We start from the raw sequence: 71,407 nt of genomic DNA, 5'->3' as shown, positions 1-71,407 counted from the left end.
TTTCTCCTTGGGTGTATTTAAAAAGATAACTAAAGAGGTTAAAGAGTTAGACACTCCATAACATCAAACCATATTCGCAACCCCCCCCCCCCCCGCGCGCGCACACACACACACACACAAAACCAACGAGTTCATAACCTCAAGAACTCATAATCCCCATTGCGAAATATACACTCTAGACGGAATTAAATAAACCTGACAAGTCGTCTACATCAGTCCTTGATGTGGTTGCTGGCTTACCATGTACATTTTTACATGTTTTCTATTACATACATACAAACTGATCAATATTATACTCACATAAAACACTGAACAACAAACACACGATGGACTCTCTACCAAGAAATGCAAAAGTATTATATAATAAAGGCTCATCTTATATAAAACATGAAACAAAGAAGAAAAATGCCTACACACGTGGTTGGATACGATTGTTGATTTGATAGTGCACAAGATAAAAAAGATAAAGGCTTCACAGGTGCTTAAATTTGATTGTTGATTTGATAGTGCACAATCATTTCGGTCATGTAATGAACAAATGATTTCAACTTAGGCCGTGGGGTATGGGGTTTGGGTTGGGGTAAAACGCCCAAGCCACCACCCCGAGTGGGCTTGGGTTGGGGCGTGGCCCCTTGGGGCTTGGCTTTCAAGCCGGGCGTGGGGCGGTATGGCCATGCTAGATGGCTGAATCTCATTGGCTCACCCGCCACGTCAGGCCCAAGCTCGAGCGTTTCAAGGCTTACTACGAAGCCGTTCCCGGTGGCGAGTTAAGCCACGAGGACCGGGTGGCGGTGGCGAACATAGAGTTTCGAGGCAAGGAAAACAAGGCGTTCGACAAGATCGACCTTTTTGAAATTTTTTTAACGCTCTAGGTTTTTTTATTTTGTAATTTTTAGAAATTATGTAATTTTTAGGATTATGTAATTTTTAAAATTTTAATAAAGTTGTAGGTTTTTTTTATAAATGTTGTATGATTTTTTATAAATTTTTTGTATTTAAAAAAAAAAACTTTTCTGTCATGCGGTGCACCCAACCCAAGCCCAACCCACGCCCCGCTATACCCCGCGGACACGTAACCAGGCAGTGGGGGGCTCCCTTTACACGTGTCACCAAATGCCCAACTCAAGCCCCAACCCAAGCCCCACCATGGCTCACGGTCTTAAAAGACTTCAATCATCATTTTAAACAACCCATATTCACACAAAAAAATTATTTTACTATAACTTTTTTATTTGGGGTTATATATGACTTGCCATTTTGTTTATAGCAAAATAAGGTTTAACTAAAACTTTTGAAATATATTTTTATTAAATCCAACTATTTCTTCGTTTTTTTACTAAAATTTGTTACCTGCCGCGCGTTGCGGCGGCGTAAAATCACGGCGTAGAAACTTGAGTAAACCTGAAAACGTGAAGAATAGCACGGCGAATGCACATGGATGGATAAGGGCCACACCTGGATACTAAACTATCATATCATATATATCATAGCATTAGTGACATTGCCCAGCTTACATATCAAAGATGTACAAAACAGTTTAGAGTTGTCTACAACTTAGCATACCAAGTTACTAACACCTAGTGTGTTATGTGGAATCAAAGATGTACAAAACAGTTTAGAGTTGTCTACAACTTAGCATACTAACACCTAGTGTGTTATGTGGATAAGTTGTACAAAAGTTGTGTATCTACGTAAGCTTCGTTAAGGCAATCACTTGGTTATGCTTTTGGCTGCCTAGTCGTAAATCAGTCCTCGTGCGCTTTTTTGGCGTACTGAGTTGATTCTGTGAGTAATAAGCAATAGTAAGATTACATTAGTAATGGAGGTTTTATTTCATTGTTCTGTGACTAAGTATTAGATATAATGTAACTTACCTCCTGTCTCAGTGTACGGACGTTTGAACTTGTTGGCCTTCAGATTCGGCGTTGCTGGAGGCAAGGCTGAGGACGTGACATGCAGTGAAAAAAATATAGAACATAAATGAAGGTAAAAAATGGTAATATTTAAGTGAAATGAAAGGTCATAAACTTTTACAGACCCAAGATCTATATATTTAAATTCAACTTAATAATTGAGTTTTTTCTCAAACTAGTGTAGGTGTAAAACTTATTTACCAAAATAGGTGATTTGAAAAATATTTACCAAAATAGGTATTTTTGAAAAACTTCATTTTCTCACTCTTAATCTTATTGAATAAAAACTAATTTGATTGTAGAAATTATTCTTTTCAAAAACATAAGAAAAGAGTTTTACAATAAATAACAAAAAAATTTTTTTTTTTTGTTGGATCGTGATAGTTTGGAAAAAAAAAAATTTGCGTCTTTAATTCTGTTATTAATATTTTGCTTTAACTCCTTTAAAATAGAGAAATCTTATATTTTCATATACACTTTTTTATGTTGTAACCTGAATTAACAATATAAAAAAAGTGTCTCAATGGGGCTTAGAAAATTAAGAAACTATATTGTTGAATTATAATATTGTATAAAAAGTTTTTTTTTATGAGCTTTATTTAACTTTTCATAAAATATAAACATTATTGTCTTTCATAAATATTTTTGTAAACTTTTTACGTATATATTTATAAATATGTTTCCTTTTAATTTCTCAAAAAAAGTATTTATATCTTTTTCTTTTGAAATGATTTTACATACCTTTATCTGTGGGTTGTATTGTTCAATGGATTTTATGTGGGATGAGTATTTTATAAAATTAGACTTACTATTAAATTTTCTAAGCCCCATGGACGTACTTTTTGTTATATTGTTAATTCAGGTTACGACATAAAAAAGTGTAGATGAAAATATAAGATTTCTCTTTTTAAATAAAATTAATTTTTAAAAGAAACTAGTTAAAAGTCATTATTTTTTCAAATTTAGTACACACACTTATATTTTTTATCACATTATATATAGTTAAATCTCAAAAAAGGTATTTTATTACCACATGTAGAGTTAGTGGGTTGAAAAAAAAAACTTTATAAATAAGTATTTATAAAATAAGTAGAAAAATTTTATCAAAGACTAAACATATTTTGATTTTAAAAGAGTTAAAAAAAATATTAATAGCAGAATTAAAGAAGCACTAATTTTTTTCCCAAACCATCACGATCCAACAAAAAAAATATATATTTTTGTTATTTATTGTAAAACTCTTTTCTTATGTTTTTGAAAAGAATAATTTCTACAATCAAATTAGTTTTTATTCAATAAGATTAAGAGTGAGAAAAAATGAAGTTTTTAAAAAACACCTATTTTGGTAAATATTTTTTAATTAACCCATTTTGGTAAATAAGTATTCAACCTACACTAGTTTGGGAAAAAACTCCTTAATAATTTACATTATCAAAAACTTTTGCAATAAAGGTCATAAACTTTTACAGACCCAAGATCTATATATTTAAATTCAACTTAATAATTTACATTATCAAAAACTTTTGCAATTAAAATGCCAAACTTGCGGGGGCTTATGTTGTTGGCCAGTTTCTCTAGGGCAAGATTTTCTAGGTAAACAAAGCATTGAGATTGTAGAACAATTGGCTTGAAATATAATCAGTTTCGATCTTTCTTTATTACCCGGATCTCATACCCGACACCCGAACCGAGTATATAGGGTCTGCCTTCGGTTCTTACATATGTGATTGCTCGGGTTTCGGTTCGGGTCGGTTCTATCCCGGTTCAGGTCGGTTCAATCCAAACCCTCACCCCTAATCTGTAACTTTCCCAAGCAAGCACCCCAACATAAATCTTGAAAACCTTACTTTCCCAAAAATATCATCACAAAACTCTCAACATCACAAAAATTCACCAACATATCACAAATTTCGCAATCGTAATTACGAAAAATGAAAAAAGGAACAACAATAACCAAGCATCTGCAGTGAGATATGTGAAAATCCATTTAAACTCCAAATGGAAGAAACAATTCTAACACACGATTGGTAAAAAAAATGAAAACATACCTAAATCACCACATTAAAACTTACCGGAAAACTAAAAAAGCTAAAAAAATAGTCTAAGTAAACATGCTTCAAATAACATTTCATTTGTATATGCAAAAGCAAAGAAAAACCAAAGAAGAAAAGCATAGAACTGAGAATCATATGACAACAAAGAAGGATGGATGTTGTTTGCTAAAGCAAAAAGAAATCAAGGAAGAAAGGCAAATAGTAGATATATTTGTACAATGAAACATACAATAATAAGGTGTAGAAAAACTTGGAGCCGCCGACCGTCGCACACTCCCAACTAATCAGAACAATGCCCAGGCAAAGCTAAACCATTTTCCTGCACCAGAAATAAAAAATAAAAAAAGGTATAATCAGATCGGTGTGTAATCAAGAAAAAGAAAATCGTTAAAGGAGAAAATGAGGCTCACATCTGTAAAAAAATCAATCAGTACGGATAGGATAAAACCTCCATGGCTGCAATAATCACGGCGGCATTGAATGTATCTACCACCGGAAAATTACCCTGCCAAGATTGGGTAAATCTCAACCCCTGATTCACTCAGACGATCAGACATTCATCATCTTGGCCCCTTTTAAAGAGAAAAATGCACAGTTCGTCCCTGACCCTTATCGGAACATCAAAGAAAGACGAACTGGAATTATACACCGGGCGAACTACCTGGACGTCGGACACCGAATCAGTTGGGAAAGTTACAGAGAGAGTAGGGTGCTTGCTGAAGACATTTGATGTTGAAAACCCAGGAAAAGCAAATAAAAGGGGAAGAAAAGACACCTCATCAAGACACGCGACAATCGATAGGCAAATACAACCTTCAAATCCCACCTTACAAACCTTTGGAGCCCATGAAACCTTCTCTGCACATGTTACAACAGGAAAATGCACACATATGATGCTAATTCATAATAGTTAATGTGAGTTGTGGATAGGGGTGTGGATTTTACGTAATACGAAAACACAACATGAAATATAGCAAGATAAATATAGAACTCCAAAAAAAGATTCATCTTACTCTGATTGCTAAGTGTTATGTGCCTTACGTCAAAGGCTTGATGCAAAAATACTATCGAGCTGGGGGTCTCACTGGAAGCAGTCTCTCTATTCATACGGAGTAGATGTAACATTGTCTACATCTTACCCTTCTTAGCTTTGCTATTGGTGGAATTTACTGCGTATGATGAAATAAACATCATACTTAAGTAGATAAAAAAAATTATCTTCTTTCCTTACGTTAAGCTCAATTTGTATGTTACGACACATTTATATTTAATTTTGGAAGTTTTATATTAGACTATGTGTAGTGGGGCATTATAGGGCAAAAAAACGCCCCCTTCCCCATTACATAGGGCATTATAGGGCATTATTTTTGAAAAAAATAATTGTGGGGCATTATATATAAAACGCCTAACATGGTTGGTGGAATGGTTGACTGGGTTTAACCCACCAATGAGAAAATAGTTTGCTTTTTTTTTGTTTAATGATTGGAAGGGGCATTATCAGACATTATTCCCACTACGCCACTTTTGCAATAACGCCCCATGCTGACTGGACTGCCACGTGTCGAATAATGTCCCATGATGGGAGCATTATTTTGCTTAACCACTACACATGGTCTTATGCTTGAAAAGAAAGTTGTGGTTACGTGTTGTAGACAATTTATATTGACTTTGTTAATGGTGAAAACAACATTTTGGGTAAGAGCATCAACCAACAAGATGAACAAAGTGAGCTCAATCTCCATGATTCCTTCCACTATCGATCAAACCTTGACACGCGGTATTTCCTCAACCTTATAAATAAATCTCCACCAACACCAATTCAATTCAAACGAAACATATATGGCTTCCACAAATATTATTGCACTCATATTCTTCCTGCTCTTAACTATCAACACACTATGTGAAGTACAATTATCTTCTACATTCTACGACGCTACATGTCCTAATGCGCTACGTACAATCAGATCCACCGTCCGAACCGCCATATCGCATGAGCGTCGCATGGCAGCTTCCATCCTTCGTCTCCACTTCCATGACTGCTTCGTTCAGGTACACTACTAGTTCAACCACATATGAAAACCTATGTTGTCAAAAACGTTAGGCGCACTTAAGGCGCCAAGGTCTCGCCGGGAGCGTAGACGCAAAGCGCAAAAAAAGCAAGGACTATTTTTTAAGTAAGGCGCCGTAGTAAAAAAAATAAAATAAAAGAAATTATATATAATAGGCATAAAATTAGTATTTTTACACTATTATACAAATATAATGTAAAAAATCATAATATTCTTTTAGAATATGTACAACAATAATTAATGTTTATAAAAATATCTAAGTATTTATTACAAACTAAAACAATAAAGTGAAAAACAATTTAAAGATCTTTAGTTGGGTCACCCATCTATTCTATAAAATAGTTTAGTTATTTAAAACAAAGGCTAGCCCAAATACAATCTACACATCATCTACAAAACGCAACCATCAATTTTATTGAATTGGAGTTTCCTATCAAAAAGAGCAGCCAACCGACACTAGTCCACCACATTGCTCGTTGGCCACAATGCACTAGAATTTAACCAAGTAGTCTTCAAGAAGTTGCTAAACCAAGTTTTTAACTATCTACCCTCTCTAAATTAATGTTTCAGGACATCCCTTCTTGTTTAAGGCTGTTTTTTTTTTTTTCGGTTTAGGGTCGCTCTTTTTTTGCGCCTACGCCCAGCTCTAGGCGAGCGCTAGAGTGCGTTTTTTGAAAAAAGGCATAGATTTGCGCCAAGCTCTCCACCAGGCGGTTTAGCTGCGCCTGAGTGCACGCCTAGCTCGCTTTTGACAACATAGATGAAAACTATTACAAAAAAGGCAAAAGGGAGCGACACAAAATGTCACAAAATAGACCGGATTAGCAACCAAAATGTAATTGTCACAAAATTAGCAGAAACACCAGTTGCAAAACCGTCGCTAATTTTAAAAAATTAAGTCTGTTACAAAATCATTCTAATTTAAAAAAATAAAAAGAACAAACATAATCAGGGATGAAGCTTGAACACATATATGGGGGGGGGGGGGGGGGGTCAATAAAATTAGGGGGCCAGGAATTTTTAGGCATGGGTTTTAAAAGCTTCGCCCATGGACAGAATAAAAATTATGTCGCGACAACTATGCATAAGTTTTTTTTAGGTAAAAGAAATAAAAATAAGCCGGTAACAATCTAAAAAAACTTATATGGGTAATGATAGGATAAAAATTATGTCACTTGAACACATATATGGGGGGGGGGGGGGTCAATTAAGTTTTTTTTTAGGTTCCTAAAGTAATTATTGTCAAAAGAATTAGATGCAGATTCTACTCTCACTTGGTGCAATTAAGTTTTTTTTAGGTTCCTAAAGTAATTATTGTGAAAAGAATTAGATGCAGATTCTACTCTCACTTGGTGCAGAGTGAGGAGACACTAGTGGGCAATGATAGAAGACCCAAGGAAACTTGGGTTGGATCCTTGAGCCAAACGAGTTTTACCGGTAATTTCACTGTCGTGCCTACGAGCGGGTGGGTTACCGGGTTTTCCCCGGAATTGGTGGTGGACTCGGGTTACTCTCGGAGTACTCCGTATGTCCAGTGGGTGTCCCGAGAGTGCTCGGGATTGAGTTTGTTGGCCGTTAAAAAAAACAATCTAAAAAGAAAAAAAAGAACAAATTTGTCGTAAAAAATATTTAAAAAATAAAAAAAATTATTTACAGCAAAACTAACAAAATAAAATAAAACAATACACCGGTCGCTAAGCTAGTCACAAAAATCTTGTCACTTGGTAACATACAACAAAAATTAGCTTCTAAAATATTTTGGTCGCTAAATAGGTCGTAGAACAAGCTAGCTAAATCGGTCTCAAAAAATACGGTCGCAGAATTGGTTAAAAAAATTGGTCCCAAAAGTGCTCACTTACTTATAATGACCGACACTTAGGTGTCGCCATACCTACTCGCAAACGTGTTGGCATTTGCGATAAAACAACTGTTTTTACTTTCTATGGTCATTTTTTAATAGTGTGATCAAAACTTATACATTTGTAGCACATTATGCAGGGTTGTGATGCATCAATCTTGCTAGACGATGGTCCTTTAATAGTAAGCGAAAAGAATGCATTACCTAACAAGGGTTCAGTACGAGGTTATGAAGTGATAGAGGCCGCAAAATCCGAGGTCGAAAAACTATGTCCCGGGGTCGTATCATGTGCGGACATTGATGGAGAGTGTGAGACATGGGTGTTTATGTGTTGATTTTACATGTTTTAGCTTGTTTTATATGATTATATGATTGGAATTGGATTACTGCGAGTGTTCATATGTTTGCAGGTAAACCGCGCGTAATTCGGTGAAGTAAGGGGGTTAAAAGACTTGGACGAATTTGGTGGATGATTTTTGGGATTTTAATTAATCACCAATATCATTTTAATCATAAACTATGGTGACATGCAAACGTGGTTATGAGGAATTAATTGGCTTGAACATTAATTCATGATGGATGTGGCTTTTTGAGGGAGTAACTTTTCACAAGAATATCACTAACAATGGTCAACAGTATTAATTGTGAAGGAAAACAAGTATCATCACATGGAACAATAGTCAAGATCACATCAATTCATGTGAGAGGAGGCATCTTACACGTGAACAAGACAAGGAAGTGGCGACCAATATTGTGGATGCACGTGAGGACAAAAATTAATTAGACAATTGGTTTGAGGAGCACAAATGTTCACAGCAAGTATTATATGTGGCTTACGGATATTAAACCGTGACTTACGGTTTCGATCATGCACAAACAAAAGAAATAAACAGAAACAAGGAGTCGAGGCTTACGGCTGTTAGATGGAGTTTACGGAATCAAAGGAATTGAAACATGGGCCACACATGTGGGAAATTTTGGGCAGCCCACTATCTCGATTAGTGAGAGCAACATTACAAAAAGTGGCAGCCATTAAACAACTTTATCATACTTGATTTTGTGGGATCCATATATTATGATTTTTTGGGTGGCTCTAGAAACACACACCTCCATACCATCGAATAAATTGGCAGCCATGTGATCGAATTATGGGCAACCAATATTAATTAATTTGGAGCCTCAACTCATTCCGACATCATCGACTTTTTGGACAGCAACTATTATTGACTTTTGGGCTCTCAGAAGAGAACACCATCAATCATTGGGCCGTGAACATTACATCATTATTGGAAGGAGCAGCCATGACAAAGACTTGCGGGGGCCCATAATCACATGATCATCATCGAATTGAGGAGATAGAGAGACATATAGCGGCAGCCATAGAATATCATTGGGGGTCTCTCAACTTCATCACTCAATAACATCGATCATCATCAATCATCCTTCACATAAATCACCAAGTCATCATGAGTTCAACATTCAACCAAGCTTCGGAAGATCGTACGAGCGTCATGAGCGGCTAGTCGTCCCGTGACCGTCTCCGGGAATAGGGTTTATGTATGAAACGTTGGGTTGTTTATTTTTACGACTTTTTGGATTGAGATTTAACTAATCATTCGGTTAGTCTATCTTATTGTTATTTGTTTCGATCAAACATTATTAGATTATCGTAATCATTCGTGTTCATCAATTATTTGGTTTGTTCATCAACAACCGGGATTAAATTCTAGGATGTCATTGTTTTAAACCTTTAATCATTGAACTCGATTATGTTTATGAAATCTGAAATTGGTAATTAATTGGACTACTATTCATTTGCATCAATCTTTCGGTTTCAATCGTGGATCATTGCAATCAAATATATTGTCCGTTAATTATTTATCAAAACAAGTTTTATAAATCATGTCTATGTGATTTCCAAATAGTGGTAACTAAGTAACCTGATTTTCTGCATAACCTGAAAACCCGGAGATTGGTCATTTCTCTCATTATTGTTTACAAATACAATTTAGTTCTGTTTTCATATTCCATCTCACGTTTTGCAAAAAGCAATTAGTTTAGAATTAGATAATCATTAAAAACAACAAGCTTTCATACTTTCCACCGATTCCCCGTGGATTCGACACCCTACTTGCCCTTTACTAGTAAAAGGTGAATAGGACACTTTTAACTTTATTTTTGACCGACCTTACGACATCGATCAAAATGGCGCCGCTGCCGGGGAATCGGTGCGCTTAGTTTAGTTAGTTGTTTTTCTTAAAAATATAAAAAAATATAAAAATTAGAAAAAACCAAAAAAAAATCCAAAAATATTTCTTTTTGTTTGTTTCTCTTGTTTCGTTCCATATTACGCTTGGTTTCTTGTTTATCTGTGTGCAGGTGATTCTCGTGTTGCATGCATACCAGGTTTTCCAAGAAATCATCACCACTTTTGTTTGATTCAGAGATAGAAAAGACTGCTCGACAGAATCGCGTTCTTCTACGTTCAGCAGTGAAAGCTAAAGCTCAGTCGTCAACAGTTGCTCAAGACCTTGAACAAGCAGCTAACGAGATGGCTAATCAAGAACCACAAAACCAAGCCCAAAACGATCCAATTCCACCCATTCCAGATCCACCAATCCCTCAAAACCAAAACCAGCCCAATAACCAAAACCAGAATCAACCACCACCACAACCATTTCCACAATTCAACCCAGGCCCACAAAACCAACCGGGAAATCTGAATCTCCGACATGGGGAAATTATTCGTCTCAACCAACCACAGCATCAACACGGGTATGATGAGGGTTTCCAACACAGAGAAGGCAGTGTGCATACTTGGGAATCCGGTTGGGAAGATGATGATTATCAGAATCAGTACGATGGGAGATATGCTGGTTATAGATATGATGAGGGGTACAATGTGAATCAAGGCTATCCAGAACAACAACAGGGAAATCAAAGACATCGCATCCCGCAACCGATTCCACAAAATCAAGTTCATAATGGAGTCCCGCAGTTTAATGCGGGAAGAGCTAATAATCGGTTTAGGGGCGATCAGATACAGTTTGTGGATGGTGTCCCACAAGTCGTTCAAGGGGCACCAATTCAAGGCGTTGAAGGTCACTGTCGACCAGTTGTAGTACCTAACTCGTCGGCTATAGTCACACCGGTTGGAAATAATAACAGACCTTTCGAGGTGAGGCCTCAATACTTAGGCCATTTGCCGGAGTTTTATGGAAAAAGGACCGAAGAACCATACTTGCACATTGCAAGTTTTGATTCGATTTGTCAAACGATTAGGGTTTCGGGGTTTACAAAAGATGATGTGAAACTGATGCTGTTTCAGTTCACCCTGAAAGACAAAGCACGCCACTGGTTCGCCACATTACCTCCAGGTAGTATATACACTTGGCAAGAGATGCAGCTGGTGTTTTTGGAGGAATACTACACCATGAATAGAACTAGTGAAGCTCGAGATGCAATCAGAGCATTCCAGCAACATTCAGGGGAACCGTTCCATGAAGCGTTCACAAGGTTTAAGGAGTTGCTTAGGAAATGCCCACATCATGAAATTCAGACATGGGAATTAATTAAGGTGTTTTATGATGGGCTACTTCCTGATGATGTAAGAGATCTTATAGCCATCAGCAATGGTACGTTTCTCACAAATACAGAAGCTGCGGATTGGGCATATTTGGAGAGACAAAGTGCCACTTCAAAGAGACAGACACAATCAAGCAGGAGGGCAAGATCAAGTTCAGCAAAGTCAGTCGATTATGAAGCTGAGGAACGGGTCGAGAAGTTGAGGCACCAAAATTTATTGCTTGAGCGACAGGTAGCTCAAATGAATCTCGGAAAGGGAGGTGAAGTTAAAACCGCCAATGCGTTTTCGGTATGTACTGAGTGTGGAGAGTTAGGCCATCAAGTTGGAGAGTGTGCTGTGTTGGGTGGTCAGACTGATGAAGTGAATCAATTGTATGGTGAACGAAAGCAATATGATATGAAATCGAATACATATCATCCAGGTTTGCGAAACCACCCAAATTTTAGTTATGGTAATTCTGCTAATCAAATGAACCCTAATTTTCAGGTACCCATGCAAGGAGGCCAGCAGTATCAGAGTCGTCAAGGTAACTACTCGCAAGGTAATTACCAAACTCAGGGCCAATATAATCAGGTTAATCAGCAGGGGAACTCCTCAAGTGCTAGTGGTGGAACAAGTGATGACAAGTTGGATGCTATTATGAAGTTTATGAAGGACATCCAAAAGGTTAATGAAGTTCGAGACAAAACTTCAGAAGCAATGCAGAAACAGTTGGGGCAGCTAGCAGAAGATCTAGCTCAGCTGAGAAGAGATCCAGGTAAGTTGCCAAGCACTACCACAGTTAATCCAGCACATCAGTCATCTAGCTTGAAAAATGGAAGAAATGTGCACATCAACGCGGTAAGTATTCTTCCAACTTCTGAATTTGGTAGTGTCACAATTACTCCACCATCACAATTAGTTGAGGAGGTGTTGGAGGATGTTGGTAATAGATCGGACTCTCAACATGATCGGGACCCACCAAGGGATGAAAGGTGGGAAAGCTTTAAACAAGCTAAAATTAATCTGCCTCTACTCGATGCGATTAAAGAGAGTCCAGATCATGTTGAATGTTTGAAGGAGTTAAGTACCCAAAAACGACTTCACAAGTTTCCTAAAAAACTTGATTTGACTGCAAATGTGAATGCCGTTTTGTTGGGTACCCTTCCCCCAAAACTCCAAGATCCAGGAGCACCCATTATTGCAGTACAAGTGGGTAAATTTAAAATAGACAGGGCACTATTGGATCTTGGAGCGTGTGTTAGTATTCTACCAGGGAGTCTTTATGACCAATATGATTTTGGTCCGCTACAAAAAGTCAACACCACCGTGGTATTGGCTGATCAGACTCCCATGTGTCCGAGGGGGATTGTAAGAGATGTAATTGTGAAGGTAAAAGATTGTTACTACCCAGTTGACTTCTTAGTGCTGGACTGTGCCACAAGTTCAAAGAACACGCACTCTCCAGTCATTCTGGGTAGACCGTTCTTAGCGACTGCTCATGCAATTATAAACTGCGTTGAAGGAACGGTAAGTATGAAGTTTGGTGACCGCGAATTGCGGTTAAGTGTGTTTTCAAATGCTACTAATCCTTCCATTTCAGGTGAACACTCAAAAACTGAAAGTGGTGAAGAAAATGTCTCTCCTGCAAAGGAGATTCATACCAAACATGAGTGTTTTATGGTTGACAGGCTTGAAGTGGCAGGAAGCAAAGCGGTAAGGAAAAAGGAAAGCGTGGCGCATGAGGAGTTTAAAACGGACAAAGGGAAGCCACGAGGGAAGAAGAAGAAAAAGAAACCGCCTGAGTGCGATAATGCAAAACGAAGGTTAAAGTTATTCGGTCCAATGTGGAATACAGTGGACGACTTACTAGAGCATTGGCGGGGTACATACTTAGAGGCCATGAGATGCAAACATCCCACTCGACCACCATGAGAGTATATCAGGTATGGTCTGGCTGAAGACCTGTAAACTTAGCGCTCTCGGGAGGCAGCCCGAGGATGTAGAGTAGTGTATATTTGTTTTGTTTTCGCGTGAGTACTTTTGCAGGTTACTAGGTTATAAATCTCTACGGATGCATTGGTCCAAGTGTGGGGATGTTTGGTGAAGTCCCATTACGTTCTAGTTGCAATTGCGGACGATGCGCGGATTAGAGTTCAATCAAAACTGTCCATACTCAATCTCCATTTGGACGGTGATGATCTGAACACTAATTGTAGAGATTGACCTGAGTACTTGTTGGACACGGCCGCGAATGAAATGCTATACGGTCGTGGTGGAACATGACGCATGATGATTCTATGTTTTAAACCAGGGGAGTCTGTTCCACTTTTATTATCGCATTTTTATTGCATTTTTTATTCGTGTTCTTGGTGGTGTTAAACTTTATGTGTTAGGGAATGTGTTTTTGCTAATTGTGTTAGGATTGGTCGCTAATGAGGTTAGTTGGTATTCCCGGGTTTTGTTTTTAAAAGCATTATACATTGGGGACAATGTCGCCCAAGTGTGGGGATATGGAAACCCGGGAAGGGAAAGTCTTGGGATAGAGTTTGAAAGAGGTTGAAAGTGATTGAAAACGATGAAAAGCGAAAAAATGGAAAATTTTTAAAATTTTAAAGAATTTCATCGCCTTGAGTGAACTAAATGGATACGAAAACCAAACGTTTCAATCGCTAATGGGTCCCTTGCCGGTAGTTAACAAAGTCCCTTGTCATGGTCGTTCCTTTAAGTTTCATGAGAGTAGGTCCGACATGTGTTTTTAAAAAAAAAGTGAAAAGAGATGTCTATTTGGGGGTAACATGCTTTAGATTGCATATGCTACGTGTCGGCAGCCTTTTTACCCTTTCTTGGTGAGAATTTGAGCCTGTAGAATGATCAAATGGTTTACATATTGAATTCATTTGTTGAGAGCAGGCCGCATGTTATTTTGTGTTAGAACTTGTATGATTGGATGCATGCTGAGACTGTGGTTTAATATGTGCACGTACATGATAAAGGCATTAGGATATCCCGTACACCTGTTTGTTTGTTTGTTTTGTGTTCACCTAGTTATCACCCTTAGTAGCCCTGTTGAGCCTATTTACCCTTTCGTTTGTCCACCCAATGTGAATTGTTTGATACCGACCGTGAACGACAAATTATGAATAATTGAAAAAGAAAAAAAAACAAAGAAAAGAAAAGAAAGAAAAAAATAGAAAAAGAAAAGAGAAAAAAAAAGTTTTGTGAATAGTGTCATGGTGTTTTGGGTAGAAACCAACCCAAATATGTTAGTCGTCATGTGTTTGCAAATAAATTTGTCACGGTTTGGTCGTTTGTTTATTCGCCACATAAAAATATAAATATAAGCCAAAAATTTCCTACCTTTAGCCTAAGCCCAAAACCGAAAGTCCTTTTGATGCGTGCCGTGTTATATGATACAGTGGAGGTGTGATTATCATTCAAGCATATGATTACAGAATTTCATGTTTGGTTTTGAGTGATATAAATACTAGCACATTACACGCTAGTTCAGATATTAAACCGAGATGAGAGTTTATTGTGAGGGGCGTGTAGCATGTGTATAATCCTAAGCATGTTAGTTTTGAATAGGCAAGTCTTAAGTTTTATAAATTGCATCAATTGCTTGTCGGACTGTCAATCTCGATTGTGTTAGTCTATGGAACGGGTATGACTTAGGACTTGAACTGTTGCATCGGTATATGGGTTTAGAGGTGTTGTTACTATGGTGAGTAGTTCCATATCGGTTTGCTTGAGGACAATCAAAGGTAAGTGTGGGGATGTGATGGAGAGTGTGAGACATGGGTGTTTATGTGTTGATTTTACATGTTTTAGCTTGTTTTATATGATTATATGATTGGAATTGGATTACTGCGAGTGTTCATATGTTTGCAGGTAAACCGCGCGTAATTCGGTGAAGTAAGGGGGTTAAAAGACTTGGACGAATTTGGTGGATGATTTTTGGGATTTTAATTAATCACCAATATCATTTTAATCATAAACTATGGTGACATGCAAACGTGGTTATGAGGAATTAATTGGCTTGAACATTAATTCATGATGGATGTGGCTTTTTGAGGGAGTAACTTTTCACAAGAATATCACTAACAATGGTCAACAGTATTAATTGTGAAGGAAAACAAGTATCATCACATGGAACAATAGTCAAGATCACATCAATTCATGTGAGAGGAGGCATCTTACACGTGAACAAGACAAGGAAGTGGCGACCAATATTGTGGATGCACGTGAGGACAAAAATTAATTAGACAATTGGTTTGAGGAGCACAAATGTTCACAGCAAGTATTATATGTGGCTTACGGATATTAAACCGTGACTTACGGTTTCGATCATGCACAAACAAAAGAAATAAACAGAAACAAGGAGTCGAGGCTTACGGCTGTTAGATGGAGTTTACGGAATCAAAGGAATTGAAACATGGGCCACACATGTGGGAAATTTTGGGCAGCCCACTATCTCGATTAGTGAGAGCAACATTACAAAAAGTGGCAGCCATTAAACAACTTTATCATACTTGATTTTGTGGGATCCATATATTATGATTTTTTGGGTGGCTCTAGAAACACACACCTCCATACCATCGAATAAATTGGCAGCCATGTGATCGAATTATGGGCAACCAATATTAATTAATTTGGAGCCTCAACTCATTCCGACATCATCGACTTTTTGGACAGCAACTATTATTGACTTTTGGGCTCTCAGAAGAGAACACCATCAATCATTGGGCCGTGAACATTACATCATTATTGGAAGGAGCAGCCATGACAAAGACTTGCGGGGGCCCATAATCACATGATCATCATCGAATTGAGGAGATAGAGAGACATATAGCGGCAGCCATAGAATATCATTGGGGGTCTCTCAACTTCATCACTCAATAACATCGATCATCATCAATCATCCTTCACATAAATCACCAAGTCATCATGAGTTCAACATTCAACCAAGCTTCGGAAGATCGTACGAGCGTCATGAGCGGCTAGTCGTCCCGTGACCGTCTCCGGGAATAGGGTTTATGTATGAAACGTTGGGTTGTTTATTTTTACGACTTTTTGGATTGAGATTTAACTAATCATTCGGTTAGTCTATCTTATTGTTATTTGTTTCGATCAAACATTATTAGATTATCGTAATCATTCGTGTTCATCAATTATTTGGTTTGTTCATCAACAACCGGGATTAAATTCTAGGATGTCATTGTTTTAAACCTTTAATCATTGAACTCGATTATGTTTATGAAATCTGAAATTGGTAATTAATTGGACTACTATTCATTTGCATCAATCTTTCGGTTTCAATCGTGGATCATTGCAATCAAATATATTGTCCGTTAATTATTTATCAAAACAAGTTTTATAAATCATGTCTATGTGATTTCCAAATAGTGGTAACTAAGTAACCTGATTTTCTGCATAACCTGAAAACCCGGAGATTGGTCATTTCTCTCATTATTGTTTACAAATACAATTTAGTTCTGTTTTCATATTCCATCTCACGTTTTGCAAAAAGCAATTAGTTTAGAATTAGATAATCATTAAAAACAACAAGCTTTCATACTTTCCACCGATTCCCCGTGGATTCGACACCCTACTTGCCCTTTACTAGTAAAAGGTGAATAGGACACTTTTAACTTTATTTTTGACCGACCTTACGACATCGATCAGACATACTGACCGTGGCTGCACGAGATGCGTCAGAAATGGTCGGTGGCCCGTCATGGTCAGTAAAGCTCGGAAGAAGAGACTCAACCACGGCTAACCTTGTTCTAGCCGAGACTGGTGGTCTTCCTAGCTTTAAAGACCCACTCGAGTCGCTTATTTCAAAGTTCGAAAATAACGGGCTTACGACAAGAGACATGGTTGCGTTATCGGGAGCTCATACTATCGGACAAGCTCATTGTTTTTCGTTCCATGACCGGATATTTAACAACGAGTCGGATATTGATAGTGGGTTTGCTAGCACTCGTAGACGTGGTTGTCACACTAAAGATGGTGGCGCGAATCTAGTGCCGCTAGATTTGGTGACACCTAATTCTTTTGACAATAATTACTTTAGGAACTTGGTACAAAAGAAGGGTCTTCTTGAATCGGATCAGGTGTTGTTTAGTGGTGGATCAACGGACAATATTGTTAGGGAATATAACGGTAATACTTTAAAGTTCAAGTCGGATTTTGCAGCTGCGATGGTGAAGATGAGCGAAATTAGGCCGTTGATTGGCGACGAAGGAGTTATACGGAACGTTTGCGGTGTTTTTGATCCGTAAAGTCATCATGCATGCTAGTGTTCATCTCATATGGTCAAATTGTTTTGAATATATGTGTTTTTGTAAATTTTAGGTAAAATGGATTTAAATAATCCCAACCTTTTCGTAGATGACCGATAATAATCTCAACTCAGTTATTGGCCGATAATAATCCGAATTGTTCCACTTTAGGCCAATAACAGTCCGCCGTTAAAAATAGCTTAACGGAGTTAAGCTTTTTTCCGAATTACAAACAGATGTTTTATGGATTTTGATCCGAACGAGAATACGAAGCTTACATCGAAACGATGCTTCAAACGGCTTGATTTTTGTTAATTGGAAGTTTAAAAACCCGAATTGAAGCACCGTTTTAGTCGTTTGGGGCAATATTTCTAGGTAAATTTTTACATCAATCAGCTTGTATCCTCGTTCTAATCAAAAGCCCTGTAAAACATCATTTTGTATTTCGGGAAAGACTTAACTCTGTTAAACTATATTTAACGCAGACTATTATCGGCCAAAAGTGGACCAGTTCGGATTATTATCGGCCAATAACTGAGTTGAGATTATTATCGGCCAAATTAAAAAAGTTGGGATTATTTAAATCCATTGGCCTAAATTATATATATATATGGAACCCATTAAGTGTAACCGTTTTCTAAATCGATATCCACCGTTAGATCATGCTGAAATGAAATCTCAGCCCTTTAAACTCCCAAAAATAACCGCTATGATGGCGGTTCGAGGCGGTTTTTTACGGTTTCCTTAGCAGGTGGTTACCTCCACCTTTTCCTACCCATTATCTCCACTAGAGAACTACCAGTTAATACAGAAAAAACTGTAATTTGGGTTGATCTTGACCACAATAACTATTTAGTTATTTTTAAGAATGAATCTCGCCCATTCAAATCCAAAAAAATTTGACAGTTTTTATTTTTTAATGCCAGTTTTCACCTCCTAATTTTATGCTTATATGCACTTTTGCCACTATCCATTGATTCCAGCGTCTCTCCCCCATAAAACGCCCTGTCATCGAACATCTTCACCAAACCTGTTCCCACTATTTTCCAAATCATCATCAACATATATCCTAGGTATTTCTTTCTTCGGTCACATCTCACCTTCAACCACCAACCCCAACGAACCTACCACTACACCTTCGCCTCCAATCCCCTAATTTCTCATCAATATGAGTATCATCGACTCTTGGCGGGGTAATATCTGGAAGGCTCGTGGCGGAAATTAAAGTTTCTACCATTGCAGCAACCGTGATTTTGCAGCCATGCGGTTCACCCTATTCTACCGTTGTATCATCGACTCTTGCCTGCTCACTTCGGCCACCACCTATTCAACCTGCAAATTAGGGTTTCAAATTGTGGTTGATGATGTTCTGCAGCAGTGGCACTTCTCTCGCCTCCCAACCAACGATAAGGAACTATGTACTGGATTCGATTTGATTTGAATACAGCAGTTGCAATTGACTGCATAAGAAAATGGTGCGCTTCTTTCTATTTTTTATTATGGCTTTTAGAAACAGCAGGTAGCGGAACATGGGATTATCTGTTAGTTTCTTGTCTTTTTTTAATGTGTTGATTCTACAATGTTCCATTAACAAGCTTTTTTTTTTTCGTAATAATAGTGGGGGACATTGTTAGAGTTGGGAGACCAGTGTACGAGGTTTGGTGGTAGGTTTTATATTGTTTTGACCATGGAAAAATGAGACTTGACACACGCCAAATGGTCTTATCAGGTTTGGTCCACTCGTGTTGACCCTCTTATGATGTATGTTCAAGTTGTGTACTAAAATTCTACTCTTGGGTTCACTCAGGTTAGTTGAAGGGGGAGGCCATGGATGTGGTTTCCACTTTCCACAAAGCATGCATTCTGTTGAAAGGGGGGGAGTGTTCAGTGTTCACTAATCCCACTTTTCCGTTCTTTTCTTTATTTATTTATTTATTTTTTTTTTTGCTAATTTGAGAGTTATAACCTGTGCAAGTGAATGAGTGTATTTTCACAATGAATTGAGGAAAACGATGTGAGACGACTGGACCTTGAGTCTCTTATCCAGTTTAATAATCGCAAACTCGCAAAGTGATTCTTTATATCGATGAGACGAAAAAACCACCGGTCGGACAAGGCCTTAACAAGCCCGCTAAAGTAACACTTCAGAACATCAAGTGTTTTGATAAAAAGACGGGGTGCCAATTCATTGAAGAACCTAGAATTGTAGAATATAGGGCTAACTATTACTTTGTAAATACATATTTTAAGGTTGAAACTTAAAGTTGTTGATGTTTTTTTTTCTGAAAATCATTTGATCAAGTTCTTTTGGCAAGTCCATTTGATCAAGATGATAAGCAACTTAGGTTGTTAAAGCAAATACCTCTATACATATCATTTTTTAACAAGCTGGCGTTGTTGAGATTTCTGAGGAAATCGTTATTACACTTTTGGAAAGTCTTGGTTTTTGGATTACGGATTTTGATTTAAATTAAGGTTTATGTTGGTGGTTTAGGTTATTTATAACAGGGAGATTGATCAAAGTCGAGGTTTTGGGTTTGTAACAATGAGTACTGTAGAAGAAGCATAGAAGGCTATTGATATGTTCCATGGTTATGTAAGTTTCTTCATTGCTTTTGGCTTGTATAGTAATAACTTAGTCGAATCTTGCAACCGACACCAATATTTTGAAAACCGGTTGGACTGTAAACCGTCACACTGTTAGATAACTGGAGGGACAACCGGTCAAACTGACAGGATGATGTCACAAATAATTTTTAAAATATTTATATATATTACCTTAAAATTTGAATAGTATATTGTTATATTTTTTTATATTTAAAATAATAATAGAAGCATATTTTTTAGAAAGAAAAGAAAACGAGAAGAGGTTTTTGTTGAAATAAGAATATTAATTTATCTACACCACATGAAACAGAGAAGAAAGTTACTGAAAATCAAAGTTCGTCCCGCCACTAAACCAGCTCACACACCACTCATAAAAAAGGGTCCAGTTTGTAACAACATTGACCAAATTAAGCATAAATGAGCAAGGGATACTGTTTCATTTTGTTTGAATCAGGAATTAGGAGGCAGGATCTGAACTGTGAATAAAGGTTGCTACAAAAGGATCAAGACCCGGTGCACCCCAAACTTCTGGGCCTTCATACACACTGTATGTCGGGAACCTACCGTGGGACACAGATGGTGAACGTCTTGAGCAGATTTTCAGAGAACACAACACGAGAAGGTGGTCAATTCATGCATTGTTTCCGACAGGGAGAGTGGGGATCTCGTGGTTTTGGGTTTGTGTCAATGGCGTCCTGATAGTGAAATGAATGATACTATTGAGAATCTTGATCGACATGTATTGCATTACTTTTTACCTTTTTGGAATACTCCATTTCGGCCTCGAAACTCGCATTGTAATACTATGTTTTAACACGGTGTGTATTTGTTGGTTGCATTTTCTGGGTGGGAGAGCGATTAGAGTGAATGTAGCAGAGAGACTAAGATGTGGTGGCTTTTGACTGACAGGAACTTGATTAATATTTTTAAGAGTGGTAATTGTCTATTTGCAGGGTTTACATTGGGTAATAGTTGTGTAGGACATATACGTAGAGTGTAGATGTCAAGATCTCTTAGCTCATATATCGTTTTTTTGTTGCAGCAGTAATTACCATGCTTGTGATTTGATATGGAGCTCTGGTCTAACCTATTACCCCCCCGGAACCCACATTTAGCAATTAAAAACCATAATTTGCAGGTGAATTGAGCCAATGTATCCCGCTCTCTTCAGCTACAGATTCATATTTTTTCTCTAAATATTGTCATGTAAATGTATACTGTAGATCTGTAGGGTGAACAGTGAACAACTATGCCCTTTTTGCTGTACTTGTAACTTGTAAGCTTTGTTCCACTTGAAATGGCATTCTAATTTTTTTTCAATAAAATGACCTTTTTTATTTCAAACCACAAACATATTTCTAGCAATCAGAATAGCAGCATGTAATAACACTAAATGTGGTCATGTAAACTAATAATATAGGAGCCTGACATCGTCAAACTGCACTCAAGTTTAATGACAGAAGCCATCCGCAGTTACGAAAATAATCAAGTTTTGGTAATTTTGATTGGTTGGAAGGTCTCCAACCACATGTTTTCTCTAAAAAAAATTATACGTATGTTTTGCCTACCGTTTACTTTTGCATTAAAATGACACCATTTCATGTTTTAGTACTCTATCAGTTTTATTTTCGATCGTTTTGTGGTTGTAAGCTGTTGACGTTCGTTTTCCTGTTACAAATTAAAGAATGATTCTTTTGTTTGTAAAGTTGTTTAAATTTGTGTACACTTAATATAGATTAGCTTTGTTTGTTACGATGTTAACGTAACCCGTCCATCGGACGGGTATTAAACTAGTTTTATTTGATATCATTCATTCAATTTTAATATTTTTGAAGTTGTGAAGAGATAACACCCATAGTTCCATAGGTTCATGTGGTGTCCCGGATTCACACCTCTAGTTGTGGATTCATGGAAAACTATATAATTAAACGTGTTTATAATTACAAAGTTACATAAGGTAAAAGAAACAATAATGGTTGATACGAGGGCCGGATGTTGCACATTTTGCTATATCGATTTAGATAAAAGTTTAGTAGTAATGATAACTCCCCGCACGCTACGATGGGTGTGCAGATGCAAAGAAAAATATGTAAGACGTTATTAAAATCAACATAAAAAAAATTAATTTAAAACTTTTATTTAATATAATCAAGACGATTAATAAAATACCCTTAAGAACATAAAATATATTATGTGTGAGACATTTATTTCCCCTAATAGTTATCACAAACAATTTATATGCTTTCTAACCACTTTGTCACATCACGTAAAACTAAACAACAGATCAACAAAACAAGCAACTAAAAAAAGGAAAGACACTAATAGAAGCATTGACAAATCATAACCATCTTCAAATAGACTGAGTCGGGCTCCGACTCCTACGGTATCTCTTCCCATGGTGGTGGTTGTGGCCGCTACCAAATGTTACCGGGTCAAACTTCTTCAACCTCTTAGCCTCTTTAGGGTTAAACACACACTCGGAGGGTGGCGTTTTGTACCTAATTTTATCATAACAATACGAATATTGCATATGTTTTTTCCTAAAACTTTCCATTTTCGCCCTTTGTGAGGGTGTGATACCAGTTGGGACTGTGTTAAGGTTTGGTGTGGTTTCACATTTGAATGATGTGAGCTCAATGGGGTCCACCGCGCATCCATGGAGGATAAAGTTGGAAAACTCGGCAATATAAGGGGCGTATTTGTAATTTACCTTGTATTTGCCACCATTTGTAGCCCACTCGGAAGCATCCCATATCGTTGCATATAAAGTCATCGGCTTTGAAGGGAAATCTCCGCCCATAGATTCCGTTCTTTTGATCTCTCTGATGGCGACATCGTCAACATAAAATCTAAACAAAAAAAAAATAACAATTTCCAGACGCATTCTAATAAAAAAATTGACAAATAATATTCACTTCACATTCCAATTATGTATGCAGATAGTGATTTTTTTTGACAAAAATCAAAAGTTTTGTTAAGAAACGCAAACTCAAAAGAGTTTACGGTCTAGAGTAATCTAACCAGGTTATGCGTTCAAACGATACGCATGATAACAAACATGTCATAGCTTTAACCATGCGCGGAAAACGGGTTAACTTAAAAGACTACCATAAATGATTAAATCAAAATAAAGTTGGTTACATGTTTTCAGAATTTAAAAAGATGAGAAAATTACCAATCTACCCTTTCTTTTATAGGAATGAGCAAACATTGAATAGTGGCAGATGCAGGTGATGATATATAATTGAAGTTAGGCAGAGAGGTGTCACTATTGCTACATGAAAAGCTAATCAATATATCTATTACATCATACAATTTACCACTAACACAATTATTCCAGCAGCTTTAAATGGTAAATAAATTATATCATGGTATGGAGTGTGGACCATTTGCCATTTGGGTACATCAACATATTCCATAGCAACCCATAAAGTACTTGACATACCACATTATCATCATCATGTAATGTTCCAAAGACATTATGATATCATGACATCTTAGGAATGCATTATACAAAATCACCATCATCCTCATGAATTGTTCTAACCTAATTATGCAAGTTTAAAAGAGAATATATGAAATTTCCCCGTGTTAAATATAAAGAAAATCATAAAAAATGAACATTTTTGGAGACTTACCTAAATAGCTATGTATTGATTTTATCTCCCCGTATCATCATAAATTTATTGAAACGCACAAACCTAACCAGCTTTTTAAGAAAGTTTTAGTAGATAAGGTACAAATTTTTCACATGTCTATAAAGATAAGTAAAAATATTGGTTGGATTTATATACATCAAGGCATGTCTATTATACCTAAAGATAAAGTAGATATCCAAAATATAAGATAACTAGGTGAGATACCCGCGCTACGCGGCGGGTTATCTCGTAAAAAGGTGGTGAGTGCATTTTTAGGTTCGTTAAAGCATCAGTGTGATATTTGTACTTGGTATTGTAACCAAAAGATATAAATCTAAAAGGATATTAACACATTTTTACAATTATCGAAAACTATATATAGAAACAAATACCGGTACAAGTGTCAATGTTGTTCGGCGGAGCATCGGTTCCATCACTGGCATTCACTATTGTATATGGTAAAAAAACTTGATTGCCAATAGAACTTTATATTCAATCACTTTTATACACTTATGTCAAGAAAACCATAAAAAAGAATACAATACTGGTACCGATGTAGTTCGAACAGTATTGGTCAGATCCGTCACGGTAAAGAACAAAAAAAAAGTTAACTATATTTACTCGTTCAATTAAAAGTTTTATCAGATAAAAATAAGCATGTTGCAATAGTGTATTCAAAATTTTATACTATATTACTCAGGTAACAAAAAAAAAAGGTAAACGGTGTAGCTATATATATACCTCAACGAATTTTGTATCACCATACTGAGAAAACCATAAAACTGAATATAACACCGGTATCGATGGATGTTTGTTTGAATTAAAATTTCATGAAATCATAGATAAAACTAAACATGTTGCAATGGTACATTCAAGATTTTATTAAACGTTATATTATATTACTCAAATAACGAATAGGGTAAACGGCTTATAAAACATCGTATTATATTATATTCCTTAGATAATGAAAATGGTAAACGACATCACTTTATGTTACTGTATACAACTTGATTTTTAATATAAATTTCATGTCTAAGCGTAGATTTAAGAAATATCATATTTTTAAGTTATAAAACAAAAAACGAATCTACTCAAAAGAAATTATAACAATAAAATATTATAATAATTATAATAAAAAATAGTTACAGGGAAAAAAAAACTAAAAAAAAAACTTTTAATAGACTCTCTTGTATTAATTCTTTTCAAAAAGTAACCAAAAGAAAAAAAACCTATTTAAAATTATCTACTGTACATGTCTTTGTATTTGTAAGATATAAGAATGTGTTTTGTGATTGTAGAGGGAAGAACCAGTATGAAATGAACACTAGTGTATAAATATACTTATGTATAAATATACTTAAAAATGAATGTCTAGACACACTAAAAATGATTATTAAATAGTTTTCCAGAAAAAAAATATGGAATATTAAATTGTAAAAATATTTTTTTCAAAAGGCGTGAATTATTCGCGAATGTCGGGAGGTCTAGCATACGTTGTCTTAATCGGGTTCGCGCTAGAGAGCCCCCCGCACAATAGATCCCCAATTTAACCCCTCAATGAGAAACATCTATTATTCAAACTCAAACTTGAGACCTAAAGGAGAAAACTCATCCAGACCCAACATAAGTGAAACTTAATACTCGCGACTACCACTACATCACTAGTCATGTAAAAAATATATAATCACATGATGATCATATTGAAACAAGTGGTGTCATTTCAACATCTTTTTAAAGTTGTTTCCATCAAAGTAAGTGCATGAGACAAATCCAGAAATGTGAAAAAAAAACAAGAAAAAAAACTTTTGGCAGAAAGAATGTAAGCTAGCCAAAAACATCTTTTTTTTAAAGCAAAAAAAAAAAAAAAAGTTAACAAAAATCACCTTTAGTAATATTTATTTATATATTTATTGCAATCACTATATACATAAATACTACTATTTTCTTTGAAATTTTAGGCTCGTTATGGTTATGGCTGAATCAAGCTCGATGAGTGAATCTCAGACTCAAGTAGATCCAATTTAGGCCTGAGCTTGACAAACTCGTCTAAGTTCAGCTCGGTTCAAGAATTTAACATCTTGAGTCACTAATGAGCGCTTGACTCGTTTACACCCTATTCGTAGCTTGTGAAGCGCAAAATAAACGTATTAAATGACCAAAAACGAACTTGGATAGTTGGTAAATAACTTACATGATGTGAGTGTGAGTCCAAAGGATGCTATATCTATGGAAATCATCGGTAGGATCAAACCAAAGACCATATCTTTCTTCTCTACCAACAACTGTGCTTCCATTTCCGTAAATATTCGTCTGAATTCTCCATTCTTTTCCTCTAATATTACCCAGAAACTCAAAATCAATTTCATCATGATTCTTCTCAAATATATCTCCATTTGACATCTGCAATAATTAATAACAAAGATACTAATAATGATAAAAATAATAATAACATAAATTTAATTGTTTTATTGTTCTATATAGAGCAGGGACGACAACAATTAATAACTCGACTCGTTTATTAAATAGATATATCTGAACACGACTCGTTCAATAAATAGGTTAACTCGAACACGACTAGTTTAACAAATTGGCTAACCAGGGGCTTATTTAAAAGAAGTCATTATTTAGATTTTAGAGTTGAAAAGTGTTAATATATGAAGTTAGATATTTTGATTTTTGAATATCCTTCTAACAATTCATTTGAATTGCAATACAGACATCAGGAATCGAATTTTGTATGTGATTCCAAGCTAATTATAAGATCACCCGTAGTGGAAGGGGTATAGGGCGTTTTATTCCCCATAAACGCCCCATCACGCCTGCCTCACCGCCCCCGGGGCCTTTTTGATGGGTTTTTTTGTTGGGCGTTTCCTTAAACACGCCTGATTGAAGAGAGAATGGCCAATGGAACATTTTTTATGGGTTTTTTTTTTAATTTTTTTATGTTAATTCAATTTCAATATCTAATCATTGCAAGAGGCATTATACCACTACACCACTATTTAACTTCAAACACCTTTGCTGACTAGGAGCCACATGTCGAAAGGAGGGGCTTGAAGTTCAAGCCCCACTACATATGGTGTAAGAAAGATAAAAACACTTGGACAAAATTTTGATTTAAATAAGAGAATAACTCATCAAAAGTAGTGATTTTGGGTGAAAGTATTCATTAATATTGAATGTGAATGAAGAAATTAAGAAATAATTATCAAGCAATGAGCAGCAAAAAAAATTCACTTCTATCAATTTTTATCAAACTTTAGCAATGACAAAAAGGCAAAAACATTTTTTTTCAAGCCCCTCTCGCGAGGCAGACACCATACCACTAGATGAGTATACCATGGGTTAGACAAAACATTAATTGAATGCACATTCAAAACACTACAAACAATTAAACCGTTAAGTAAATCATCTATTCAACCAGTTAACGGTTTAAAAATTAGGTTTAACGGTTCTATTCATGGTTTAAAACTTGAAATTGACTGTTTAAACCGAACGGTCCCTCACCTTTATTATTTATTCTTTTCTACTTTTTTAGAATATAAAGTTAGCTTATAATGTTCATCGAATATAAAGTTAGCTTATAATGCTCATCAACTTTTTTTTTTTTTTCATATTTCTAATATTTTCTTTCTGGTCTTGAAAATAAATAAAATCAATTTATAGACCGTCAATTTATGAACTCAATTATATATAAAAACAAACAAAATCAAGTCAACAATATAACAAAGATAAAACTAATTTAAAAAAATTTAAGTAGGGCTGTAAATGAACCGAACGAACACGAGGTTCGTTAAGGAAATAAATGTGTTCACGAACGGTTCATGAACACTTATCGAACGAGATTTTATGTTCGTGTTCGTTCATTAAGGAAATGAGCGTGTTCGCGCACGGTTCACGAAAACAAATAAATTTGGCAAACGCGACGAAGGATAAAGGTAGATGGCTCAGAGAGTAGCACTGGAACCTGAAACCCTTATTGTGGAAGGGAGGTCGACCGTATTCGCCGATGTAAATAATGAGAAATGAAAGAGAAATGGTGCATAAACAAGGTGAAAGAGGGTTTCCTAGTTTAATTGTCAGGGTAATAAAATAAATAAAAGTTTAATAATATAAAAATTATAGATAAAATATATGAAAGTACAAAAATATTCAATTAAAACACAAACATATGAACATAAACAAACGCAAATGAACGAATGTTCATGAACATGTTCAGGAACACCTTACCGAACGTTCATGAACACAATTGAACGAAGGAGACCTCTGTTCATGTTCGTTCATTTAACTAATCGAACAAAATTTCTTGTTCATGTTCGTTCGTTTATTAAACAAACGGACATAAACGAACTTCCCGCCGAACGGTTCACGAACTGTACGCTGAACGTTCGGTTCGTTTACAGCCCTAAATTTAAGAAAAGAATGTTGGAAGTCTAGTGTGAATGAAAGTCTCAAGTGGGTAATTCACTTTGTCCCACATCGGTGTGGGAATGAAAAGATAGGCTATATATAAGGAGAAACCTTAATGAAGCCTTTGAAGTCTTATGACATGTTTTACCACAAGTCCTACCCGCGCGCACGCAGGGGGGGTGCAAAAAATGGAACCGGATTTAGTTGAACTCGTGTACGCCCGCACGTCCTGCGGACACGAATGCAGCTCCGAAAACCCGGGCTCGCGGGAGACAGTTTTTGCACTCGAGACTGACTAATTATTTTTTATAACTGAAATTTTTCAGTTTTAATGAGAACCATTATACTATTCAGTTTCGAAACCGCTGAGCCATTATGTGAGTTAATTCTCTGCAATGATGATGCATAAGTTTTGAAACCGAATAGCTTTAATTCTCTGCAATGATGAGGCCAGAATCAGTTATGATCTGTGCCTATAAAACCCAATACAGACCAACACAGTAATACACACCGAAAAACAATCTCTTCTCTCGATCTCTCTGCAGCATTCTCCGGTTTATTTTTCAGGCAAGTGTTCAAGTCCGGCAGCGCTCGGTGCTGTTTCGAACCGGCGTACCCTGGGAACAGACGGCGAATCTGTTTAAGGGAATTGTGTCAAACACAAGCCCGGTTAAATCGTTTACTGTTTCTTTTTACTTCTATTTGTAATCTTCTCTAACCGCTGTTCTCATCAGTGGTTCTGTTTCAACTTGCCACTGCTTCTAATAGACAGTGGTTGATCAACGGTTAGACTGATCAGTGCTTAAACTGATCAGTAGTTAAGTTCATCAGTGGTTAGTCAAACTGATCAGTAGTTTATCAAACAGATCAGTGGTTTCTAATCAGTGGTTCCTAATCAGTGGATACAAAACAGTGGTTATTTTTCTAACAAAGAACTCACATAAAAAGCAACAACAACACCGGCTGTATAATCTGCAGGAAGTTTAATGGAGGCACTGAAGAATCCATGGAAATAGAGGTCTTGAGACACAAATCCAGAACCTGCACACACACAAAACACACTATAAATACACACATAATGAAGAAAATGAACCGAACAATACAAATAATACATTTGTACATAATGTTTAACATGTGATGCATAAAATGGTTATCATGTAACAAGGGGTGCGTTTATCTCGAAACGAAATCAATAATATGTTAATATTATACGGTTAACTCTTTAAGAGTTAACTGTCATTTTCGTCCATACGGTTTGTTCACTTCTACCATTGCAGGCCAATTTTCAAAAATGCACCAGTTTCTTCCCTGACATACTGGAAACGTGCTACTTCAGTTCAAAAATTAAACTCAGTTAAGCAGACAGGTTGAATGAGGGTATTATTGTCAATTCATATATCTTTTATTTTCACCTTATTTTATTTAATGAATTGACAATAATTGCCTTCACTTAACCTGGCTAATTTAACTGGGTTTTAATTTTTAGACCAAAGTGATACGTTTCCAATATGTCAGGGAGAAAACTGGTGTATTTTTATAAAATGACCTGAAATGACAAAAGTGAACAAACCTACAAAAATGACAGTTAACTCTTTAAACAATTACACACAAATATGACATGCGGTTCTTGTGGTTCTCAACTTACAAACTAACCTGTTCGTTCATCAAGAGATAACTGAACCGATTTTCGATCGTCGAATACCATTAAATTATCATCTCCAAACAACTTCGAATACCCTTCATCAAAAGATAGAATGGGTAGATCATCATTTCTTGAAAAACCATGAACAACAACGAAAACAGAACATAGCATAACAAACATCATATGAAAACTATCCATTTATGTTCTTGGTTGGAGGTTGCAATTATGAAGCACAAGGTGGGATGCAGCTGTTACAGAAACACTAAGGTAGCGTTCGTTTCATGAAATGGAATGGAATGGAATTAGGAAGTTTTTCTTTGTAAAATTGATCTTGGTTGGGGGAGGGAGGAATTTGAAATCCCATGAATTTCTTTAATCAATGAAATTTGTGACTATTTCAACATTCCATTCCATTCCTTCATTAGAGTGAAGGATTTCAAAGGAATGTTGAAATAGTCACAAATTTCATTGATTAAAGAAATTCATGGGATTTCAAATTCCTCCCTCCCCCAACCAAGATCAATTTTACAAAGAAAAACTTCCTAATTCCATTCCATTCCATTCCATGAAACGAACGCTACCTAAGTTTAAAGTTTGCTAAGGTTTTTTGAAAGAAGATGAAGAGAGAGATTGTGGAAGAGAAGTGAGCGGTTTTATCGGTGTGACACTGTCAGATGTATATATCATTTCGACAAATTTCACCGATTTGTTTTTTTTTTTTAATTTCTATGTTCTGATTTTCGTTTTCCACTTTTGTAAATTGTAACAAAACTAGTAAATTTGTTCCGGTTGTGTCGAAATGTAGAGTAAGGCGAATTTTAAACCGTCGAGCGAAAACATATTATATATGATCCGATTTGTTTTCGAAAAAAATTATGTTAAAACGTAGACCAACTAAGAACTTAGTTAAAATAAGCATGAAAATGTATTATATCTGGTCCGACTTATTTGCGGAAAAAAATTACGTCAAAACGTTAATCAACATGAATTTATACCGACACGTACATAACAATAAGCACGTGAGAAGTTCATGTTTTTTAAGTTAAAGAATGGCACGAAACGTTGCGGCGACATCGAAACGTAAAGTAACTCAAATTTATACCGTCTAATGAAAACGTATTGTATTATTTTACCCGACTCGTTTTAGAACAAATTTATGTCAAAACGTTGAACAACTGAAAACCTACATAAAAATAAGCCGAAAAAACGTTATTGGGTACTAAACCGTATATTTTTCTCTCATAACATGTACGTCTATGTTTCGGTTACTTGTACATACTACCCGTAACACGATCTTAAAAAAAAATATATCGAGTCAACCAATTAAAACATAACACTACCATGCTTTTGCTAAAAAAATAAAACGATGGAAAAACTAACGTTCAGCACCGAGCCAACCAATTAAAACAAAACATTACCATAGTTTGTCCAAAAAACACTAAAACGATGGCATGTCTGTAATTTTACACGAAGGCAAAATCATTATTTAACAGGGAAAAAACAAAAACAATGACAATACTATGTATTTGAGCTAATGGCAAAATCATAATTTGGCTAGGAGGAGAAAAAAAAAACAAAACCAATGATAAAAGTGTAAATTTCAACACGGCAAAATCATAATTTGGCTGGACTAATGAAGAAGTTGCAGACAACTATCTGGCACTATTTCCCTTCGTAATGTAGTATATAAATATAAATAAAAATAAAAATAGGGTGAGTGTTGTGTTATCATTAGAAAATACAGTATATAATAGTATCGTTGGTGTTGTTAGGGTGGAGGGTATAGAGATCGGTGAGTGGGTGATTGAGTGGGAGTCATCGATCAGTGACCACCCCCACTTGTTTGAGTCATCGAAATTTTGAATGTTTTCGGTATATATTCAACGATGCGGGAAGAGGAGGGAAGGAGGAGGGAGAAGGTTTAATGGTGGGTTACAACCCCTTTCAACCAATCACATTTTTTTTTTATTTTTTAACCTACTCAAACACCCTAGAGTGATTAACCATACCCCTTGATTGAGTGCAAAATCGGAAGTGAAATGAGAAGTTGAAATGACATAACATTATTGGGTAAGATTTTACTCAATCACCCTAGAGTGATTAACCATACCCTCCACTCTTAGTGACTTAGTGGTACCATTCGAATTTCGAAGATATAAATATCATCGTCCGTAAAGTATATAGCTATCTGGGGTTGTACCATAATGTACAGCTCAATAATGCATAACACATGCACGTGAATTCCAAATTCCGACACATATGGGAACATCCCTATGCTCTTTATACCTAAAACCTGAAAGACGGATGACTTTCTATGTCAATTTATATCGTATAGTGTCACGTTAAAGTAATATTTAATGTAATACATTAAAGAGTTAATTGCCTGGATAGTCTCTGTAATTTTACGTTTAGTCCCTACCTTTTGGAAATAACAGGTATGCTCTTTATAGTTTGTCATTTTGTTACTCGGATAGTCCCCTGACATTTACTCAGGGGACTATCCGAGTAACAAAATGACAAACCATAGGAAGCATACATGATATTTCCAAACTAACTGACATTTACTCAGTGGACTATCGTAGTAACAAAATAACAAACCATAAAGAACATAACTGCTATTTTGAAAAGATGAAAAAAAAAAACGTAAAACACAGGTACCATCCGAACAATTAACTCTACATTAAATGAACATGATTAAAATAGTATCACGTGACTTACAGTTAAAGTTTTCAGTTTTAAGAATGTTTCAAATAAATAAATAACTATTTTAAAATATAATATAGATGCATGGATGTAGACAAGTAGTAGTTTTAAGTAGGGATGTGATCGGTACTGGTATCTATAGTATAGGTACAATTCGGTATTGTACCGTATAATACGGATATCGAATATAGCTAAATGTAAAAATGAATGGTGTATCATATGTGTTTGGTCGGTAAAGCTACACAGGGGTGGCTCAGAGGGGGTGCGGGGTGGGCGACGGCTCTGGGCCCAAATCCTTCGGGGGCCCAAAAATTTATTTTTTAATAAAGTTACATTGTAAAACTTAGAATATATATGTAATGAATTGGAAATTGACAAGATGAGGCTTATGGTTTTGTGGTTCACATGTCACTTTATTAGCAAGTAGGTCTTAGGTTCTAATTTTGATAGCTTCATTTTTAGTTGATTTTTTTTATGTTTGTTACATATGCATTAAATGCAAATGACATTAATTGACTAATTTTGTGTTACATTAAATCAAAATGGAAATCGTAATTATTTCTCAAATTTAGTTTAAAAAAAGTTATTTTTGTTAATTTCTTAAAATATTATTCAATCTACAATTAGTTTTGTGTGTTCCATTTTTTGATGAAAAAAGGCCTTATTTTGTTTTTTTTTTCTCTTTCAACTCTGTGTATTTTCTAAATAAATTTGGATAGGTTACGATGGTTTTACATGATCGTAAATAAGAATTTTTAAAGTTATGACGTAACTATTCCACGTTTTCTTAATTTACCCTTACAACGTGTTTTCTTTCTACATTTCGTTGTCCAAATGCGCGTGTGATGTGCTTTATATTTTAGGGGCCCGTATTTTATCTTCGCACAAAGCCTACATATTTTCGAAGATTTTCGGAGACAACCCTGACGATACAGTATTGTATGGTACCTGTTAAAAGTTACGAATCAGTGCCGTACGTATTGGATAGTATGATATCAAATTTAAGCTAAATTCAAAACAGACGAAGGGAATGTTCACTTCTAAAGATAATGACTTTAACATTTCATTATATTGCAATTAATCCTAGTTCAAAATGGTAAGTTTTCATCATAGGTTGTGACTGTAATTATTAAAGTTAGAGGGTATCCATTGCAATCCGATACAAACGTAAAGAACGAAAAATGTAATTTACCCTTTGTTTTAACTTTGTATGAAGCACCTTTTTTTTAACGACAAATTTCTTTTAATTCTAGCATCTTTTTTTTAACGACAAATTTCTTTTAATTCTTGTCGTCTGTAGGACTTGAACCCAAGATTTCCCCTCCTAAACCCAGGTGTTTACAGGCTTTGCCTTTGCTGATGGACCACGATCTCATTTGCCTTTGAATGAAGCATCTATCTGTAAGAAATTTGATAGATACATTATTTAGTAGGCTAAACAAAGGATTAAAAAGATCTATTTATTAAGGATATCCCCCAAACCCCAAAAGTAAAGTGATGAAAATGACTGTTTTGGTAGGAGAATTGGTACCATTTAATGAAGATACGTGATTGGATACGTTTATATTGTTTGATGTGAAATTTTGGTTTGTAACAATTACATGCATTGACAAAAACAAAACAAAACGAACGAGTCTGGTAAGGATGACTCGATAATGTTAACTTTAGAATTGATACGGGTAAAAACTTGTTAACTTTAGAAAATGCTAAAATTGGTTTTAGTATAACCCAAACACCAAAAGAGGAGAGAAATAGGTGATGAATAGCAGGGCCGACCTAGAGGTGGGTGAGTCACCCCCTGCCGAGACCCAATTTTTCCAAAGGCCTAACAAGTTTTATATATCAAGTTTGAATCGGCTCGCAAGTGTTAACGGTTTTTTTTTCATTTATGAAATATTTATATAACAATTAATATTATGATAAAAATAACTCAATAATATGTATATATATATAAAAACTCTAGTTATGTTCATACTATATTATAAAGAGGATAAAAATGTAATTTTAAGACTTTTAAGTAATTACAACTTAAAACATGTTATTAAACAAACTTCTCACATAATTTTTAAGCAACCTTAACTTTTTCATCTGTTGATATATATTTTTTTAAATTACAGTATTAAAACGAGTATTGTATTCTCTTTAATTTAAGTATAGTATAGCTTTTATTTTAGGTTTAAAAAAATTAACATATTACGTGATTATCAGTGATTGTGTTCCCCGTCGCATCGCGCATACATCCCTCTAGTATATATGTGTGTATATATCAAATAACAATGGATTTTTTATGTTAATACATGACGTGTCATGTATCTTTATAAAAAGATTAAGTGGCATTAAAGCTAACAATTTTTTTTTTTTTAAAATTAAACTTCATTAAAAACACACCTCCGACCCAAATGGACAAAAGGCCAATACAAAACACCACTCCTGACCCAAACGGGCAAAGGGCAAAATTACAACATATACATAGGGTATTTAACCCACATGAATCCTTTCGATTTAATCTCTATCAGAATATCTTGCGGACTTCTATTGATCTGCTTAAAAACCAACTCGTTCCTACCTTTCCAAATGCAGCAGCAAGAGATAATGACCAAACCATGAATAATCTTCTTCATTTTTTGCCCCCTGAATAGAATTATGAATATCCATTAAATCTTTGAACTCGAACGCGAAGATCCGCGGAATGTTGCACCACGCACTGATAGCCGCCCACACCTGATTGTCACCGTACAAGCTGTAAACAAATGTTCCACTGTTTCCTCATGTTCGTCTCAAAAAGGACACATAACCAAGGGAATATCCACATTCCTTCTTCTCAAATTAACTCTAGTAGCCAGTCTATCCAAGTTTCCTCTCCAAGCCAGAATATTGCATTTAATTGGCACCCATTTGCTCCACTCGAATTTGGGAAGGTTGCTACTTCCCCTATCAGAAATAATAGCCTTTTTCACAGCCATAACCGAGAAAACATCCTGTCTTTCAACTTTGCAAAGCCATGTGTCCTTATCATTTGACATTCTCACCATGTTGATTACTTCTTGACATTCTTGCCATTCCTTAAGCTCTGCAACAGACTCAGGTTGTCTGACCCACTTCCAATTATAGCCTCCATTTCGCTGCCCTGCTCCCATTCTATCTGAAACCCTGCAAAATTTGAAAGATTCCAAACCAAAATATGTGGCCAGCTTTCCACGAAAGGAAGATCGCCCACCCATTTGTCTAACCAGAACCCAATATCATCCCCGTTCCCCACTTTACCTATAATCGCCCGATTTATACCCTTACCATTTAGTTTCATTTTGGTAATTAACTTAACAATATTATTCCAGCAGCCCGAATATTTTCCATTAAGCGGAAGGAAGCTTCTTTGATTATTTCTACTATGACAAGCTTCCACCACTTTCCTCCACAGGTTTTGGTTTTCGACCTTATATCTCCAGCCCCACTTATATAAGAGCGCCTCATTTACCTCTTTTAGTCTGTTAATACCTAATCCCCCTTTTTTCTTGGGCCATGTAACCCAATCCCAAACAACCCAGTTCAATTTTTTATTTTCACTAGACCTCGCCCAAAGAAACTTTCTCATCTTCCCTTCAAGGATCTTAATTAATTCAACTGGGGTTTTATATAAAGAAAAGTAATAAATCGGGAGACTCTCAAGAACAGAGTTAATTAAAGTATGTCTCCCCCTATAGACAAAGTTTTTGCTTTCCAAACCGATAATCTTCTTTTGAAGATCTCAACAATATGATCCCAGTTACTAATTCTATTCATGTTGGCCCCAACCGTGATACCCAAATACGAAAGCGGAATGTTATCAGTATTACACCCAATCACATTAGCCATATCCTTGATATCCAAATTATCCACCCCCAACCCATATAAGTTAGATTTGTGCATGTTAATTTTAACAATTGATGACACGTTCCCATAAAATGATACAACTTGACATGAAGTATTGAAGTTATAAATAGGTTTCCACTATTCTCACATCCCTAAATCTTATTTTCACATCATTTTTCACTCTCTCTCTATATCTATGTATAGAGAGAGAGATAGAGGTAAAGAGTGTGTGAATATTAACTCCCACATAGACTTCCACTATACATATTGGTGTATGGGGTAAATAAGCTCGGGCCATAAACTGATTGTCACTTTAACGACATGATTAAAACTGTGTTTAAACAAATTCAACTAACTTAACATGTTCATGTCAGACTCGACACATTTAGTTTATAGTGTTAAATAAATTAATGGCCAACACGACGTGTTTATAACCTATTTATAAAAATGAAGTTGCATATAGTTGTAATAGTCAAATATATTAGAGTGTATTACATTTTTTTGAATGACTAAACTTGCATTGCATATTATGAGGATTGAACCCATGACCTTCCCTTATGCTACAACTTATCTAACTCACCAACACCATTTGGATTTAATTCTTACTGATATTGTATGCTTTAGTAAATAATCCATTGGTTTTGGGACTCTTAGTTTAATCAGTTAAGTTAATAGACATTTTCGTCATTACATATTTTATCCAAAAATAATAAAATAGGATTTCATCTAGATTCAGACCCTTTCACACGTGTCCTGGGATACGAAATCGTTGTGGCGGGGACAGGATGACCGTTAGATGCGGCAGCCTATTTTGTTGGGTTGTAAAAGTTAATTAATATATGGCAAACTATACCATGTAAATAACTCACATTGTGTGTGTTCTAACTTAATTTCCTGGTCAATTATATGCCACACTTATTAAACTTTTACCAAAAGTTTTATAATTATTGTCCAGACCCTTTCACAATGATGCAAAGCTCTTTTAATGGTGGAAACAATGGTGAAAGTGAACTCTTTCCTCAACAAAGGGTTCCAACAATTTGTGCCATCAACATTGATCTAGGTGGGATCTTCATGAGCATTGAGGGTTTTCGATTTTGAAGATTGTCGTAAAAAGGGTTTGATCCGATTCTGGTTTATATCATTCTGGTTAGTTTCTTTGATTTGATTCTTGTTCTAATTGAGTTTTTAATTTGGATCTAGAGGCCAAACCCTCAATTTATCCTAAACTATAGAAACCATCCGTATCATGTACTCAATAAATTATAATTAAATATGTATTATAATATTTGATAAATATCTGGTCGTGTCAATTGTGTCTTATAGTTACTTTTGAACTGCGTTTGATAAGTCGTGTTAATGATCGAGTTAAACTTGTGTGTCATGTCATTTGTAATAGTAAACCGCTTATATTTAATTGTGTTAAACGTGTCATGTTATCCATGATGTTGAATAGATTACATATAATGATGTTAAATGTGTTGTGTAACCCGTTTATTAAATATGTCCTTGTTAGTGTCTAACAAAATGACATCAATTAGATGTGTTGTGTCGAACATACATGTTCACACAACACGACACATTTTGACAACTCTAAGTCGCATATACCTTTTCAATGTTATTTGTTATATAATAGCAAATTATTTTTTAATTCATTTCCTCTTAACTACAAATTTGGGCCCAGTTTTTTATGTCGCCCTGAGTCTAAATTTTTTTGAGAGTTACCGGAGACGACCCTGTTTTTTATATACAAATCAGTATGATGTTTATTATGTAATGGTAATTCATCAAATAACAATGATTTTTTATATACAAATCAATATATATATATATATATATATATATATATATATATATTTAGATTTGTTACCTCTCTTTATTTCAGTGCAACATTAATTTTTACAAAAATGATTTTTTAAAAACTTTTTATTCCCAATTTTACAAAGTTTAACATTACACTCTAGTTTCCAAGACCGTTACATTTCTACATAAAAACACAATCTCAAAAAAACAAAACTTCCAACAATCCAACTTCATAGTATGCACCAAATATTTAAGGTTAGCTGTCTTCACATGTTTTTGCCAAAACTCAAGTGTCCTCTAATTTTCTTGCAATCTCCATTTCTCATAGATGAAAGCAAGAAACTCTTTACAATTCCCATATCTATACGCTGGTCTCCAATTAAGGCAACTTGGTGAATCTACAAGACACAAATCTCTTAGGAACGTCGTATCATGGCGCGTGACCAGTCAAGTTATCGCATGACAATGTTACTCGCGACCATATTCACCCATTTGTTAGGGGTATCGATTACTCTCCTCGTGTTGTTTTGGCTCCTGAACTTCAGGGAAGGCTTTGCTTTCACTTCAGATGTGAAATTCAAGATTTTCAATGTAAGTTTTAAAGAAAAATATGTTTATAATCATCTAATATTCAATATGTGCTTAGAGATATAATTTTAGCTTAAGTAATTTTTTTTATTTGCAGTTGCATCCACTTCTCATGATACTTGGATTCATTATTTTTTCCGGGGAAGGTAAGAAATACATTATTACTTAAGCTAGTATGAGTTTTTAACCAGGGGTGTAAATGAGTCAAGTCAAACCTTAACTCAACGACACTCACACTTGGCTCAGTTAACTTTAGAAAGTTCGAGTTCCATTCGTGAGTAAATGCTTGGGCTTGGTTCGCCGCTTGTTCATGTATTATATATCATATAACTATTTTTTTATATTCAAAATTAATTTACATAGTGATATATAGTTTTTAATTATAACTAATATATATAATAATTATCTTGTGTTTTATAGTATTCTACAAATATAGTAACATTTATACAAATGACATATTTGTTTAACTTGACAAGCCTAATGAAAGCTTGATGTATGAAGCTTGGAATTGAGCTTATTAAACGAGCTTCAATTTGAGTTTCAGCTTAGCTCGAGCTTGTTTAATCTTTACTAGATATTAGTTATTTATTGAGCCAAGATATTAAGAACGACCCGGCGACTGGGCTCATTTACCCCATTTTTAACACTCCACACATCATACATAGGACCAGGGGCGTAGCATAGTAGGGGCTGGGCGGGAGGGGGCGGCTGACCCCCCGAACTTTTCGCTCAGTAGTGGAGAGTGCGTAGTTTTCGCATATAAATTTTTGGGTATATACATTTTCGACCCCCCCCCCACTCGTTTTTATAGAATTTTTTTGGTATATATGTTTTCGACCGCCCGGTCGCAAATCTGAAGTTTCGCCACTGCATAGGACATGAACAAACAGTAAAAGTTTATAATTTGAAACATTATTTATGGGTTTGTTCCCGAAACTACAAGTGTTTCTTAAATTGTTACCATGACCACATATTGCCTACGCGCTAATGCATAATTTTTTTTTTCAATCAGCAATCATCATATACAAAGCAATCCCAGCAACGAGGCGCGTGCTTAAACTAACTCACCTAATATTTCATTTGATCGCGCTTGGCACCGGAATTTTGGGCGTGTATGTAGTCTTCAAGTTTCATAATGAACTCGATATCCCACATATGTACACATTACATTCCTGGATCGGTTTGTCTACCATCTGCTTATTCGGGCTTCAAGTAATCTTTCTCTACACCAATCCCAAAAGTTATATGTAATATATCTACCAACATGTTCATATGTATGTACTAACACGACTTTATACATGCTAGTTGCTATTGGGATTTGTCACATTTTTGTTTCCGGGTGCTGAATCAGCAACACGGGCAAGACTCGCTCCATGGCATGTTCTCTTTGGTCTAGTCATATTTGCTATGGCGATAGTGACCGCCGAGACAGGAATAACAGAGAAATTTGTTTTTCTAAAGTTGAAGCAAGGTCAAGAAGCGCTTGTGGTCAATTTTATAGGATTGTTGATACTACTATTTGGTATATTTGTTGGTCTTGTTGTTGCTCTTCCTCTACGAAGGAAATAGCCATTAAAACAAATGTTAATGGACACGATTTGAATAACCAATTAAATTCATTTTTCGTCGCTGTAGTTTGGCCGTTTTATCCGGTTCAGTCCAAATGAGTATTTTTTGACATAGCTCAATGGTTGCCATTTTATAATATTGCAACTTGCATTTAGAGAAGTGTTACTTGAATTAAGAAGAAACTACATACCTTAGATTCTGCTTGCAAAGGAAGAATGTAGTTATTTTAAGGTTGTTTGGGCTGAATCCCTTTAGAAATCCCGATAGCAGCTGCAAACCTCTGTGCCTGCCCAGGAGAGTTTATGTCCAGCTATCAATTTAAATTTAAGGTATGGTAAACTCTTGGAGATTGTTGGTTTGACTTATGGAGTCAAACCGACCGATATTTAACTTTCAAATTGCTAGTAACCTTTTGAGCTCGAAAAAATGTGCCCAGTTATAGTAAGAAAAAAAAAAAAAGAAGGGATGTCTGTCAGACAACCATGCAACCATGTCAAGCCCAAGAAGATGGACTAACAACGATCCTCTACTAAGCCATAGTCAGGACCATAGTCACGCTCTGGTTACATGGTCCTGGTTCATCAAACAGACATGGGTTTGAATACAAAGGTACGAGCCTATAGAACAGATCCTGTTCAAGTAAGGTCATGCTAGTTCACCTCCGTACCCTACTTATATCAGGGCTACCATTTGCATTGGCAGCCGATGTGGGACAAAAGCATTTGCAGTTTGTCAAGCCTAAACAGTCAAAAAAAGACTATCAGATACAAAAATTAAAAAAAAAAAATTAGTTCAATCTCTTTAGTTCTTATTTTTACTCATGACTCTGTCTTGAACCCACAAATCCTGAGGTGCAAAGCTGCAAAAAGAAAGTCATGGTCAAAAATCATAAGCAATGCCAATGTACAATCTTTAATGCATTGTCTTTGTAAGCATGTTACGAAAACTGTCACTAGATTCAAACCGGCCTTGTTTGAATCTAATACATGTCGAATATATGTTAAACTAGATGTACGACTAATCAACGCACGCATATAGCTTCCCCAGTTCAAACCGACCGGTGTTTGGTCCAACTTGTACAAAAAACTGCTACTAATTTATGTGTCCGTTTTAAAAAAAGCCCGCGCCTGATCACACATAATATTTATGGATGCCTTTAATAGCTGATTTTTAAGTACTTCAGACGAAAAAAAAATGCATAGATGTTATTGTTTTCTGGTGTATGAAACTATCATTTGAGTTATAATAAATATTTATTTTTTTTTATTTTTCTATATATTTTAAACCTAAATCTGAAAACATTAGTTAGCTAAAAAATCGGTTTAATAGTTTTTTTACTTTCTTTGGTTCGATTTCGATTATACCGTTAATAATTTTTGCATTTTTTATAAACAAATGTTATTAGCAGGTATATGCTCTTTAATAAAATCTTTTTGGTGGATAAATAGATACATCACAATTTGATTTTTTTTTTATTTATAATCACAGATATGGGTACATCACAATTATGACTTCTTGTGAAGCATCAGCAATACCTTCTGTCAATAATTACAATAAGTTCCGACATAATATTAAGCCAACATTAACGAGCCCATCCATGACCATATCGTCGAACACCTTATTTTCTTTCTAAACTGGCCACTTTAGTCCATATAAGATGAAAGAATCTTCATGAGATATGACCAGATAGGCAAAAAAAAAGGATAGTATGTCTGTCAGACAACCATGTAACCATGTCAGGCCCAAGAAGATGGACTGACAACGATCCTCTACCGAGCCATGGTCAAGACCATGAGCTCTGTGAATCACGCTCTAGTTACATGGTTCTGGTTCATCAACCAGACATGGGTTTCTGTCTTCTTAGGAATCAAGAATACAGAGGTACGAACCTATAGAACAGATCCTGTTCAAGTAAGGTCGTGCTGGTTCACCTCCGTACCCTGTTTATATGATGGCCTCCATTTGCATTGGCAGCCGATGTGGGACAAAAGCATCTGCAGTTTGTGAAGTCCAAACAGTCAAAACAAGACTATCACATACAAAAATAAAAACAAAAAATTCAGTTCTACGTTTGTATTTGTCTATTTTTATTCAAAAGCATGTTTTCTAGGTTGTTTGATTTGAAAACCATGAAAGACTACCTCGTATACTTGTATCGCAAAGGATATCATCATATGGGAATCTGGCTAACTCTTTCACATGGAGCTAGAGGTAGAATAATCTTGCTGCAAAATTAACAGTTAGATGTTGCAGACTTGGAGTGCATTTTGGAGAGTTTTGTATGTAAGAACAACGACGACGAGTGTAGATGGACAGCGGATCAAACGGGTCATTTTTTGGTTAAATCATTGGGATCAATTTTTAGTTAAATCATTGAGGACTCTTTGCTCGGTTCAATCAACCGTTTTGAATATTTAATGTTGTTTGTTTTCTCTTCTGTTCTTGTTTGCTGTTTTTTATTCCGATTTCCTCGCTTTGTTCTATTGTTCTTTACCGGCTCCTCTTGGTTTGGTTTCTTATAAAATCTCCACTCTAAAAATAGTTATAAGATTTAACCAACATATAAACTGGAAAAATGCGCTCAAGTTAAGCTTTGGTTAGCTAAAAAAGTCGGTTTAATTGTTTTCTTGCTTCTCTTTAGGTTCGAATATGCATACATATTACACTTATTTACATTACAGATTTACAGGCAAATAAAAACACTTGACATAACTATAGTGTTGTGTCATAGTATTCTAACGTTAATAGATAATAATTCATATGTAGCGTACTTGTGTTTCCAACTAGTTTCATGATTACATTTAACTAACTAGTTTATAGACCCGCGTATTACACGGGTTGAACAAAGACAATATGTTACGTAAACCCGTGTAACGCATAGACTATAACCTTGTAACTTAGATAATAATAATAATTCATAATTATAATAATATAATAATTACGAATAGATAATAATAACAATAGCAATAACAATTTTTCTCATTTGTTCCTGAGTTTTGCATTTTTTTGCTATTTTCATCCAGTCCATTAACTTCATCAAAAAGATCGGTTTAATGAGGGGCATTTTTGTCTTTTTACTTATTTAATTTACTGTTTTTTATTCCAAATAAAACCCACCTCATTAATTTATATCATCGCTCAAATGTGAACTTAAAAAGATATGTAAATATCTTCTATTTAACCTAATCATTGTTGATATTAAATTACAAAAAATAAATTAAAATATAATCTAAATCATATAAAATATAATTTAAATGGTGGAATTCATTTTACAAGGTCCATGAATTGGGACATCTCCTATCCTGGCACTAGATTTATACACTATTATAGTATGGAAAATTCCATTTTGAGCATTTTAATATTACAAATCTCACAACTAATTTTACTTTGTATGTAAAATCCAATATAATACGTTTTGACTGTTCGGGTTCAAGACACAGTCATGAGAAAAGAAAAATAAGAACTTAAAGAGATCGAACTATTTTTTTTAATTTTTGTATTTGATAGTCTTGTTTTGACTGTTTGGGCTTGACAAACTGCATATGCTTTAGTCCCACATCGGCTGCCAAACCAAATGGTAAACATCATATAAGCAGGGTACGGAGGTTAACCATCATGACCTTACTTGAACAGAATCTGTTCTATAGGCTCGTACCTCTTCCTAAGAAGACGAGGATCGTTGTTAGTCCATCTTCTTGGGCGGTTGTTTGACGGACAATCCTCACTTTTTTTTATTTATCCCTATTCTTTCATCTTATATGCACTAAAATGGCCAGTTTAGGCTGGAGGCTGCAGATATGCTGTTTGACGATATATGCCTGAACCAGTGGCCAAAGTTATGTCGGAACCTACTGTCGCTGAGAGTAATATCGAAGAACGTAGGAAAAGAGATGGAAATTGGATTCGGGTAAATCTGGAACTGGAACGCTGCTATTGAATTGGGTTCATTCAGCCATTTTAGGTTATTGGTTAATTTAGGTTCATCGGGTAAATTGGGCAGCGGCCTCACACCCTTGTAAATAGTTAAATACAAAAAAATTAAATAATCCAAAACAGTTCAACATGATGAAGTTTAATACCTTTTCATGACCTCTACACCGACTGACAAACTGGCGGTAATATATTTTACATTTTGATTCTGTTTAACTTGATGTTAAATAGTCTTTATAGAGACATGGATGGCTCAATGGGTTCATACTTAAAATACGGTAGGTTCCGACATAACTTTGGTCATTGGTTCAGGCATATATCGTCAAACAGCATATCTGCAGCCTAAAAAAAGGAAGGATGTCTGTCAGACAACCATATAACCATGTCAAGCCCAAGAAGATGGACTGACAACGATACTCTACCAAGCCAAGGTCAAGACCATGGGCTCTGTTAATCACGCTCTGGTTACATGGTCCTGGTTCATCAACCAGACATGGGTTTTTGTCTTCTTAGGAATCAAGAATACAGAGGTACGAGCCTATAGAACAGATCCTGTTCAAGTAAGGTCGTGCTGGTTCACCTCCGTACCCTACTTATATCATGGCTACCATTTGCATTGGCAGCCGATGTGGGACAAAAGCATCTGCAGTTTGTGAAGTCCAAACAGTCAAAACAAGACTATCACATACAAAAATAAAAACAAAAATTTCAGTTGTACGTTTTTATTTGTCTATTTTTATTCAAAAGCGTGTTTTCTAGGTTGTTTGATTTGAAAACCATGAAAGACTACCTCGTATACTTGTATCGCAAAGGATATCATCATATGGGAATCTGGCTAACTCTTTCACATGGAGCTGGAGGTAGAAAAATCTTGCTGCAAAATTAACAGTTAGATGTTGCAGACTTGGAGTGCATTTTGGAGAGTTTTGTATTTAAGAACAACGACGACGACGAGTGGAGATGGATAGCGGATCAAACATTTTTTGGTTAAATCATTGGGGTCAATTTTAGTTAAATCATTGAGGACCGTTTGCTCGGTTCAATCAACCGTTTTGAATGTTTAATGTTGCTTGTTTTCTCTTCTGTTCTTGTTTGTTGTTTGTTATTCTGATTTCCTCGCTTTGTTCTATTGTTCTTTACCGGCTCATGTTGGTTTGGTTTCTTATAAAATCTCCATTCTAAAAATAGTTATAAGATATAAACTGGAATACATAGATAATCACAATTGTGCCTTTTTGTGAAACATCAACAATGCCTTCTGTTGGTAATGACAGGTGATTTCGGCCAATATTAATGAGCCCATGATGACCGATGACCATAGAATAGAACATCTGGTTCAGGCATATATCTGCATTTTAAACTGGCCACTTTAGTCCATATAAGATGAATCTTCATGATATATGATTAGATAGTAGGAAACAAGGGATACACTAGAACCTCTATAATTTAATAGTCGATAAATAATAACCTCGGTAAAATTAATAATTTGTCCAGTTCTAACTTGGGACTAGTACAAAATTGGACCCCAATCAATAAAATAATAAGATAATAATTTTTTTTTGCAATCCCAATGTTAATATATTGGTCCCAGCGAAACTATAAATTAATAATTACTGAAATATTCCAAAATTCTAGGATTGTCTACTAAAAATGAATCTATAGTCACTTGTTTTTTTTGTGAACTTCAAATCTATATTTTTTTTTTGAACGGCCGACAAAATTTTTATTCATTGTAGCAAGATGCTACCACCAAATATACAACGTTTTACACCAAAAAACCATAAAACAAGTATTACATTAATTACTTAGCCACCAATTTTGAATTTATTCCAATCTTCCCATGTAAGAGACACCAACTTTGCACGGTTCTTCACCCAAAGATACGCCACCGCTTTGATTTTGTCCAGAATTCTAGTTGTATTCGGCGGTTTATGTTGAAACATGGCTTCGTTTCTTGACTTCCAAATACTCCAAATCGTTACCAAAATGACCGCATATACCGCCTTTTTCTTCATAGCAGAACTCGAACAATACTCATGAAGGGAAAGAATATGTTACCAAAATGACCGCATATACTCATGAAGGGAAAGAATATCCTTCAATTCGAATGCAATAACCGGGGGAATCGAACACCATAACGCGACATTTTGCCAGATAACTTGTGCCACTTGACATGAAACAAAAATATGCTCACTGGTTTCGTCATAATCCCCGCACATAATACATGTACGGTCTTGTACCGGGATATTACGAGCTTCCAGAGCACATCTAGTCGGCAACCGTTCCTTTTCTGCTCTCCAAGCCACCAAACCAACCTTTTTCGGGACCCAATTGCACCATTCAAATACTTTCTCAGGCCGCATACGGTTGAACTCACTTAGCATTTTCTTTATGTTCTCAACTTTGAATGAGTCTGATCCATCTAAATTCCACCTCCATTTGTCTACCCCACTTGACATATTCAAATCAACAAGCCCAATAATCAAGTGTATTAACTGATTTAATTGGCTATGTTCATTCATATCAAGGGCCGAAACATTCCAGGCCCAGTTGAAGGCCCAGTTTGAACCATAAAGCCTCATCCGGTCGTGAACTAAGCATGTCTTGTTACTTTCAACTTTAAACAAGTTTGGAAACCTGATATAAAATGGTATTGATTCAGCCCAGGATTCTAACCAAAATGATATATTTCTGCCATTAACCAAAACTGCTGATGTTGCGTTACTTAGATCAATATCGGCTTGAAGAAGTACGTTCCGGATGCTCACTATTTGTTTCCAAGGACCCGCTATAGACAGTTTTGCCGGAATATCCCTCCACCCTCTCGAGTTGTGATGTATTACCCAAACGACATGCCTCCATAAACCCGTTTTTTCCGCCTTAAACCTCCACCACCACTTAGCTAGCATTGCTAAATTAGCATCCCTAAGAGAACCGAACCCCAAACCCCCGTATTCCACCAGAGCTATAGTCTTTTCCCATGCCACCCAGTTCATTTTAGCTTTCTCCTCCGAGCCTCCCCAAAAGAATACCCTTCTTATCTTATCCAGGGCGTCCAAGACTTTAATTGGGGCTATAAATAGTGAAAAAAAAATATGTGGGTAGCGAGTTCAACACTGATTTAATCAACGTGATCCTTCCGCCATATGATAAGGTTCTAGCTTTCCACAACGAGAGCCTATTCTTAAATATTTCTATTACTGACTTCCAATTTCTTTCTAGATTCATGTTTGCTCCTACTAATAAGCCGAGATGTTTAAAAGGAAATGTTCCTTTTTTACACCTTAGTAAATCAGCCATACCTTGTATTTCATGGTCTTCCACTCCAATACCATATAAACTACACTTTTCTAAGTTTACCCTCAAACCCGAAGCCAAGTAGAAACATCTCAATAACCTCCTTAATTTTTTTATGTTTGATAATGACCAATCACCAATAAAAATAACATCATCGGCATACAAAAGATGAGATAAAGACATACCTTCACTAGATAGTTTGATACCATTAAAAAGGCCCACCTCGGATGCTTTCTTCATAATACCGGTTAGAACTTCCATGACTATCACGAATAGGAAAGGAGACAATGGATCCTGTAACATCCCGTGTTTTCGAATGTCATAGTCAAAGTCAAAGTCCAAGTCAACTTTGACTTCTTTGACTATTAATGTTTCTTTTGCTTCTGTATTATGTGGAGTAAGTGTTGTCTAAATGAAATGATCGAATATTTAACCAAAGCGACCGATTTACGACTGTGAATAGTAGGAAGTAACAATGCGATAAAGTTAGCTAATCAGTAATCAAACCGATCTAACTATCATCGAACTCGAAACTCGAATTACGCGAATTTTGGTATGGTTATACGTGTGTGTGTGCCTTATGTGTTACCTGTGCGTGTTTACTTTATGATTTGTGTGATGATCAATCGAAACTCGAATCGAAACTCGAAAAGCAATTAAACTCAATCGAAACCGACATCGAAACGCGAATTACAGATGATTGTATGTTAGATATAGTAGTGGGACTGAAAGTAATTTGACTAGGAACTCTATCGTATTCGTATCATTGTCCATCGAAATCGAAATATCGAAAACCGTCGCGAAACACTCGAAAAGGGTTGCTGATCGAACAGGAAGCACCCTGATCGAACAGGCCAGCCGATCGAACAGGTTGTTCGATCGAGCAGGCCATTCGATCAGAGGTCCTGGCCGATCGGTTGACACTTTCCTCTTTTGGAGCCTATAAATAGCCCTGTCATTGTCACTCTTTCTACTTTTGGAAAGCTCTGACCGAACCAGCCCTTGTTCTTCACCTTTTCTCAGATTTCTCTCAACTCCGGTAAGTTTTCACTCTAATTCTTGTACGTTTTTTATCATTACACGATTCTACACCTTTCTATCTTTCAAAACTTGAATTCTAACCGTGAAATCACCAAGATCTAAGTGTTCTTGGATGATGTCATCATGGTGTTCTTGAAGGACATCATACCTTGGTCTCATTCAACCATGAATAGCTTATATCTAACCGATTTCCACATAGACAAACTAAAATCTATCATAGATCTAGACATTTCACGGTGTGAAAGATTGAAAGACGGATTTCCGACCTCCCTTCAACTCTTTTACACTCAATGCCTTCAAACCGGTAGAAACGGAGCTTGAGTCAACTCACCAATCATTCTAGTGAATGAGTGGTTCAAGATTCGGACTCTATCTACAAGGTTCACCGACTTCAGGTTAAACATCAAACTACCGTTCCGAACAGTTCACCGGCCGGACTTGGGTGATTCCTGTCCGAACCGGTGAAGCAAGTAAGAACCCACGTTCTATGGTTTAACTCACTGCCAAAATACCTTGAAATCATAACAAATAATCAAACAGCCAAGTGTTAGACGAAAGGCCGACCAGGTCAGAATTGCTGGCCAAACGGCTAGGCTGTTCGAACGAACAGCCCAGCCGATCGGACATACCAGCCGATCGACCGGGCCAGCCGATCGGCTAGCACATGGTCCCACACTTTTTCAAACTTCATGAAGTATGCTATTGACGAAGTGGTGTTCGATCGAATATGCTACTCGATTGGTAAACATTACTCTTCGGATCATGAGATACTATGCTTCAACACTTAATCGATTTTACAAACTCGTTCGTAGTATGGAGTGCCACCCGATTGAGCATGCTGTTCGATCGAGTGACATCCTGCTGAGGATCACTTCTGAAGTTCCTAACCGATCGGTTAAGCCGGCCGATCGAACAAACCGTTCGATCGATCGACCTGAAAGGTAAGAACACTTCAGTGTTCTCAAATGCTACAATAAAAACTTCAAAAGTTCAAACCATCATACACAAACACATCCTTATCAGAGGAAGAAACAATCCACTCGAATGGTCCAGCCGATCGAGCCTACCGGCCGATCGAACAAGACTGTTCAAACGGACTTTCAAACCGAACGAATAGCCCGTTCGATCGAACCTGCTGTTCGATCGACCTGGCTATTCGATCCATTTACACTTGTTTGCATTTTCCGCGTTACTTATCGTTATGCTGTCGAACTATTCAGGCTAACCCTACTCTCAGCTCCCTTCAATCCATAATCAATCACTGTGAGTATACTCGAATCCCTTTTTGCTTTAGCACTTTTGGGTGTTACATACGTTACTTATCAAAATCACAATCGAATACACTATTCAAACTATTTGAACGCTAACCGATTGCATGTATTACGTGACTAAATGAATGCTTGTTGTTATGTTTACACGTGGAATGTTGTCTACCTGCCTTAACAACATAGTACTATAGTTTGGACTCAGCACCCGTTCTCACGGGGGTTGTTAAGGACAATTACTTGCATGGATTACGGTGGTAATCATGTATTGCGAACTGTCTCGGACAGTCAACCCGCAGTCGTTGGTATCGATAGGTCCATGTCGATAATTAACATGCATCATTTCCCTCTGTATACGTGCTGGTTATGCGTAAACTATTCGAACTCTATATGCTATTATTAAACTTGTATGCTCACCTTTACATTTTATGTATTGACTTTATTTTAACGTATGTGACAGGTGTTTAATATATTTGCTTGCTAGGGAAGTGAAGCTAGAATAAAGCTTTAGAGGCCCCCAACAAATAGTTGTCTGTCAGGAACAAGCAACTAGGGCATAGTTGTCTGTAGATCTTGTCAGGCTGGGTCTTAGAAGCATTGAACAATAATTATTTATGTTAAATCTGAGTTGTCGGAACAGAATTACTTGTTTGGATGTTATCTGTAATAATGTATTTGTTTATTCGGGATACGGTATGGGACGTATCTATAACTGGATTTTATGAATAGTTGTTGTGGAAACTTCTGAACAATCTATTTCGCTCAGTGCCATGCCCCGATGATTCCGCCATCGGTTGGGGTGTGACAGATTAGTATCAGAGCCATAACTATAGGGAATTAGGCTAGACACGACCTAGTCCGGGTCGCTGTCTTAGAGACCTAGACTATAGTTAGGAACCAACAGACCAAGCCTATATGCCTCATATTTCTTGCTTTGCACTACACAGCTATCACCTCACCATCTGACGCCAAACGAGTAATTTGGTCAAGATTAGGTGTGAAAGCCTCAAAACTCTCGACTAAATTATTTGTTCCGGCTACCATCTGCTTATTCGGGCTTCAATTAATCTTTCTTTATAGTAATCTACCAACATGTTCATATATATGTACTAACACGACTTTATACATGCTAGTTGCTATTGGGATTTGTCACATTTTTGTTTCCGGGTGCTGAGTCAGCAACACGGGCAAGACTCGCTCCATGGAATGTTCTCCTTGGTCTAGTCATATTTGCTATGGCGATAGTGACCGCCGAGACAGGAATAACAGAGAAATTTGTTTTTCTAAAGTTGAAGCAAGGTCAAGAAGTGCTTGTGGTCAATTTTATAGGATTGTTGATACTACTATTTGGTATATTTGTTGGTCTTGTTGTTGCTCTTCCTCTACGAAGGAAATAGCCATTAAAACAAATGTTAATGGATACGATTTGAATAACCAATTAAATTCGTTTTTCGTCGCTGTAGTTTGGCCATTTTATCCGGTTCAGTCCAAAATGAGAATTTTTGACATAGCTCAATGGTTGCCATTTTATAATATTGCAACTTGCATTTAGAGAAGTGTTACTTGAATTAAGAAGAAACTACATGCCTTAGATTCTGCTTGCAAAGGAAGAATGTAGCCACTGATCTTCACCCTAAAACTTTGATCCAACAAAACATCAATTATTTTAAGGTTGTTTGGGACGAATCCCTTTTGAAATCCCGATAGCAGCCGCAAATCTCTGTGCTTGCCCAGGAGAGTTTATGTCCAGCTATCAATTTAAATTTAAGGTATGTTAAACTCTTGGAGATTGTTGGTTTGACTTATGGAGTCAAACCGACCGACATTTGACTTTCAAATTACTAGTAACCTTTTGAGTTCCATAAAACTTTTAATAACCATACCAAGTTATAACAAAAGACTATTAAGGGTGTGTATTTATGGTTCGTCAATAGGATTAATGGAAGCGCTCCTTGTAGAAGTCGTCGTATTTATCTGGTAGGGTGGTGGTAGTCATCACCTAAAAGAATCCAAAATCCTAGTGGTGTTACTATCCTTGAATGGTCACTCTTTCACTCTTTCATTTTATCTCGCCAAGTGTACTCATAAAGCAAAAAAAAGTTTACATAGGTAAAAGAATCGGCGTCACTAACGCATGATATATACGAGCCGGCGGTGAGAATTCAGGTGTATTGTTCGAGCTCGAAAAAATGTGCCCCAATTATAGTAAGTAAAAAAAAAAAGAAGGGTTGTCTGTCAGACAACCATGTAACCATGTCAAGCCCAAGAAGATGGACTGACAACGATCCTCTACCGAGCCATGGTCAAGACCATGAGCTCTGTGAATCACGCTCTAGTTACATGGTTCTGGTTCATCAACCAGACATGGGTTTCTGTCTTCTTAGGAATCAAGAATACAGAGGTACAAACCTATAGAACAGATCCTGTTCAAGTAAGGTCGTGCTGGTTCACCTCCGTACCTTGCTTATATCATGGCTACCATTTATATTGGCAGCCGATGTGGGACAAAAGCATCTGCAGTTTGTCAAGCCTAAACAGTCAAAACAAGACTATCAAATACAAAAATGAAAAAAAAAAAAAAATTTGTTCAATCTCTTTAGTTCTTATTTTTACTCATGACTCTGTCTTGAACCCACAAATCCTGAGGTGCAAAGCTGCAAAAAGAAAGTCATGGTCAAAAATCATAAGCAATGTACAATCTTTAATGCATTGTCTTTGTAAGCATGTTACTAAAACTGTCACTAGATTCAAACCGGACGTGTTTGAATCTAATACATGTCGAATATACGTTAAACTATATGTACGACTAATCGACGCACACATATAACTTCAGCCAGTTCAAACCAACCGGTGTTTGGTCCAATTTGTACGAAAAACTTCTACTAATTTATGTGTCCGTTTTAAACAGAGCCCACACCTGATCACACATAATATTTATGGATGTCTTTAATAGTTGATTTTTAAGTACTTCAAACAAAAAAAATGCATAAATGTTTTTGTTTTCTGATGTATGAAACTATCATTTGAGTTATAATAAATATTTATTTTTTTTATTTTTCTATATTTTTTAAACCTAAATCTGAAAACATTAGTTAGCTAAAAAATCGGTTTAATAGTTTTTTTTTTGCTTTTCTTTGGTTTGATTTTGATTATACCGTTAATAATTTTTGCATTTTTTATAAACAAATGTTATTAGCAAGTATACGCTCTTTAATAAAATCTTTTTGGTGGATAAATAGATACATCACAATTTGAATTTTTTTTAATTTATAATCATAGATATTGGTACATCACAATTGCGACTTCTTGTGAAGCATCAGCAATACCTACTGTCAATAATTACAGTAAGTTCCGACAGAATATTAAGCCAACATTAACGAGCCCATCCATGATCATATCGTTGAACAACTTATTTTCTTTCTAAACTGGCCACTTTGGTCCATATAAGATGAAAGAATCTTCATGAGATATAACCAGATAGGCAAAAAAAAAAAAGAATTATCATCATAGCCGATAGGCAAAAAAAAAAAAAAGAATTATCATCATAGCCGGAAGAAAAAAAAGATAGGCAAAAAAAAGAATTATCATCATAGCCGAAAGAAAAAAAAGGATAGGCAAAAAAAAAGAATTATCATCATAGCCGAAAGAAAAAAAAGGATAGGATGTCTGTCAGACAACCATGTAACCATGTCAAGCCCAAGAAGATGACTGACAACGATCCTCTACCGAGCCATGGTCAAGACCATGAGCTCTGTTAATCACGCTCTGGTTACATGGTTCTGGTTCATCAACCAGACATGGGTTTCTGTCTTCTTAGGAATCAAGAATACAGAGGTACGAGCCTATAGAACAGATCCTGTTCAAGTAAGGTCGTGCTGGTTCAACTCCGTACCCTGCTTATATCATGGCTACCATTTATATTGGCAGCCGATGTGGGACAAAAGCATCTGCAGTTTGTCAAGCCTAAACAGTCAAAACAAGACTATCAAATACAAAAATAAAAACAAAAATTTCAGCTCTACGTTTGATTTGAAAACCATGAAAGACTACCACGTATACTTGTATCGCAAAGGATATCATCGTATGGGAATCTGGCTAACTCTTTCACATGGAGCTAGAGGTAGAAAAATCTTGCTGCAAAATTAACAGTTAGATGTTGGAGACTTGGGGTGCATTTTGGAGAGTTTTATATTTAAGAACAACGACGACGAGTGGAGATGGACGGCGGATCAAACATTTTTTGGTTAAATCATTGGGGTCAATTTTTAGTTAAATCATTGAGGACTCTTTGCTCGGTTCAATCAACCGTTTTGAATGTTTAGTGTTGTTTGTTTTCTCTTCTGTTCTTGTTTGTTGTTTGTTATTCCGATTTACTCGCTTTGTTCTATTGTTGTTTACCGGCTCCTGTTAGTTTGGTTTCTTATAAAGCTCCATTCTAAAAATAGTTATAAGATTTAACCAACATATAAACTGAAAAAATGCGCTCAAGTTAAACTTTGGTTAGCTAAAAAAGTTGGTTTAATTGTTTTCTTGCATCTCTTTAGGTTCGAATATGCTCTTTAATAACGTCTTCCGTGATTACATAGATACATCACAGTTTGATTTTTTTTGTATCTATTATAGATACATCACAATTGTGCCTTTTTGTGAAACATCAATAATGCCTTCTGTTGATAATGACAGGTGATTTAATCCAACATTAATGAGCCCATGATGGCCCATGACCACAGAATAGAACATATATCTGCATTTTAAGGGGAGACGGAGTGATATCGGGAAGTGGATGGGGAGAGTTGGGTTGCCGCACAGGGATTGATACCGGGTGGTGGATCGGGGGGAGTTGGGTTGCCGCACGGGGATTGATACCGGGTGGTGGATCGGTGAGTGGGGAGTAGGAGAGAATGGGGTATTTTCGGTGAGTATCACCGAAGGTGAAGAAGAAGAAGAAATGGAGAGAGAGATGAGAGAGAACCAATCAATTTTTTTTTAATTGAGTGGGTGTTTAAACCATTCCTAGTGTTTGAGTAGAAAATAAGGAGTGAAGGGGGGGAGTTGACATGGCATGAGATTATTGGGTAGAGAAAACTCAAACACCCTAAAGTGTTTGAATCATACCCTCCACCCTAAAGTGGCCACTTTGGTCCATATACGATGAATCTTCATGATATACTATCTAGCACGGGAACGGGTACGGGACTAGGGCATGGGCGGACCCACCCCCAACCCAAGGTAGGCGGACGCACCCCCGGGAAAAAAAATTAATGCTATTTTCCGTCAAAAATCCCGTCCGCACCCCTTGGATTTTTCGTCCGCACCCCTTGGAATTTTTCGTCCGCACACCTTAGGTAAAAAATGTTATCGATTTATATTTTAATTTTTTTTAGTAAACTCTGATTTTTTTTAAAAAACTAACTAAATTATATAAACTTATACTACCCAACTTAACCCAATACCTTAACCCACTATTTCATTAAGCATAACTAGCCCACGAATTCCTAGCTCATTAACCAAACTCAAGTTCAAACTATAATATTTAAAATAGGCCCAATAGTCCTTAGAATTCCTCCCGCCCTCCCCCTCTTACGTCGTCTCCTCCCAGCGATCGGCAAACACAGTAGCAGCCACAACAGCACGTCATCAGCAGCCGCGAACCACCGCCGTCCGACACCAAACCAACCGGAATCCGATAAATGTTAAGTTTTTATTTATTTTTTTGATGATTTTAGTTGATATTATAGGAGAAAAGGGTAATAAAATTCTTAAATAGGTTTGAAATTTCGTGTGTTTTGACGTTTATGGTTGTTTAGATATTTTTAGGGTGATTATGTTGTTTAGATGATTTTTAGGGTGATTACACATGATTTCTATGGCTTGAATAGTTGAAAATTAAAATTGCAACATTATGTTATGGAGCGATGAACTTATGGATCAATTTGTTTGTTATAGGAACCATGAGTAGCTTTAGATGATGTTTTGGATAAATTTCAAAAAATGAAAACACGAGGGTGACGTTTTAATTATGTTTGTAACAAGGTTTGACGTATTTTTGATGATTATATAAATTTAGTTTGATGTTCTTTTGTTTTACATGACCCGACCCGATACGAACCAATTTTTTTACTTATATACCTAGGGGCCTAAAATTTGTAAATATCTTCCGCACCCCCATGGAAAAATTCCTGGGTCCGCCACAGGACTAGAGTACGGGGACGATATGGGTACGGGGAACGGCAAAACTCAAAAATCTAAGATACGGGTACGGCAAAAAAATATAAAAATAGTTATTTACAAGTTATATATACACATATAATGTTAGTTTTATACTTTTCATGTAATAATTTATAAACTTAAGGATCAAATGTAAACTAGTGAAAATAAAGAGGGTTAAATGTTAAAATGTACAAACTAATTTTACACTTTTATGTAAATTTTTAGAAGTTTTGGAGAATAAATAGAAACAATTGAAAGATGGAGGGGCTAAATGTCAAAATACGTGTAACACCCCCAAAATTCCACCTGCGGAAACCCCGCGAGGCGTGTTACGCATCAGAGTTCGAGCCACCAATCACATTGAACCCATGATAGATATTTAGTAAGTCATGACGTTAACTACTAATATAAAATGTCAACATGTTATCAATTCTCAAAAGTTGTGTAGCGGAAGCATGTATTAATTCGTTTAGTAATAGTTTCATGATAACATTCAAAATCAATGTAACGTTTATAAGTCACCCAAGAATCTCGATCCATGACCACTCCAGCACTCCCAGATAGCAAGTCCATGTTCCAAACGTTAACTACCTACAAGCATGCAAACAAGTGTGTCAGACTACGCTGGTGAGTTCAAAGTGTTGCTTACGTGTTGTATTATCAGATATATGTTAATGCGATTCAATGATGCGTTACGATGTTGCTCAGTTAGTTACCCTAGGGACTACGCCCTTACGTAACCGAGGAGTGTGCCTCTTAGCAACCCACTATGTTGTCCAGTTAGTTACCCTAGGGGAACCGCCCTTACGTAACCGAGGAGTGTGCCTCTAAACAACCATAGTGAAACCCAGATAATTAGTACCTAATAGCGCTATCAACTAAATACCTCCATTGCCCTCCAGGCAATAACCAAAACCGATTAAGTTATTTACCCAATGTTTCCCTTCCAAATGTTTACCAGTTGTCCCAAACCACCGGGACGCATGCTTGAGAAAATGCAATGAACTCACCTTTGGTTTGCTCGGTTGGACAAGTTACTCGTTAAATAAGTTCAATACTCACGACCTAGAAGAGTGTTTGGTAATGATCAGTTTTACAGTTTGTTTACACATAGATCACATCAGTGGTTGTCACGTATGGCACGTATATCAGTTAAGCACAACTCAAGCAAGAATAATAATTATTCAACATAAGATTAGTAAACTAAACAATTCATATTACATCAAATTGCAAGCGTTCGTATTCTTTCATCGATCATAACACCAATTCAGGTTACTAGTTCACATACTACACGTACGATTAATTCACGTATTCATCGTTCACATAAAGCACATTGATTGAACAGGTAACACACATAATACATAATGCCATTGAAGCTCAAACATACCATTTACGTACATAACCGACTGCATATCTTTCGAGTCCACTTATTAATAATGTGCAACCCCAATAGCACAGTTTCAAAACAATATATTACATCAATTCAATGTGCACCCTTAACACATGAAGATATACACGTGTGTGTATATATATATAGCCGATTATATATATATAGCCGATTGTATTACATCAATTTAATAACCCTTATTAAATTATGGATACTAATTCAATTAATAACCCTTATCAATCACTATTTCCACTTTCTATTCTAAATGGCCGACATCAATTACCTTCAAGCTGTGATTGGACCAAATCATTAGTGAATTTGTAAATCATTCAACACATACATATAACAACCGTGGCTATACATATAATGAGACAAAATTAGCCGCCCCAAGACATGATTGGACCATTAATGCTACTGACATGTCATAATCATCGAACATCAATTTCCAAGATTACTTAACAGTAGTTTCATCATATTCACTGTCATGCAAATCATGGTCATGGATTGTGTTGACTTTGCACATCATACTTCATAATAGAATAAACAATATACCTACCACTAGTACTAGTTGTTTATTGTTTAATAACAAAAGCTGATATCATATTAATAGTGACCCACTAATCCATGCATAACCTGTAAATCCCATTCCCCATCGGACATTCCCGATTCCATTGTCATGTTGTAATAGTTTGTCGATTAACTAAACATTCATAACTATGTCATCCATCCGATCTAGTATACAAGAACACAATTACCCGAAATAACATATGATCATACAATTTAATATAACAAGAAAGTTATGTCAAGTAATCATACACTAACAGTTCCCACAAAACACCATAACCATCGGTTGCTATTATTCTAACTGATTCCGTGACCGTCATGCATACGAATACAAAGTTCCGATATCACCTACGAGATGTACACATATATAGCAACCTAAACCACTACGATCAACGAAAGCATACATCAAAACAGGAAATCACACTTTGATTACTTGTGCATACCGACATCACGCAACATATATATATACGTAGATGAAACAGGAACGATTATACTAACCGGATAAACGAACGAGAAGGTATAGATGATTAACACACACACGGGAGGGGGGTTCCGCTGCTGAGATTGTGCGATCAGGGAGAGGGGGTAGGGTTTCTACTGCCTCGCGAAGGAGATGGATGAGGGTAGGGGTTTGTTGTGTAATGTGCCAAAATTTACGTGATCTATGGGTGGGTATATAACCTACACTAACCGCCCCCCCCCATAAATCTCTTTGGGCTTTACTTGTTTGAGGTAACAAATGCAGGAGATGGATCCCGTACATAGCCGGAACCAAGTGGGCCGACCCACTTGCAAACTAAATGTTGAGGAAAAAGAGGGGTTTCTAATACAAAAGCCTATCAACTTATGGCATGTACAATAATATTGACATCAACACTAAATAATTAATTGAAAGCAACAACCAAATTCAATCCTAGACCTCTAAAAATAATGTTATTTGATCACATAACCAATGGAGCAGGTAACTTGCTTGGGTTTCATTTAATCCTTAATTGGGCTGAGTTTATCACCATTTGCCAGTTGAGCCAAGTTGGTTCACAAATGTTAGCGGCCCAAAATAAAAGATGCATGCTATTTAACGGAGTTATTATATGTTAAGCTTGAGTTTAACGGAAGTATAACGGCACAGGTTGACGTCACTGACTTTGAAAGTTCGGGTTATCACATCATCCCCAACTTGAAAGAAATTTCGTCCCGAAATTTAGCAAACAGTCACTGAGGAAGCTGGTTTTGTTAAGCGTTTTCGCGGGGTGTCACATCATCCCCTACTTGAAAGAATTTTCGTCCCGAAAATTGATCTAAAGCAATGGCTTGAAGTGAGTTCCGACGAACTCGATCTATAGGTACTTTACAACGCCTGGGGGCTAATCTTGTGATCGGTGGAAATCATAGTATGGTTGCTAGCGTTTCGTTATATCAGTTGCCAATCAAAGAAACAGGGAATTAATGAGGTTCGTACAAAGAATCGAGCGAAACAGGGGTCCATTAAACATCCGAAGGATTTGGCCAGCAAATTTGTTGTCTAGAAGTAATTTCCAGTAGTGGTGCATGGCGGCATGGCACAACAGGGAGGTTCGTTACATTGCGGTCGCGCGTGTGTATCATTTGTCCAAAACAGAGTTTGGTGGGTAAAGATTAGTGTTGCAAAACGACATACGCGTGTAACTGTGACTGCTTCTCTTCTAGCGGCGATGACAAGTGAAAGTGATAAGGTTAGTCTACAGGGATGCGTGGGTATAGTTCTTCTAATCCCGTGTTCGTTCGGAAGTTCCATTCTAGCGATGCCTTCACATGGTTAGCTCTATTGAAACAAGGGTGCACTGGAGGCCCTTGTGATCGGTCTAATTGGTGCCTTCGGTACCGTCCAAGAAATGCCTCCGCGTAACTCCAAAGACCACGGTTTCCACCACTAGTTGTGTGTCATGCAGTCCTTCTTAAGTCGTTACTCTCTCGTGTTGCGTCGACGTGTAACTGGGACTCTTACTGAATTAGGATTCGAAAGCTGAAGAGACGTCCTCTTGTTCTGTCTTTCGCGAACACGGCACTCCGCTGTGCTTAAAAGGGATCTAAGCTATGTGACTGTCGAAATTTCCTGTGAGAAATCATTTCTTCTCACAGGGTATGTCCGGGCGATATGTCCTAATAACCCACCAATACTAGCTATTGCGCCGTAGCTACCAAGGATAGTAGAGGTAACACTGGTGTCGAATGTCTGTTCCCTGCCATTTCAAGTTTGCATCCCAACTAACATATGCGGTTTCCGCTGACCTGCCATCAGCCAGTTTCCTAACAGGTTTGGTTTCAAGAAGCGTCAGGGTTAAACGGAATCGAGCCGAAGCGATTTGCTATCCATCCAGACTACCATGTTGTTATTGTCCTGTCGTCGCCCACGTCAATCCTAAATATCCTTTCACGAGCACCACTGCTGGTGTTATTGTTACAATCACACGGATTTCTACCATACTGTCATCGCTCCCTTGGTTGTTTTGTCTGGAATTATCAACTGCCATTACATGCCGTAGGCACCTTCATTCCCATACTGTAAGCTACTATTACAAGTACCTTGATGTCACGATGGTTGTTGCTTCTAATGTTGTTGCCCGAAACAGGACTCTACGATCCTTCACCAACGATGTCCATCGTTTCATATTTCGTGCTAAATTCCAGGGTGCTACTCATTGTGTTGGAGTTACACAGTCCACATCCTGGTTGATTGTCATCGTTTACGTCTCGTTCGATTCATAGAAGTCGGCTCCCACAAGTTGCTGACTAGAATTAAGGATTCGTTTGGAGTCAAATCGTTGATGTTCATTGTCAATAATTGGAGTCGTTCCAATGCTGAAGTCGGTAGAGTACTAAGTTTACCCTTATGCCCATCGTTCTTACAAGTTGACTGGGTAAAACACGGTAGGTTTCCAGAGTGTCGCAGGTGTGACCGCCCTTCAGGGTCTGAGATGTGAGTATATTGTGTTCCAACAACAAAGGGGAGTGATGGGGGAAAGAAGAAGGGATATAAACCAATCATGGACGATGCAACATCCACTCAGGGACGTTCGTACAAGCACCTAGTATTCTACTTAGTCCGCTAGGCGTTCAAAGGGACGTTCAAGTAATACTCGATAGCATTGCGATCTCAAAAGGATTCAAAGAGAGGTGAGAAAGTCACGTTTGAGTAGGAGACGATCACTGTTATGACTCCTATTGTTTGTTACGTTTCACACTGATCAATTTAACAGAGCGGAACCCCTCCTTCACTTGTTAAGCCTCACTGGGACTCGCATGCACCCCACATTATTATTATGTGTGCACCCACAATAATATTGTGATTTGCATGCTCATCTCAGCTCCTCCTAACTCATGTCGAATGGTTCCCCCAACTCGATTAGCAAACAAAGGGCATCACATAACATAAGTCACAATTGTTTAGGGAATTACCACCCTGTCCGTCATATAATCATGTGCAAGGGATACGTAAGTTCATACTATCGTGTTTAACGTGCACCAGCATGCAATATCATATGTGAGTGTCCACTAGTTACATAGTACAATGAGTATACGAAAGACGAACCTTGCAATCTGGAGCTGAGTGTCATGATCGATCTTCGAAGTTGTTCGGTTATAGTCTGGTTTTACAAATCGTTTTAAAACCTAGTTCACTATAACCAGTGGCTCTGATACCAACTGTAACACCCCCAAAATTCCACCTGCGGAAACCCCGCGAGGCGTGTTACGCATCAGAGTTCGAGCCACCAATCACATTGAACCCATGATAGATATTTAGTAAGTCATGACGTTAACTACTAATATAAAATGTCAACATGTTATCAATTCTCAAAAGTTGTGTAGCGGAAGCATGTATTAATTCGTTTAGTAATAGTTTCATGATAACATTCAAAATCAATGTAACGTTTATAAGTCACCCAAGAATCTCGATCCATGACCACTCCAGCACTCCCAGATAGCAAGTCCATGTTCCAAACGTTAACTACCTACAAGCATGCAAACAAGTGTGTCAGACTACGCTGGTGAGTTCAAAGTGTTGCTTACGTGTTGTATTATCAGATATATGTTAATGCGATTCAATGATGCGTTACGATGTTGCTCAGTTAGTTACCCTAGGGACTACGCCCTTACGTAACCGAGGAGTGTGCCTCTTAGCAACCCACTATGTTGTCCAGTTAGTTACCCTAGGGGAACCGCCCTTACGTAACCGAGGAGTGTGCCTCTAAACAACCATAGTGAAACCCAGATAATTAGTACCTAATAGCGCTATCAACTAAATACCTCCATTGCCCTCCAGGCAATAACCAAAACCGATTAAGTTATTTACCCAATGTTTCCCTTCCAAATGTTTACCAGTTGTCCCAAACCACCGGGACGCATGCTTGAGAAAATGCAATGAACTCACCTTTGGTTTGCTCGGTTGGACAAGTTACTCGTTAAATAAGTTCAATACTCACGACCTAGAAGAGTGTTTGGTAATGATCAGTTTTACAGTTTGTTTACACATAGATCACATCAGTGGTTGTCACGTATGGCACGTATATCAGTTAAGCACAACTCAAGCAAGAATAATAATTATTCAACATAAGATTAGTAAACTAAACAATTCATATTACATCAAATTGCAAGCGTTCGTATTCTTTCATCGATCATAACACCAATTCAGGTTACTAGTTCACATACTACACGTACGATTAATTCACGTATTCATCGTTCACATAAAGCACATTGATTGAACAGGTAACACACATAATACATAATGCCATTGAAGCTCAAACATACCATTTACGTACATAACCGACTGCATATCTTTCGAGTCCACTTATTAATAATGTGCAACCCCAATAGCACAGTTTCAAAACAATATATTACATCAATTCAATGTGCACCCTTAACACATGAAGATATACACGTGTGTGTATATATATATAGCCGATTATATATATATATAGCCGATTATATTACATCAATTTAATAACCCTTATTAAATTATGGATACTAATTCAATTAATAACCCTTATCAATCACTATTTCCACTTTCTATTCTAAATGGCCGACATCAATTACCTTCAAGCTGTGATTGGACCAAATCATTAGTGAATTTGTAAATCATTCAACACATACATATAACAACCGTGGCTATACATATAATGAGACAAAATTAGCCGCCCCAAGACATGATTGGACCATTAATGCTACTGACATGTCATAATCATCGAACATCAATTTCCAAGATTACTTAACAGTAGTTTCATCATATTCACTGTCATGCAAATCATGGTCATGGATTGTGTTGACTTTGCACATCATACTTCATAATAGAATAAACAATATACCTACCACTAGTACTAGTTGTTTATTGTTTAATAACAAAAGCTGATATCATATTAATAGTGACCCACTAATCCATGCATAACCTGTAAATCCCATTCCCCATCGGACATTCCCGATTCCATTGTCATGTTGTAATAGTTTGTCGATTAACTAAACATTCATAACTATGTCATCCATCCGATCTAGTATACAAGAACACAATTACCCGAAATAACATATGATCATACAATTTAATATAACAAGAAAGTTATGTCAAGTAATCATACACTAACAGTTCCCACAAAACACCATAACCATCGGTTGCTATTATTCTAACTGATTCCGTGACCGTCATGCATACGAATACAAAGTTCCGATATCACCTACGAGATGTACACATATATAGCAACCTAAACCACTACGATCAACGAAAGCATACATCAAAACAGGAAATCACACTTTGATTACTTGTGCATACCGACATCACGCAACATATATATATACGTAGATGAAACAGGAACGATTATACTAACCGGATAAACGAACGAGAAGGTATAGATGATTAACACACACACGGGAGGGGGGTTCCGCTGCTGAGATTGTGCGATCAGGGAGAGGGGGTAGGGTTTCTACTGCCTCGCGAAGGAGATGGATGAGGGTAGGGGTTTGTTGTGTAATGTGCCAAAATTTACGTGATCTATGGGTGGGTATATAACCTACACTAACCGCCCCCCCCCCATAAATCTCTTTGGGCTTTACTTGTTTGAGGTAACAAATGCAGGAGATGGATCCCGTACATAGCCGGAACCAAGTGGGCCGACCCACTTGCAAACTAAATGTTGAGGAAAAAGAGGGGTTTCTAATACAAAAGCCTATCAACTTATGGCATGTACAATAATATTGACATCAACACTAAATAATTAATTGAAAGCAACAACCAAATTCAATCCTAGACCTCTAAAAATAATGTTATTTGATCACATAACCAATGGAGCAGGTAACTTGCTTGGGTTTCATTTAATCCTTAATTGGGCTGAGTTTATCACCATTTGCCAGTTGAGCCAAGTTGGTTCACAAATGTTAGCGGCCCAAAATAAAAGATGCATGCTATTTAACGGAGTTATTATATGTTAAGCTTGAGTTTAACGGAAGTATAACGGCACAGGTTGACGTCACTGACTTTGAAAGTTCGGGTTATCACAATACGCTTGGTTGTCGTTGTCTTCCTCATATTCTTCTTCATGGAAACCCTAAAAATGGAAGGAAACGTTTGGTTGTCGTTGTCTTCCTCATCTTCTTCTGCTCTCTTTTTCTTCTTCTTCATGGAAACCCTAAAAATGAAAGGAAACATTTGGTTGTCGTCCCCTGATTTCAGGATACGTTTTGGAAAAGTCCCCAGCCGTCCCTACGGCGTTTCCGTCCCCGGGACGGGTACTAGAGGCTCGTAGCTGTCCCCGTGCTTCATAGATGATATACGATTAGATAGTAGGAAAAAAGGGATACAGTAGAACTAGGGCTATAAACGAACCGAACGTTTAGCGAACAGTTCGTGAACCGTTCAGCGGGAAGTTCGTTTATGTTCGTTCGTTTAATAAACGAACGAACATGAACAAGAAATTTCGTTCGATTAGTTAAATGAACGAACATGAACAGAGGTCTCGTTCGTTCGATTGTGTTCGTGAACGTTCGGTACGATGTTTGTGAACATTCGTTGATTTGCGTTCGTTTATGTTCGTATGTTTGTGCATTAATTGAAGGTCTTTGTACTTTCTTAGAGCATTCACATCCATTCCACCATATTTTTACCCTATATTACACTAAAAAACACTACATTTTCTCTCTCATTTTCAATTAAATAATATTTGTTTATACCTTTATCATTACCTTTTCTCTCTCCTCTACTCACAACCACTTTCAAAATATATTAAAAAATTATAAGGGGTGAACAGTGTCCACTCAAATATACAGATGAACAGTAACATTTTCTCTCTCCTCCACTCACAACCACTTTTTATACTCTTTACATTATAAAAACTTCACTCACATATTTTGATGGAATGGATATTAATGCTCTTATATTTTATTTGTACTTTTTATATTATTAAACTTTTATTATTTTATGTCCCTAACAATTAAACTAGGAAACCCACTTTCACCTTGTTTATGCATCATTTCCCTTTCATTTCTCATTATTTACATCCACGGATACGATCGACCTCCGTTACACAATAAGGGATTCAAGTTCGAGTGCTACTCTATGGGCCATCTATCCTTATCCTTCATCGCATTCGCCAAATTTATTTGTGTTCGTTTGTGTTCGCGAACACGCTCATTTCCTTAATGAACGAACACGAACATAAAATCTCGTTCGATAAGTGTTCATGAACTGTTCGTGAACACATTTATTTCCTTAACGAACGAACACGAACAAGGCCTTGTTCGTGTTCGTTCAGTTCGTTTACAGCCCTAAGTAGAACCTCTATAATTTAATAGTCGATAAATTAATAACTCGATAAAATTAATAATTTGTTCGGTTCCAACTTGGGACCAGTACAAAATTGGACCACAATCGATAAAATAATAAGATAATTTTTTTGAAATCCGAATGTTAATATATTGGCTCCAACGAAACTATAAATTAATAATTACTAAAATATTCCAAAATTCTAAGATTGTCTAGTAAAAAATGAATCTATAATCACTTGTTTTTTTATAAACTTCAAATCTATATCACGAATATAAGCCAACTCTTTAAATTAATAATTTATCAATATGATAATATCTCGCTAAATTGATACGCATCGAGTGCATATAAAGGAAGAGTTTGACACTTTGGTGAATTTACAATCAAAGAAGGGTTGGATCCGGAAAAGGTTTAGATGGTCCGAAAGACAAGGAATCAACTTTGTTGTGAAGGATGATACAATACATCCATGACAAGCTTATAGGTGTGATTTTTGGGCTAAACTTGTCATAGTCTTATAGTCTTAGGGTTAACTAGTAAGTTTTATTTATGTAGTAGTATTTTAGATAATAATAATATATAGAGTCTTTATTTGATTTCCTATTTGAGTGGTTTGTATTTTGTTGTTTTCCAAGATATTAGTTTAGTATAAATACGTGGTAAATGTTATTGTAATGGTATGCTTTAGTTTATATTAAAGAGTCAAGTAAGTTGGTTCAATCTCTTTTCTTAGTGTTTCTATTTTAATTGGACTTCATGATACTTGTGAGTATGCCTACAAACCCGAATGGTATTATGTAATCGATACTTTTATTAAACTTTGTCTCATACGTCTAGCAGCATGAAGCCTGTTTTTATTAAAAATCTGTCTCATATGTCTAGCATGAAGCCTGATTTTATAATTAAGAACCCATTGAATCATTTTTTTAATTTAGAACATAACGTTTGAACTAGGGATGTCTTTCTTAACCTAAACCTGACCCGAAACCGAAGTCAATCGAACCCGAAGTAGACGAAACCCGAAGAACCCGTAACCAAATAACTATAAACCCGAACCCGAATATAGTTCTATGGATTGGTTAACGGGTTGAATATGGGTAATCGGTTTAACCCGAAAACCCCGAAATAGCTTTAAAACAATTAGTATATTTTCTAGATATAGCCATATCTTATAAAAAGACCTAAGAATCCTTCCTATTTCATGATGTAGCCAACTATATCTATTAAAAAATTTACGTCACCCTCTTCTAAAATTTTAAATCACGAAGTCCATCCATATCTCTAATTTCTTAAAGTTTTAAATCACAGCATACATAATACATTCCATATTTTTGATCAGCGACATACAAGAATAGTTTTACAAAATTGTTTTTATAGTGTTGGCTAATAACTAATATTGGTATTTTAAAATTTAAAAGGTTGTACTTTTCTATTAAACCAGTTCATTTTCTAACCCAAAACACGCTCTATCCCGACCCGTTCTAAACCCGAACCATTTAACGCGAACACCGAAGAACCCGGACCTAGAATGATTCGGTTAGCGGGTTAACTATTTAGCTTTGAAAACCCAAAAACAACCCGAATTAAAAAAACCCAAAGAACACCCCTAGTTTGAACACATACAAGATAAACTTGGTATAATTGTATATTGATTGTATTATGATTGTGATTACAATGAGATTACATATAGGGTATATATATATAGGCTAAAGATCAAATAAAAATAAATTAAACGTACTAAACGTACGAATGGGGGGAAACTAAAAAAAGGGGCGGTGGCAATATTGTAATAATGCAAATATCTTTTTTCTCATTCTAAAATCGTACAACCTACAATCAACGCTCCTGATCTGTTTTTATTTAGGGTTTAGTACGATTCTCCATCATCTCAAATCATACATACTTACAAATCAATGTCCCCAATTCTATTCTATTGATCGTTTCGTTGTTTTTATCATCAATGGCTGAAGAACATTTGAACTCTAATTTTGAAGGTTTGTGTTATTTTTATTTCTAGAATTGATATAATTTCACATCAGCTGATTGTATTTTGTAGAATCAGCCACAAATCAACGTCGCTGATGTAGAGTAATTTTGAGTGTTTTTTGAGTTAGTGTACAGTTGTCTTGGTTGTAGGGTAATTTTGTGCCCTTGTAGGGTAATTATGAATGAGTTGTTGTCTGATGCACCTGTAGGGTAATTTTGAGTGTTATATTGATTTATTTGTACAGTTGTCTTGGTTGTAGGGTAATTTTGTGCACTTGTAGGGTAATTATTAAATGAGTTGTTGCCTTATACACTTGTAGGGTAATTTTGTGTACTTGTAGGGTAATTATGAATGAGTTGTTGTCTGATGCACCTGTAGGGTAATTTTGAGTGTTTTTTTATTTATTTGTACTGTTGTTGTGGTTGTAGGGTAATTTTGTGTACTTGTAGGGTAATTATGAAATGAGTTGTTGCCTTATACACTTGTAGGGTAATTTTGTGTACTTGTAGGGTAATTATGAATGAGTTGTTGTCTGATGCACCTGTAGGGTAATTTTTAGTGTTATATTGATTTATTTGTACAGTTGTCTTGGTTGTAGGGTAATTTTGTGCACTTGTAGGGTAATTATAAAATGAGTTGTTGCTTATACACTTGTAGGGTAATTTTGTGTACTTGTAGGGTAATTATGAATGAGTTGTTGTCTGATGCACCTGTAGGGTAATTTTGAGTGTTTTTTGATTTATTTGTACTGTTGTTGTGGTTGTAGGGTAATTTTGTGCACTTGTAGGGTAATTATGAAATGAGTTGTTGCCTTATACACTTGTAGGGTAATTTTGTGTACTTGTAGGGTAATTATGAATGAGTTGTTGTCTGATGCACCTGTAGGGTAATTTTTAGTGTTATATTGATTTATTTGTACAGTTGTCTTGGTTGTAGGGTAATTTTGTGCACTTGTAGGGTAATTATGAAATGAGTTGTTGCCTTATACACTTGTAGGGTAATTTTGTGCACTTGTAGGGTAATTATGAATGAGTTGTTGTCTGATGCACCTGTAGGGTAATTTTGAGTGTTATATTGATTTAGTGTACAGTTGTCTTGGTTGCAGGGTAATTTTGTGCACTTGTAGGGTAATTATGAAATGAGTTGTTGCCTTATACACTTGTAGGGTAATTTTGTGCTCTTTGTAGGGTAATTATGAATGAGTTGTTGTCTGATGCACCTGTAGGGTAATTTTGAGTGTTATATTGATTTATTTGTACTGTTGTTGTGGTTGTAGGGTAATTTTGTGCACCTGTAGGGGTAATTATGAATGAGTTGTTGTCTAATGCACCTGTAGGGTAATTTTGAGTGTTATATTGATTTATTGTACTGTTGTTGTGGTTGTAGGGTAATTTTGTGCAATTGTAGGGTAATTATGAAATGAGTTGTTACCTTATACACTTGTAGGGTAATTTTGTGCACTTGTAGGGTAATTATGAATGAGTTGTTGTCTAATGCACCTGTAGGGTAATTTTGAGGGTTATATTGATTTAGTGTACTGTGTTGTGGTTGTAGGGTAATTTTGTAGTAGTTGGACTGCTCCATCAGTATTATAATTTATGTGTAGTTATTTTAATTTTATGCATATCTGTAGTGTAATTATACATCAGTATAGTAATTTATAATTTAAAGTGTAATTATTTATTTGTTTTAATTTCAGATGTTGGAATCGAAGGTATAATTTCAGGTTTTCAGCGTTTGTCGCCTTCTGCTGAAAGGACTTTCAAACCTAGTGTACCTTCTTCTATAACACCGGTTGTTGGCATGGTTTTCTCATCTTTGGATGCTGCATATGAGTTTTATCAAATTTATGCCAAGAAAGGAGGATTTTGTGTAAGGAAGGGGTCTCAAACTGAAAAAAATGGTTTCATTGCATATAAGTACTATACATGTTCAAAGGAGGGTCATAAGCCATTTAAGAAGTTTGATGGAGTTCTAGAAGTTGTTAAAGATGGAAAAAAGCAAAGAAAGGGTAGGAATAGGCCCTCTATCCGTACGGGTTGTAATGCACATATTGCATTATATTCTGATGATGGCAAATCGTATAATCTATATAGGTTTGTAGAACAACATAATCATACTTTGATTTCTCAAGAAGATATGCAATTTGTTCCGTCATCAAGGAATTTAACGGTTATGAAACAAAAGAGAATATATTCTTTGTCAACGTTAAACCTAGGTCCTGTAAAGTCATTTAACATCATGAGGACCGAATATGGTGGTTTTGAAGAGGTTGGTGCAACTGCTGTGGACTGCAAGAATTTTAAAAGAGATTTAAACTGTTTCATTGGAGAATACGACGCTGAAATGATTGTTCAAAGATTGACCAATAAGAAAGAATATCTGCGGGATTTTTCATTTGAATATACTGTAGATTCAAATGGTTGTTTGACAGGGTTATTTTGGGCAGATGAAGTTTCTAAACAGAATTATTTGGTTTTTGGTGATGTAATATCATTTGATGCAACTTTCAAAACGAACAAGTAAGTTTATAGTCTATTTATTTTATGATTTTTAATGTTATTATTAGTTTTTTTTACTTATTTATTCTTTATTTTTTTGGGCAGATACAAAATGGTTTTTGTTCCGTTCACTGGCATTGATAATCATTTTCATAATGTGAATCTTGGAGCTGGTCTAATTGCAAAAGAAACTACTGAGTCTTATGTGTGGTTATTGACATGTTTTTTGAATGCATTTGGTCATCAACCAAAGGTTGTAGTTACGGATCAAGATGCCGCTATGAAGGCAGCAATTGAAACTGTTTTCACGGATAGTAGACATCGATTATGTATGTGGCATATTATGAAGAAAGTAGCGGATAAGGTTAGTTTGAGTAACTTATTTAGAGTAATTAAGTAATTTTGGCTGTAGAATTTAGTGTAGAGTAATTATGATCATGAGTTAAGTAAAGTAATTATGTCTAAAGTTTTTGTTTTATTTAAGTAATTTATCTATTTCTTGCTTTATATGAATAGAGTTATTATTTATTATTGTAGAGTAATTATCTAATTTTGTGTAGTGGAGGAAGTGTTGAGTAATTATGTTCATAGGGTAATTATTAAGTAATGTAGAGTAATTAAGTAACTGTTTTGTCAAATTAAGTAAGTGTGCAGTTATTAATTGATCATTTATTTATTTACAGGTTGGGAATGTATTGTGTAATGATGATACTTTTAAACGTCGTGTTTGCAATATTGTGTGGACAGATGCAATTGAACCTGAAATGTTTGAGAAGGAATGGCAAGAAATAATTCATGACTTTGGTCTTTTACAGAATATTTGGTTAGAAAGTATGTTTGACTTAAGATCGATGTGGATTCCTGCTTTTTATCGTGATGAACCTATGTCAGGG

General features: G+C 36.2%; 4 protein-coding genes, 4 non-coding genes and 1 pseudogene across 9 annotated transcripts in view; 3 read left to right on the top strand and 6 right to left on the bottom strand.

Annotated features, from left to right (window-relative positions):
- The first annotated feature begins 17,154 nt into the window (after positions 1–17,154).
- Positions 17,155–17,743, top strand: LOC110923238 (lignin-forming anionic peroxidase). Its single transcript, XM_022167389.2, has one exon. It carries the CDS (start codon positions 17,180–17,182, stop codon positions 17,741–17,743), a length of 564 nt encoding a protein of 187 aa, XP_022023081.1. The 5' UTR covers positions 17,155–17,179.
- A 4,781-nt stretch (positions 17,744–22,524) lies between these two features.
- LOC110925527 (probable xyloglucan endotransglucosylase/hydrolase protein 28) lies at positions 22,525–30,748 on the bottom strand. Its single transcript, XM_022169468.2, has 5 exons — positions 30,622–30,748; positions 30,052–30,302; positions 29,339–29,439; positions 26,180–26,388; positions 22,525–23,199 (listed from the first exon to the last, which is right to left on the bottom strand). Exons 2-5 carry the CDS (start codon positions 30,236–30,238, stop codon positions 22,701–22,703), a joined length of 996 nt encoding a protein of 331 aa, XP_022025160.1. The 5' UTR covers positions 30,239–30,302; positions 30,622–30,748; the 3' UTR covers positions 22,525–22,700.
- Positions 30,749–37,532: 6,784 nt separating this feature from the next.
- Positions 37,533–40,607, top strand: LOC110925796 (probable ascorbate-specific transmembrane electron transporter 1). Of its 2 annotated transcripts, XM_022169627.2 has the most exons (5): positions 37,533–37,741; positions 38,724–38,986; positions 39,081–39,129; positions 39,996–40,195; positions 40,289–40,607. In XM_022169627.2, the coding sequence occupies exons 2-5, from the start codon at positions 38,828–38,830 to the stop codon at positions 40,550–40,552; spliced, it is 672 nt and encodes a 223-aa protein (XP_022025319.1). In that variant the 5' UTR covers positions 37,533–37,741; positions 38,724–38,827; the 3' UTR covers positions 40,553–40,607. The 2 variants fall into 2 exon arrangements, with proteins under 2 accessions (XP_022025319.1, XP_022025318.1); XM_022169626.2 differs by lacking the exon at positions 37,533–37,741 and having other exon boundaries at positions 38,570–38,986.
- Positions 40,608–41,018: 411 nt separating this feature from the next.
- LOC118489644 lies at positions 41,019–41,201 on the bottom strand (annotated as a pseudogene).
- A 1,060-nt stretch (positions 41,202–42,261) lies between these two features.
- LOC118489641 lies at positions 42,262–42,473 on the bottom strand. Its single transcript, XR_004887659.1, has one exon. It is a non-coding gene; the product is annotated as a small nucleolar RNA U3 (small nucleolar RNA).
- A 2,367-nt stretch (positions 42,474–44,840) lies between these two features.
- Positions 44,841–45,052, bottom strand: LOC118489643. The gene has a single exon (XR_004887661.1). It is a non-coding gene; the product is annotated as a small nucleolar RNA U3 (small nucleolar RNA).
- A 7,262-nt stretch (positions 45,053–52,314) lies between these two features.
- On the bottom strand, positions 52,315–52,526 carry LOC118489642. The gene has a single exon (XR_004887660.1). It is a non-coding gene; the product is annotated as a small nucleolar RNA U3 (small nucleolar RNA).
- Positions 52,527–53,748: 1,222 nt separating this feature from the next.
- On the bottom strand, positions 53,749–53,959 carry LOC118489640. The gene has a single exon (XR_004887657.1). It is a non-coding gene; the product is annotated as a small nucleolar RNA U3 (small nucleolar RNA).
- A 16,295-nt stretch (positions 53,960–70,254) lies between these two features.
- LOC110925258 (protein FAR1-RELATED SEQUENCE 5-like) overlaps positions 70,255–71,407 on the top strand; it is a 2,302-nt gene continuing 1,149 nt past the window's right edge. The window contains exons 1-3 of the mRNA XM_022169221.1: positions 70,255–70,535; positions 70,620–70,878; positions 71,198–71,407. The exon at positions 71,198–71,407 is cut by the window's right edge and continues 354 nt beyond it. Coding sequence (XP_022024913.1) covers positions 70,255–70,535; positions 70,620–70,878; positions 71,198–71,407 — 750 coding nt within the window. The remainder of the gene's footprint in view (positions 70,536–70,619; positions 70,879–71,197) is intronic.

This window comes from Helianthus annuus, chromosome 17, assembly GCF_002127325.2.
Source record: "Helianthus annuus cultivar XRQ/B chromosome 17, HanXRQr2.0-SUNRISE, whole genome shotgun sequence".
Lineage (NCBI taxonomy): Eukaryota > Viridiplantae > Streptophyta > Magnoliopsida > Asterales > Asteraceae > Helianthus > Helianthus annuus.
The sequence above is the reverse complement of the archived record's forward strand: the minus strand, read 5'-3'. Positions and strand labels throughout refer to the sequence as shown.

Coding starts and splice junctions, on each gene's coding strand:
- LOC110923238 (XM_022167389.2), top strand. CDS start 17,180: ATGGTCGGTGGCCCGTCATGGTCAGTAAAGCTCGGAAGAAGAGACTCA.
- LOC110925527 (XM_022169468.2), bottom strand. CDS start 30,238: ATGGATAGTTTTCATATGATGTTTGTTATGCTATGTTCTGTTTTCGTT. Junction 29,440..30,051: donor ATCTCTTGATGAACGAACAG/GTTAGTTTGTAA, acceptor GTGTGTGTGCAG/GTTCTGGATTTGTGTCTCAA. Junction 26,389..29,338: donor GTGTTGTTGTTGCTTTTTAT/GTGAGTTCTTTG, acceptor TAATTATTGCAG/ATGTCAAATGGAGATATATT.
- LOC110925796 (XM_022169627.2), top strand. CDS start 38,828: ATGGCGCGTGACCAGTCAAGTTATCGCATGACAATGTTACTCGCGACC. Junction 39,130..39,995: donor CATTATTTTTTCCGGGGAAG/GTAAGAAATACA, acceptor TTTTTCAATCAG/CAATCATCATATACAAAGCA. Junction 40,196..40,288: donor TCTGCTTATTCGGGCTTCAA/GTAATCTTTCTC, acceptor TATACATGCTAG/TTGCTATTGGGATTTGTCAC.